Raw genomic sequence first — 52,361 nt, forward strand, 5'->3', positions numbered from 1 at the left:
TGCACACACACCCTCCCACCCCTTGCACTTTGGAAAGTGGAGAGTGGTGCACTCCAGTGGGATAGCGTGGGCTCATCTGCGTGGGTTCAGTTTCCACAGAGAATGTTTGCAGCCACTACCATACCTCTATTGTGTCTCCTTCCTCCATTCCTGCTGCTTTGTAGAGTTTGAGGTTACATTAACAATGTGTTTACCCTTGAGGACTCAGCCGAGTGCTAGTTCATCGTTAGCAGCAAGGCATTCCCTGGGAAATATCCCACCCTCTGACTCCACCACCTCAACCGAGCTTCACAATCATCATTGCTGTGTACAGAATTAAATTATTTGTTTAAAACTTACACAAACACACCACACACACACACACTGTCTTGTGTGGCAAAAAAAATTCCCTGGAACCTCTCCCATTTACATTAATTCTTATGGGGATATTGGATTCACTTATCATTTTGCTTAAAATAGCATTTTTCAGGAACATAACTACAACGTTAAGTGAGGAGTTACGGTACCAAATTCAGAGGGAAAAAGTTTACTAAAATATGAATCTTTATTCAAATAAGGTTATGTTCTTCACTTCCAAAACAGATGGACAACCTTTTCAGTGTTACAGTAATCAATACAAGTCAAAGTCTCTCAAACAGGAAACAGTCAATTTAAATAACAGTGATTTTCCATTTTGCTTAAAGGGCTCAGATGACTAATTACTGTACTCGTCACCAATGTGTTGAGATTCTCTCTCCATTTCCAAATTTAGTTTTATGTGCCATTTATTCTGCTATGCTCAATTTTAAGACTCAGACGAGGCTAATTTGCCCCTCAAACTTAAAATCAGACTCTTTTTTTTCCCATCTCTCTAAGACTCAAATGTTATTTGAAAAAAGCAAGTGTGTTTGTACACAACACTGCAACACTTAGTGGCACTAATGAAACAGTATTTTAGCAAACAAGATAGTCTGATGAAAAAGCCACAATTCAAAGTCATGGTAGGAACGAGAGTAAAGTCAAGTAATTATCAAGATGTTTTATAGTTTCCACCCCTCCAGCAAGTAGCAAGGATAACCCATGAATTATTGTTTCATTGCTAGAATTAGGTACGATCACCTTTTGAAAGTTACACATTTTGGGCCTTCTGTTTCCACAGAAGTCAATGGCAAACTGCTACTGTTTCCCATGGGATCAGGTCCACCCGTGGCATAAATGCATTTTAATTTAACATGATAGTGTAGACATAATTTTAGATAGTGAGCTAATTCAGAAACAAGTTGCCTCCAGTGTTTTCCTCTTCCCAACACAAGATACAATACCACTGGTTGCTTCAACATTTTAATTTTCAAATTGAATGAGTCATAGTTGGAGAGATTCACAAGATGGAGAAACAAGAATGTATTAATTGGAAGATATCTTTAAGAGCTGTACATCATTTTACCAAATTTATTCTGGAAAGTATCTCTCATATGGTCCTACTCTTTCAGCAGAACATACTAACTATTTATCTATCATGAAAGTGAGGTTTTTTTGTTTGACCACGTTCCAGTGCCAGAGGTGAAAGAAATAATACTGTGCATTGTTGGAAAGATAATGAACTACAATACAACAATCTGATAAAACACTGGCATTTTCTTCATTAATTTATTTTAGTCCAAGGCACCTGTAAATACTTACTGGGGTGAGAGAAAAGAGCAAATTAATTACTGCCTTGTGTTACTGTAGGCTATAACATGCGTTCTGCCATTGCCTTGTCTTTATCTATCTAGATCAGTTTGGGGCAGTAGTTTCTCCTATCCATACAGTAAATAAAGCCTCCCCATAATTTAAGTAAATTTATTAAATTATACCATTTATAGTGTATCACATACCTTAGCTATACAAATAGGTGTGGAAAGGATCTAATCACACTTTATTGGTAGAGCACAGACACCCACATTTATAGGATAGTTTAATTTAAGTAACAAAAATATATTGCATAGATTTATTATTTTTCCAAATTCTCAGGCACAATACTAACAAATAGTTTTTCATGACACTGAACTTGACAGCATGTGTTGCCTCCTCCAAAGGAGTCAAAGTTGCATACATTAAGTTCTAGACAATTTCTGCACGTATCGAGTCCAACACATTCTGTAATAAAAAACTGAAGTCGCAACGTCCAGTTTTCATCATGTGCCTTGCAGAAACTTAGAAATACTTTAACTCTGTAGGAGAGCTACTCAAGAACAGATTACTATGGATATGTAAACAAAGTAGAGTGAATCCTTTTCTTATTACTAATTTGAGCATCTGTTCCATTTTGTCCCTGAAGCAAATGTTCACATGATAAACAGTATTAAACAATCTTCAAATCCATCAGACTGAACACTTAGTTAACTTACACAATACTGGTTCAGTAAGAGTTGCTGGACTAACAGCAAAACACATCTGAGGCAACGGCTTGTGAGGAAGTAGGAAATGTGTACGCAAAACTCCTAGCTTTCAACACTTACTATGTAAAATATTAAGCAGTCTCTCCACTGTGATATTTCGATTAGAGTCATGAAACCACTTATAAAAATAAAGGCATTTGTCAATCTAAATATGCCCTTATCTCAACTGGAGTTTAAGAAATATCAGCAATATTATCTCTTTGTCAGAGAGGTTCCATTAATCACTTTATAAAATTACGGTCAGTCATGAAACTACTATAACCCTAACAATCCCCACACAACTGCTTAAAAGGACCTCTACTCTGTTAGAGGGTATTGTTTTCTCCCATTGTCTCCAAAGAGACAAGCCTTTGTTTGCTTGTTCTGCATAGAGAGCCTTTGTTCTACGCTCCAGCAGCTACTAGTCAGACTGTTATTAAAAGCCTTTGTCTTTCAGGGTCCACACATTACCAAGTTATTTCTATAGACTCTTGTGAAATTTAGATCTACAAGCCACTAAATCGTTACCAAACTGAAATCCAAATGAAAAATAAAAGATTTATAACAATGCTTTTCCCCCCAAATTAGAGGAATGCAATTTTTTATTTAAAAGAAATCTCGTATGTCAGGATGCTTAAATATATTTTTCTGCACAAATCATTGGACGTGAAATACTCAGCAATAGCAACTGGACCTCTATATCCCAATTCTCTACCTTGGAAACTTATTGATAAAACAATAGGAGTATCATGGTCAAGTCCAAGTATCTACCAGAAACGTTTAAAAAAAAAAAATAATAATAAAGTAAGGTCCACAGTTTTCCTTTGTACTTTCTCCATTTCTCCAAGGGCTGTTTTTAACCACAGTATTAATGTTTTAAACAAGAACTTATTTCGTTTAACAAAAATTCAATAATTTACAATATTGAAGCATTTTCAACACTAGAATTTCCCTCATTTACAGACTTATGTAATATTCTGTGCATACATACTGCAGGCATATACACACAAAAGGAACAGATCATCAAAAGAACTTTTTGGCTGCTGCTTCTTGCTGACTCCTAAAAAAAAAAAAAGGGCAGAAGATAATGCACGAAGAACTTAGTACGTGAGAAGGCTACTCATTGTTTTTCCAATAAAGCTTCAATTACATTGCAAGCATGGCACGATCAGGGACATCAGATTGGTTAACAGAACATTCAACCCAAAATTTAGGTTTTATAAAAAACAAAAAACCCACCTCCCCCCCCCCCCAAAACATATTTTAGAAAACCAAGCCCAATGCATAAAAAAAGTGTTAGTGTATTTTGAGAAAGTTTAACTGAAATAGTTAAAAAGATTGCTCTGCCATGTTTGAGTTTAACAATGTAGCACTGTGCTAAGGGATACATACAACAAAGAGGAAAGCTGAATATGCTATTTTAATTTGTCAGCCTGGACAAATAGTTTGTGCCAATATATAATAAAAAAATTTAAAAATCTAACTTAATAATACAAGTTTGTTTTGAAAAAAAAAAAGATTAATATGGTCACTTTAACTGTACTTAAAACTATCAATCTTTTAAAGATTAACTTACCTGTACATGATATAACCGATGAACAACACTGTTTGAACTGCTACAAAAATGAAGAAGTGAGTTGTAGATAGGCATGATGGAAACGGTGGTAATTCTGGACACTTTGGTTTCTCATTTGATGGCTAGAAAGCAAAAATTTGTTAAGATAATGCAGAAAGATGCCAACTGAATTTTTAAGACTGCTATTTTAAAAAACAACATTTTCAAAAGAAAGTTGCATGTACAGGTTTATAGAAAGAACAGGGGAAGTGAAGGAGTATGTGGGTAGGAGACTCAAGATGTAACTGTTTTTATTTTTGCGTACAAGAGCTGAACAGATTGAAGTTACTTGGAGGCTGGGAGTATGAGGATACATTTTTAGTTAAGCACCCCAGACATAATAATTTCTTGCAGAACTCATAAGCCATTTGAGCGCAACAGTGGTGAAGGGGCCTTGAATTATCTAATCTGGACACAGAGTAGCAGCCGTGTTAGTCTGTATCCGCAAAAAGAAAAGGAGGACTTGTGGCACCTTAGAGACCATATTTATTTGAGCATATCTGGACTGTAGTTGGGAAGCTCTGAATGCCTGAGCTATATACAAAATACTCTCCATGTTAAAGCACACCAGCACGCTTGGACTTTCCTCGCAGCAATAGGGGCAGCTGCGAAGTCTGCAGATGATGTTATTACTGAAGCACATGCTGAAGCCAGTTACTTATGGTCTTAGAAACTGGTGAAAAGAAAAATAATGTGCCATTGTTAGGGGAACTCATCAGGTTGTGGGACAAAAGGTACCGACCTTTTCTTTCAGTTTTTCGGAAATTCCAAGAGTTTTTGCTTTGTAAATACAGAAGTTAAATATGGCATAGCCAAAAAATATTTGAGATGCATTTACTCAGAATGCATCTCAGGCCTGTTACCAAAGACAGGACCTGTCTATTATGGATGGAGCTCTGCTAAATACATTAGATGGACAAATAGGAAATTATTTGAATCAACGTTCCCAGTTTACAAAGAAAACATTGCATCACTAAAAAAAACCAAACAAAAAAAAAAACCCCCAAAAAACACACACCACCAAGACTGAGTGATTCCAAAGGTTACAAGTTTCAGGCTACTGTATAGGTAAATATTCAAACAGCCATACTAAAGCAACTAATATGCAGTATTTCACAGCAATTCCCACACAGCTTCTTACAGCTGGGTTTTTAAACTATTGCAGCTCTTGCTTTGCGAGTATGATAAAAATAGCGTATGTGCCCCCATGCACTGACAGGTACCTTTATAATAAAAGGGTTTTTCTAATTATTAAGCATTAGCTATAACAATTACTGTAGGTCCTCTTCACGCAATTAGGAAAAAAAAATTAGTGTATTCTGAGGAATTACCTTCTAATTGGTCACAACATTTATTTTTGATCAGATTCTGAACAATGTTTGTATTTGAGTGTGCAATTAGCACAACAGCAGACATTGAGAACTCTGCATGCTCAAATGGGCAGTTGTGCATTTAACTGGCCATTTATATTAATTCAAGAATTGCATACACATTATAAATGCGATTTCAAGTTAAGGCAGTTAAAAATATCATGCCTTTTATGCCTCTTATCAAAACACTGATCATGCAGTTAAGGCAAAACAGTTTCAGCAGAGCAGCTTAATGAAAGATTAATTGTTCAATAAATTACATGCTGGCTTTTCCCAACATTTCAGTAACAGCCATATGCTGAATTTCTGCAGCCAGTACGCAAATTACCATATTTCGCTGTACTAAATGCTCAATGTCCCTCTTTACTATATGAAGATGCTCTTTGATATCATTGAAGTGCTGAGTTGTTTCATAGAGTCCTCCTGCAGAGCCAGGGTGCTGAACTCCGCTGACCAACCTCAGAGTGTCACCCATGGAATTTCTGAAAACAAAAAGACTGGTCTCATTTCCTGAAAAATTCCCTTTTGCATACATGCTATAGTTATAACCTATTAAGATCAGTTTCAATTTAACATCTTATAAACAAAGGTAGGGCACTTTTTTTTTTTTATAGCTTCCATGAATATCTATGAAGAAGCACTTACTTTTTCAAAATACCGATTTTAAAACTTGCATTCAGCAGAAGAATCTCAATTTTGTAGAGTGCAACATGTCCCAAAGCTATAGTAAAAGCAAAATCAGCTCTATGATGAATATTCTTTCGCTAAGCATCTGCTTTGGCTTATTTTTTTTGATGAAGTCTCAAACAAAATGTTCTGAATCTGTGGATCTGACCAAAGCTTTAGGATAAACATGGTATAATGCTATCTTTTAAGGAAACTAAAAGCTGTTCCAAAAAAAATAATGCAGTCATGTAAGAAATAAAGAAGAGGCTTTAGGGATAAGAAAAGATTTAGGGCCATCCATGTTCCGTGATTACCTTTTACATGAGAAACTCATTTCTCCATATACACCGCTGTAATACTTAATAATGTGTTCACATGAACTCATTTTGTTGTTACAACAAATCAAATTAAATCCACAAAAAGTTGAAACTCCATAACTAATATAAACTAATCAATGAAGAAAACATGCATGCTCCTCTATCAATATGTTCATGTAATTTTTGCCTATTGTGATGCTTCTTTTCAGTTGCAAAGAGGATTAAAGTCTACAGCTAAAACATTTACCATGTGAATGTTAATCCCTTCATTATTAACAGAATAATCAAAATTTATATCTTGGATTTAATTTACTTTAAACTTTACATTTTGTTCAGACAAGACAGCTTGACAACTAACTCTTCATCCAATGGTCTGTGACTCAACTTCCAACTAAAAACTCAAGTCATTGGGCTTGGATGTTTACCATTGTTGTACTGCAGTTACCAACGTGTATAATTCCACACACTATAAAGACTTAAACCATTTTTATACATTCTTTAAAATTCAAAATAGAATTACGTTTATTGTAAGAGCTACAGAGGTGAAAGCAAAGATCAAGTTTCGCTGATAGTGTCTGATCATCTATAAACGTAATGGTTAATTTAAGTAATTTTAATTAATAGTTATAATACAAATTAATGAACTTTAAACACCGCCTAACCTTTGCATTAAATTATCAGTCACATTGTTAAACTAAGCATCTGAATTTCAAGATCGGTCTTTTTATTTTTGGAATTCTGTAAGGGGAAAAAAATGTCAAAAGTATAAGTATCCAAAAGGTAACAGGACAATGCACCATACATATCTACAAGCACTACACCACAAATATACTATTTATCACTGCAGATTCTGTGAGTGGCTTTGGTTGTAGTAGTATTTGTATTGTTAAACCACAGCTCCCTAGAGGTTTCTCCCTCCATTGTGATTGCAGTGAAGTGAATTTAGATCATTTGGTGGGGAGGATTCTTAACTTGATCAGTACTGTATATCCTGGGCTAACACTCATCTCAGTTTTACCCCAGACATAACCAGTATTGAGTTAATAAGAAGCACTCAAGTTATTTAATTACTAACCATACTGGTATAGTATTTAGATATGACTAGGCTAAAAATCTATTTGTTTCTTTCAGTTACTAATATAGAAATACTCTTCTTTTCACGAGCAGACAATTAGATTTTCATCTATTTCTTGAATTTGGTTACTATCCCTAGTTTCTTTGAGGCTCAGGGGAAAAAAAAAACAACCCAACAACATGCTAGATTTTTATTCATTATTAGGTACATTTCTCTTAGATACAACTTTTCAAGAATTCTACTTTTCTTCTCCACCAGTCTTCTTAAATGACAAAACCCAGGAATCCCCTTTTCATTTCAGGTTTCTCACAAAAAGACAAGAAAATAATTTAACATAAGAAGTGTCTCTCTCCACAGTACTCTGTTTAAAAGCTATTAAAGAAAAAGTGAGTTTTAAGAACACAGTTACAGTCTGCTCTTCCTGGTTAAATCTCAAATTTAGAATGGGTAATTCCAGATTTACTTCACAATAAGCAAAATACTGTCAGTCATAAGTTACTGCACGACTTTTGGTATTTACCAAAAATAAGTTCCTATTCTGAACACAATTCAAAATGTAACAGGAGAAAGAGGGGTTTACCTTCTGAAGCCATTTTCCTTTTGCCAGCCACTGCTAACAACACTAGTCAAAGTGGCCATACAAACAGCTCTCTGTCTTTCTGTATTTTTCCTCTTCAACAGTCAGAAATACAACTAGGCTTGGCAGAATTCAATTTTTTTTTGTAATAATTTTGAGAGATGATACTGTTTATTTTTAAGCATTTTTATTTTAATCTATTTAAGTTTTCACAGTTGAGGGAAATTATGGTGATCAGGCAAAAGGGGTGACAATTTAATGACAGCAGATATTGAGATTTGAACAGTTAAAGCTTTATAGCTATTAAAACACAAATTGTCATCACCTGTCAAAATATACAAATATGCTTAAATCAAGTTCTCAAGCAGCATTTCTCACTTAGCCTATATGTAAATTTCAATCATCATTGATGGAAATATTTTTTCACCAGTTTGTGTGTATGGTAAATTGTCGTTTAAAGACATTTACCTATAAAAATCTAATCCTTCCAAGACTAAAACTTTGAATGTGACAAATTATACACATGCTAAAAAAGATTAGTGAACTTTTCATCCAATGTTTTTTTCCCCCACAGAGTTTTCTTTTTATCATCACTGTATCTGAAGTCAATTTGTGAAAGCGGGCCTTTGTTTGAATTACTTTTACAACTCTTTTTTTCTGGAACAGATGGCATATATTTGAGAAATAACTGCTTGTAATCTAAGCCATGCAAGCTATACTCAACAGCTATAGTGACCTCCACCTAATAAACACTTGTTATAATGAAATCTGTACCAATACAGTACATTGGTTTTTATAATAATTTCTGTCCATTATATATGGAATGACTTTATGGCAGCAGGTGTTCTAACTCTCTAAATCAACAACTGACTTCTAGCACTAAGAATACAGGATGGGGTAAGATTAAAAAAAGACAAAATTAACTATGATCCATTTTTGTTATTAAAAGAAAATATTAAGTTCTCTAAATAAATGTGGGCCATGTCAGATTTAAATTATGTTGCTCCTACAAAGACAACATGCCGTTTGTTGCTATTGTCTACACTGGCAAGGATTCTTCTGTAATCAGATGATTAAGAAATCTACAAATCTTGACATGAAAATTACTTTGACAATAAGTCCTTTTCCTCCAGGGATGACCAATAAAGCAACAGTGGGCTGTTCATTTTTGTTATTTCCTTATCTATAACATAAGACATTACTTTAATCTAAGCAGAAAATATTAAGATGTTACGCAAATGCATACCTAATAAGTAGTCACTGAAAGGGCAGACTACAATGTTAACAAGAAAATCTAATTTACTTGCTTGGCATAAGGATTGGTCAAGAATATTAAAATAAAAGCTTTCCTCGAAGAACAAGAGTGAAAATGGAAGTACTCTAATCTTCGTTCTACAAAAAAACCTGACCTACTTAGATGAATTACAAGATGTTTCTCTTGAACTATTAATACTAACAAAATACAATTGTTTATAATTATAGCATAAAATTGCCTGCAAAAATTTTACAAAAGATCATTTAACTTTTGTGAATACAAAGTTAAAGGAATTAAATTATACAATTGTGAAACATTTTGAATACAATGTATAAACATGCCTTTCAGAAAATTCCCAATATTAAAATCCATTAGTTTTATTAATACTTAAGCTACAAGTCACTACCAAAGAACAAAGTGATAATTTAGGTTTACAAAAGGTTCAAATAAGAGTAGATGTGTGCCAATATACAACTGGGAGCAGAGATTTTTAAACATGCATTATTTGGGTCCCTCTCAATCTCGCCTGGTGAAGTGTTCCACTCTTTATAAATAGTCATTGGAGTAGGGATTTGAACCTGGGTCCCTCACATCCTAGGTAAGTGCCCTAACAGGCTATAGAGTAATTCTTACTCTCTTTTCCTGGCCAAGAGACAACTGTAATTCACAGTGGAAATTCACCATCATTCATGACATTAAACAGTCACTGGACCAGAGAAAGACAGAATGACTATAGCGCAGGAGTTAGGGCACTGACCTAGGATGTGGGAGACTTAAGTTTAAGTCCCTACCCCAATGAGCTTTTTTTATAAAAAGTAGATCATCTTCAACAGAACAGACTGAGAAAGATCCATATCAGAATATCCCATAGCCCAATGGCTGGGACAACACCCCCACCCCTAGTGTGGGAGACCCAGTTTTAAATCCCTTCTCCACATCAGGCAGAGGTGGAGAAATAGAACCTCGGCCTCCCAAATCCCAGGGGAGTACCTTACCCACTGGGATTAAGGTTATAAAGAAGGCAGCTGTCCTCCTCTGCCATTTTCTGACATTTAGTTTTGAAATTTTTATGGTTTTTTTGGTTCAGTCGAAACTATTAGTCAAACTCAACACAAATAGTTTTGAGTCTACCAAAACTGTATTTTTCAGCAAATAAACTATTTGCCGAAATATTTTTGCTCTGCTCTACCTCTAATGTCATTAATTGTGCTACACAAAAGACACTTTGGGGTATTAATTGATAAATCCATTCTTTTCAATGACTTGCCACATTCATTTCTAAAATGATAAATATCTGAACAGGTTAAATGAATACAAACACATATACATGCTGAAATGCACAATGCATCTATTTTGAAGTGCAGTTACTGAAAGGCAAATGTTTTTCTGACTGCGAGATTGTTAAATGTTTCTCCCGCCAAAATCCAGGAGATTGTAAGAAACACGTTAATACAATGACATAACACATGAAGAACTCAGGAAATCTGAAGTTACAGTTAACATTTCTGTATTTAATGTGCAGCTTGGCATCAGATATTGTATGAGAGAGCACTATGATTAGAGATAATTACCGTTGATATTTTCCTAACTTTTTGCATTATAAACACAGTACAAGGTTTATTTTTCTTGTACAGGATTTCTTTGCTATTTAGGCCAGAATTTTCAGAAGGGCCCAGTGCATAGAACTGGAGCCAGGTTTTCAAGAGTTAAGATACATTTTTCCCAGCTCAACACCCAGAAGCTCTGACTCACAAGAGGTTCTGGACTATTTTGAAAATCCAGCCCCCACTGAGAGCGCTCAGTCTGTGTTCCCTCTAACGTGCACGCCTGCGCGGCTGCACAGGAGCCTGTCGACTGCACATCTGATGAGCAGAGCCATGCAGCCACAGGGGCCTGGAGAGGAGAGAGGGGTGGGGGGAGAAGAGGGGGAGTTTGGGGTGCCTCTCCCGTGGCCCCAGAGCTGCTGCAGCGGGGAGAGGCACCTCTCCCACGGCCCTGGTCCAGGGACTGCTGCAGCAGGGAGAGGCCCTGCCACACATCACCTCCTTTTGGTGCACATAAAATCCATTCCGCACATGGATGGAGAAAATCAGAGGGAACGTTGCGCTCAGTACTTGAACAAGTCTGGTCCTTGAATTCTCATTCCAGTGAAGTCAATCGGAAACTGACTTATGCAGGAGCAGGACTGGGCCCGGGCCCTCACTGGGATACTAAATATTTGTTTTTAAATATAGAGGTTTGGGGAGCGTCCAAACACAAAGGACAATGATACAAGACTTACAGAGATTTGAGTAGTCTGTGAGACTAATAATGCAAACAACTAAAAAAATTCTGTGGGATGCAAACGCAAAGACAGACTACAGATCAAGGTGGAGCCGTTTAGATATCATAGCGACCAGGAAAGGGATCATCTCAACTACTCATTGTGGTAAGGAGTTACGCTTCTTCACTTCATCTAAAAACGTGTTTTTTTTCTTCTCTCTCAACACACACACACACCCTGAAGTGATTCAAGCAGAGCTGGTTCACTCAAAACAAGCAATCAAATGAAGTTATATGGCAAAAAAGAGCATGAAGTTAGAATCATAGAATATCGGGGTTGGAAGGTACCTCAGGAGGTCATCTAGTCCGACCCCCTGCTCAAAGCAGGACCAATCCCCAACTAATAAAGTTAGTAGGTATAACATACAGCTAGATATCTTTAAGCAAGAGGAATGGTAAAGCGGAGCAATAAAGGTTAGATACACTTAGAGGGAGAGGTCCAACTGATCTAATCATAATAATTTTTGATGTACATACTGAAGAAAAATACACTTTTAACTGAATGGTAACTTCTGAACTTTTACATATAAATATTAAAATTTATGAACTTTTGAACAGTGCTAGTCGATGTCCCTGGAAAGCTAACTTCCTTAACATAACTTGTTTGACACCAACACATATACTGGAAATATTTAATTTCATGTGTTTGTTCCTGGCATGAAAAACACCAATGCCTGGCAGAAAATGCTTTTTTAGAAGCCAGAATTCACTAATGCAGTGGTTTTCAACCTTTTTTCAATTTGTGGTCCCCTAACAAATTTTAAATACAGGTGTGGACCCCTTTGAAAATCTTAAACAGTCTGCATACCCCTAGGAGTCCGCGGACCACAGGTTGAAAGTCACTGCACTAACGTTAGTCTTTTGAGATAGTTACATTGCTTACAATATCTTCTCATGATGAGGTACAAACCTGAGTTCAAAAAAGGATTAGATAAACGCAGGAGGGATAAGTCCATCAATGGTGATTAGCCATGATAGTCGGGGACACACATGCTCCGTTTGTCCCTTAAGATCTGGTCTACACGATACACCTCTACGCTGCTCGTGAAAAATCCAGACCCATGTAGTTATGCCAACCTAACCTCCCACATAGACAGCGTTATTTCATGGGGAAAGCAGCAATCTGAAGTGATACAATATTACTAGTGTGAACAAAAAACTTCTATTTTTACAATGTCCAGAGCCAAATTCAAGAGGCTACAAGATTGGAGAAACATCAGCCAAATAAAAAGTTGCCTACTTTTCAATAAACTATTAATATAGAACCATCAACTAAACAAAGTTAGTCTGGGTTTTAAGCTACTATGATACAAACAGTAATTTTAGGTGGTGACAGGAAGATTAGAGAAAAGAATGTCTTTCAGCTTGTTTACTGTGTGCATTTTATATGCAGGGAAGAAGAGCTTTGTATAATCAAGGAAAGGAGATGATTCCCTAAGTCCACAAAGGATCTTGCTGTGGCCAAGATAATTTGCCTGGGAAGCACAAATGCTACTAAAATATTTTCTATAGCACTCCTCAAAAGTCACTTTCACTGTTTCCCCTTCACAGTCAGTTTCCCGGTTTGCGTAGCTCCTTTTCCACAATGAAACAAGGAAGAAGCTTACTCTTTTAAGAACAAAAAAAACACAGGAAAATTAGATTGTAAAAACAGAAAAATTGACACAGGGACTCAGAGGCAAGCGCAGTAACCTGAAACCTTTTTAAAAAATTGACTAGACTGCCAGCTGTGTCATCCCTTTAACCTCGTATTGTCAGAGTAACACCTGAAATCTTAATCCTTCATTTACGTATGTATGTAAGAGACATATGAAGAGGCTCACTTAACTACTGTCTGTACACGAAGGTCCCTCTAGACTCATGTACGAATTTTTCAGATTTGAGTTTGACCGGACCTACATTGGTTTAAATCAGAAAGAATTAAAATGAAGTAAAAAATGGAGTTAGACCTTTGTAAAACCAGTGTAAGAGATCTGAATCAGGTCTTCAACAAGGACACACGCTTACCTCATTTCATTCACTTGTCTGAGGACCTCCTCTTGAGTTTTCACAATAGTGTCAAGCTCTTGTTGGGAGACCTGAAAAAACAAACCACAAAAATGGTCAATGCCAGAGTACAGTGCTATGCATGTAGAAAAAAGTAAACTGATTACATGATTGAATTCATGTCAACATATTAATGACACGAATTTTGAGTTCACCTGTCCTTGTTGGCCTGGAATACCAGCTCCTCTTTTGGCAATCTCTTCTGTTACTGCAGAGACATATCTCCTCTGCTCATCGAGAATCATGTCCAACTGCCTATTAAGCTGCTTGATTTCAAGATGAATTCGATTCTGCCCTTCAAAGATTTGTCTCAATTCACGATCACTTACAGTTTCATAGAAATCATCCGCTAACAAAACAAAAATAAGTAGATTATAGTTCCCCATTTTCAGATAGTCAAATATGTGCATGCATATTCATATGCCATAGACTGTCATTTCACCTCAGCCCCTAAAAACACCCAGGGATTATGAGTACACTCATTTTTGCATTTATATTAATACCTGCAGCACCTCAAGACCCCAGCCTAGGAATAGAGCCCCTTTTTATTAGCAGGGTGGATAAAAAAAAAAAAAAAATCAATGATTTTTTTTTATTTAAATCAGATTTTTTTGATAAGTTTTTTCCTCAAAAAGTGTTTTATCTAAAGATAGTTTTAATTAAGTTACATTATAGCTCAAAGATATCTCATCATGGAATAGGGATTATAAATTCTAATTCTATAGTATGAGACAATATAGTCACGTAATGTTTAAGAAAAGTTTTGTAAATGAGTTCCAATAGTTCATGGATTAGGGACCCAATCTTTTGAGGTTCCAGGGGCTTCTATATAGATTTAGGTTAATCTTTCTATCTACCCAATGGGACTCAGTGCTCAGTCTAGAGGATACCATCAGAGATGCTTAGTTTTGCAGTTCTCAAACTGTGGATTTGTGTCTCCAGAGGTAACATTCTTGTTAACAGCAAAAATGTTGTTAAATAAAAATAAATATATAGAGGTGAGAAACAACAGACCTCAAGCCTATTGTCCCTCGGCAAATTTGTGTACACAGAGTCAAACCCTTACCTCTCTCTAAAAGTGCAAAGTTTCAGAAAGTTCAGTGAATAGAAGATTGTTGGGGGTGGAATAGATCTGGACAAGGAGAAGAAGTCTGGAGATAAATGTGAGAAGCGAGGGACATATGCTTGTTTTGTTAAAATACTGTACGTTTGCTGTTGAGGAAAAAAAATCCAGAATACTTAACGTTGTTGTTTTAGTTAAATAAAACAATTTAAATGACTGTCTGGTTATGTTCTCCTCCTAATACAGCATGGCAAGAAAATGCACCAAATATTAATGATTAACCTGTTGAATTGGAGATAGTTCACCTCCCAATGACTTCATAATGTGCTTCAATTACCTTTGGTAAATGAAATAACAATCATTCATTTTCTGATATAGCTGTAAAACTAATCTGAAAAGCTTTCAAAATAAATCACTGTTTAAAAATGTATAGTGTGTACCTTCTAAAAATAAAATCTACATCTATCTCTGAGTTGTGAAGAATATGTATTAAGGTTATAACAACCAACAAGGATGCACTTTTATGTAGGAAACCATGATTAAATCACGTCTTCCTGACTAGTGATTTAAATCATGATTTAATTCCATTTGATTTAAATCAAATCCACCCTGTGTATTAGTCACAGTAAAAAAACAAAACCCCAACCAAAGACAGTCCCTGCTTCAGAAAGCTCAAGCTGCGATTCTGACAATGAGCAAGAAGGACAAGGTAATAATATGGACAGCCAAGTTCACGTAAACTAGTAGTCATAGTGGCCTCAGTAGTCACCAGCCTAACCACTGTCCATCAGGAGAGATTTGAAGGAATAATCGTAGAAGTACACATTTTAAAGGAGAAATTTGAGATAAAGAGGACTCTTTCCAAATTTTGACAGGAGTTCTTCTCAAGCAATGTGGGAATGGGAGAAAAGCAGTCAATCAAAACCAGCATTCAGTAGCAAAGCAAAAGCTGAAGTCAACTGTGAATCTGATTTGAAAGGCAAGTTGAGGCTAAAATGGTAGATGGTCATAAAGTGAAGACAAGAAGCTTGAATTTGATACAGTGGGAAAGCAGGTGTCAGTGGAGGAATGCAAACTGGGGGGCAGAGTGGTCATATGACTGGACAGAACAGATGATCCTAGCAGCAGACCTGGTATAGCTAAAATTTTCTAAACTGGGTACCTAAATCCATATTTAGGCATCTAAATATAAATGACCTGAATTTAAGACCAGCTCACTCACAAATCTCATTTAAGTCCCTGGGAGCTACATGTGAAGGATCCTAAATATGGGTTTAGGAGCCTACTGTTAGGTACTTATATTTTAAATACCATGACAATAATAATTTGGTAATCCTATTTATTAGAGGTATGGTATACAATATACTTAGGCCATACCTCAGGGTTAGGATTTGAAAGTTAACATGAGTTACTGGTATTTTTAAATATTTCAGTGCTAGTTATTTCTGCAGAGTTGAAGTTAAAGGGACTCAAATATCTGCTTGAAGTTAAACATATGCTCAAAGGCTTTACTGAATTGGGATGGACTGTTGAATTAGGGCCTTAACCACCAACACATCACAGATAGAAAGCGGATCCACAGAAAACATTTGCCTGGCTCCTTACTTTCAGATCAGCAGAAGAGGTTAGTTTTCTCAATGCATGTTCAAGAAACTGTCAAACTTTTTTCCGAGCCCTTTAAAAAGCCACTTGTCCACCCAACACTCCACAGACTTCTATTTGCTCCCTCAGTTACAAAGGAACATCATACATGTCTGTTAATATTTCAGCAATCCCTTGGCATAGAGAAGTCCAAAGATCTTCTGGATATAGTAATTGACATAAAGGGAGTTGGGGGATCTCAGAATTTATGGGACTTGGCCCCAGTTCTAAATACACTGGCACAGCTAAGGTAATTGTGAACATGCATATGATCATCTTACAAGTTTAATAATGTGTTTTCCCTGACAATTAATAATTTGTTAGTTTAACTTGCCTGGTTGCCCTTGCATGTCAGGATGATCCTTCTGAAATTCTTCCTTCTTTTTATCTAGTTCTTGTTGAAAATGCTCAAACTCCTCTTGATATTTCTCCTTATCCTGTTCAGGAATTTCTGCATCTGGGATAGGCTTTAAAACAATTTTTAAAAGCAAGATATTACTAGAAATCCTCAAAATTTTCAGTCTTCTTTCCAACAAATCTCATCTCCCAGGGGCTCTCTTGTCAAGATTTATTCACATTCCGAGGCAAAACAAACATGCTTCAACGCTCATACTACTTGCTAGAAGATCTAAAACTTATGGAAACACATACTTCAGAGTGTAAAGTTGATATTATAAGAGACTACGATCCCTAATGTGATTCCTACCACTTTTAATTTTTCCAACTGTGTTTGTGGGAATTTTTTTTTTTCCAGTTAGAAACATCAGAACTTTCAACTGAGAGAGACAGACAGACATTGTGAACAAATACTACAGTACAAAACAAGAGCCATGCGAAGTAGAAAGTGAAACTGGTGAAGCATTTTCCAGAAAAGAGAAATAGTGAAAAATACAATTTTAAAATTTTCACTATTAATATAAATATGACAAAATGGGTATATTTTGTTTTTAAAGCTATGCAATTTAATTCAGTGCCCTTTCAAAGTGTCTAGTCTAAGATTTTTTCCCCATTTTACTATTCAGATGTTATACTGTATTCGTCTCATTTTCCCAAGATAGTAGACTGTATACCCACATCAACATTTTGAAACAGAAAAGAAAAACATGAAATAAGGTGCTTCAATGCTGACATTTTAATGGACTCCCAGCCACATGCTGAACATATGCACATCTGTAAAATTAATATATTCTAGTGCATAAAGATGCTTACTGCTTCTTTCCCAGGCTCAGTCAACTGGAAAGTTAGGAAAGACAGTACATCGTGGTCATCTGGATAAAAAGTAAATACAACAAATTAGTCTGAATAAACTAGTATTTAAATTACCACTACTAGTTATGAAATATTTTTTCTAACACATTATAATTTATTATGGAAGTTTCTGATTTACTACAATACAAGTCTAGCCTTCTTTTGATGGTTTGGATTTTGTGGTACGCTATCTCATTTCTCATTAGTTGGTCACTTGAATTTGTATGAATGATGAATGGCATACCAAAGACTGAAGAAGTGAGAAAAGTCTTGTATTTGTAACTTTTTAAAGTACTGTATAGAAGTTAAAGTTTACTTTAAAAAGTTACACTAACTAATATATTAGATAATTTCCCTTCCACACGTCCCCTGCCTACCCACCCCATACATATATGCGCACACACACACACATATACACACAGAAGTTGGGAAGTACAGTCTGTCTGGCAGCTTTAAAATGTTCTAATACTCCTTTGTTTAATTTGGGATGGAACTGCCAAGTTGCAAATCTCAAACCTAAACAAATAGATGGTGTTTGTTTTTAAAAAGTTTATTTTTTCAACAATTCCTTTGATATATACCCTCAAGATTTTTTTTTTTCCCTGTGAGCTTAGTACTCATGAATGGTGTTCAGTTAATACTGTTGGAGACTGAAGTCCTCTAAAATTCACCGAGATGCAGAGCGTGGGCAGTGGGACTGCACAGGGAGCAAGGAGTGGAGGTGGCACAGGCAGGTGTCCTTCTCCATACAGTTAAAGGAGTCTCTGCTCTAGCCACAAATAGGCCAAAGCATAAAAGGTGGTTTGGGGGGAGGTCATGACCACTGCATCTATATTATGTGGCCAGAAACCACAGTAAAGGAAGACTGCAATAGTAACTGTGCCGTCCACTGGTTGACAACATTCATTCCATTACTCACACAAACCCAGAATTGATCCTTACACAAGGACCAATTACTCAGGCATTGCGCAGTGCTGGCTTCTTGATTTCACATCCATAAAACAGGTGCAGCACAGACAGCAGTCGCGCAAGCTTTTTCAGACTATCCTGCTAATATGCAGTCCTTATCTGTAGGGACAGTGGGTCACCAACAAGGGCTCCAAGTAGTGCTAATTAGGGTGACAGCTTTGCAGCTGGGCTAGTTGTTTAATAGACACTAGAGCATGATCAGCAATTCATTTCACACAGGCCAAATAGTTATCTTGGCCAGCACAGCCTAGACTCTTACTTTCAGCTCGCCACCATCATTCCATACCAACCGCTTCAACATCCCGTCATTTACAACTAGCCTCATTCTATCTTAAAATGTCAGTTGCCAAGTAATGATTTACTGAAGCCCTTTACATCACAGCTCATCAACATGGACCTCAAACTTAAATACAGTGAAAAATATTACCTGCAAGCCCCCCTGTTGCTGCAGATATTCCAAAGTACCCTTGCGATGGTAGTATCATATTTTCCACTTTAGCACAAAATTCATAGTCTTCTTTATCCGGAGTAAAGCCATTGTTAATCATTACCTAGAAAGACAGACACCTAGATTACAACTACAAATTTGAATTTGATGCTCAAAACATGCCAGTTTAAATTAGCATAGAACTCGCATAAAGCGAAGTGCGTTAGGTAAGTTAGAAAGAGGCTCTAGAAATAAGTAGTAAAACTCCTCATAATTTTAGCTATTAAAGTTCTAATTATGGAGTATGCAGCAAATGCTTTATTTCTTTATTTTATAAATCTATAAGATTAGACATTAGACATACAGGCTATGAAATACAGATCTTTTATACCAAAGGACACCAACAGTGAAAGAAAGCAGTTAGAACTTAATTTTCCAAAGTGTAGCAGTGGAGAAAAAAAAAAAATTCTGATTCAAAGCTAGCTCCCCAAGTCAGTGATATTCAGAGGTCAGTGGTTCAGGAGCCAAATTAGTGATCAACATTACCCAAAAGAACCACAGTGGGGAGAATTCACGGCTTCATTTATCATAGTACTATATATGCATATTTAAACAGTGTGACAGGGGAAATACTTATATCTCAAATATATATCAAAACACATTTATATTAGGGCTGTCAACTCATCACAGTTAACTCATGAGATTAACACAAAAAAAATTAATCGCAATTAATCGCACTGTTAAACAATAGAATACCAATTAAAATTTACTAAATAGTTTAATAAACAAAAAAGTATTTTTCAATTCACCTCATACAAGTACTGTAGTGCAATCTTTGTCGTGAAGCACAACTTACAAATGTAGGTGTTTTTGGTTACATAACTGCACTCAAAAAACAAAATATAAAACTTCAGAGCTTACAAATCCACTCAGTCCCACTTCTTGTTCAGTAAATCAGTAAGACAAACAAGTTTGTTTACGTTTACAGGAGATATGTTCTCTTCTTGTTTACAATGTCACCAGAAAATGAGAACAGGCATTTGCATGGCACTTTTGTAGCCAGCATTGCAAGGTATTCATGTGTCAGATATGCTAAACATTCGTATGCCCCTTCATGCTTTGGCCACCATTCCAGAGGACATGCTTCCATGCTGATGATGCTCGTTAAAAAATAATGCGTTAATTAAATTTGTGACTGAACTACCTGGGGGAGAACTGTATGTCCCCTGCTCTGTTTTACCCGCATTCTGCCATATATTTCGTGTTATAGCAGTCTCGGATAATGACCCAGCACATGTTATTCATTTTAAGAACACTTTCACTGCAGATCTGACAAAACGCAAAGAAGGTACCAATGGGAGATTGCTAAAGATAGCTACAGCACTTGACCCAAGGTTTAAGAACCTGAAGTGCCTTCCAAAACCTGAGAGGGATGAGGTGTGGAGCTTTCTTTCAGAAATCTTAAAAGAGCAATTCTGATACAGAAACTACAAAACCTGACCCACCAAAAAAGAAAATGAACCTTCTGTTGGTGGCATCTGACTCAGATAATGAAAATGAACATGTGTCGGGCAGCACTGCCTTGGATTGTTATCAACCAGAACCCATCATCCACATGGACATGTCCGCTGGAAGGGACATACGAATCTGTAGCGCACCTAGCATGTAAATATCTTGCAATGCCGGCTACAACAGTGCCATGCAAATGCCTGTTCTCATTTTCTGGTAACATTGTAAACAAGAAGTGGACAGCATTATCTCCTGTAAATGTAAACAAACTTGTTTGTCTTACTGATTGGCTGAACAAGAAGTAGGACTAAGTGGACTTGCACCTCTAAAATTTTACACTATTTTGTTTTTGAATGCAGTTATTTTTTGTACATAATTCTACATCTGTAAGTCCAACTGTCATGATAAAGAGATTGCAGTGAAGTACTTGTATTAGGTGCAAATACTTGTAATCAAAAATATAGAGTGAGGACTGTACACTTTGTATTCTGTGTTCTAATTGAAAACACCACATTTGAAAATGTACAAAACATCCAAAAATATTAAAAAAATAATAGAATACAATTTATTTAAATCACTTAGCCCTAATTTATGTTATTCTCACAGCAAAATGACTGACCAAGTATTATTTTATCAACTACAATTGAGTAATAGCATAGTAAAAGCATCCTGATTAATTAACGTAAGTTATTAACCAAATCACAGTGTTTTAATATCATGCTGCAAAGAGCCATAAGACACATTAAAGAGCCACCTGCAGCTCCCGAGCCTCAGTCTAAGCATCCCTGGAGTAATACAAGTAGAGTCTACAGAATTCAGAAAGTAGTTCTATTATCCAGCATGCAAGAGTATTACACAAGTTCTGACAAATGTAATAATTTCCTATATGCTTTATGATGCCACTCAAAAGCTTGGCTTCAATGTACAACCAAGGCTTAGAGAGGGCCTCCTTCACCACAAAATGCACTGAGTTGCTTGAGCTAACAGCCCTGAGATCTAAAGTATTGGTGAAAGTGTCAGGGCCCACTCAATAAAGGGCTCCAGGAAAGATGCATCTTTTCTGAGGCTTCCTGGTGTTTGCTTTTTGGAGGACATCTTTTACTACTTTTACCCCAAAGCAAAAGAGTTGAACATATTAATTAGCTGGAACTTGGTACTTGGCACATTTTATGGAAGCCCAGAATTAAGGTTAAAAATAGAACGTGTATTTCATAGCTACCTCATCCTAGTGCCATTTCTTAATCCAGAGTGGGTTCATTCCATCACAAACTTAAAACAATTTCTTGGACATTTCCTTACATCATAAAAAACACCAAAACTGGACATACCTGCCAAAAGCAGCCTCGGAATGTAGAAGCAAGAATGTTGCAGGTGCATAGCAGAGTTAAGGAAGCTTGCAGAGTGGCTGTCCACACTATACGTTTCTCTGATTTCTATCAGTCCCTCATCTTCATAAGTTCTACAGTTCACTTGCCTTTTTTTTTTTTTTAAATTAAGTATGAAATTTTCTTGAACTCTTAAAGCTCCAGAAGTTGAATAATGTACTGCGTTATCTCAAGACTACCAAAGTACTTACAGTTAGTGTTTTTTCGTAATATATAATCTTTGCTCTGACAGGATAGGGCTTGTTACGAAAATCTCTCTGACAAGATGCCAATGCTTGTGTGGAACCATCACTACGAAAGAAGAGAATCTGCTTACAGAACTACATCTTTACTATGTACTAGCTAGAAAAAAAGGCATGAAAATTTCATTATTTTAGTGGATTACAAATGTCAAGCAAATCTTTCCAAGAACAAAAGCCCTCTGGATAGTTAAATTAAGTTTTGCATTTCCAAAAGGTTTAGGATTGACAGCACTGGAAGTGAAGTCCTTTAGCACAGGACACAAGCATGGGCAGAGGCAGTACAAGCTTCCCAATGCTACCTTTCCAATGTGCTTCAGTACTGACCCAGAGGGACCACCTCTCTATTCAGATAGCTAACAAGGGTGCCAAATGTGATGTAGACATTCGTCCATCAGGAATAGGAATAAGACCACCAATTCATTTCACAAAGGTGTCACAGTTATAAACTGGAAGCTACTTGTGATCACTGAGAATTTGTGGCATATCTGAATGAGTGATCTACAGGTGAAAGGTTCTGTTCCTCACCTATTTATTTGAGCCACCTTGTCCCAGTACACTCGGTATTATATTACCACAACATTCACTATGCTATTTTTTAAAAAATTTTGGCGCTCCTGTGCAGCTTCTGCTAAATTCACAACAGATAAAATAAAATTCAAAGCTATTAAATTATACTAGTGAACCATCAACACACAAAAAAAGCGTTTTATAGTTCTACTCAAATTCAACCTCTCCATGGAAGAAGAATCTGTTGGAAAAGTGTATGCTTCTAAGTGATTTCAATCAATGCAGTTATATTATAACATACACACACACAGACTGGCATGTGCACCTACATGGACACAACAAAAACTATTTGACATTCTCTTACCAATAATAATTAAGTGTCTTCAACCTTGTTTAAAAAGCCTCTGAACATTTCAGCATTCAGTACTACAGGTCTATCTCATTCAAACAAAATTAACAGACTTACTTCTGATGGTCATAAAGGAGTTTTCCATTGTTGCCTACAACAATTATTGATGGATTGTTTTTCTGAAAGACAAACCATATGAACAAACAGGGTTTTAAAATTTAAAATGAAGTAATTTTACAAATTATAAACAGATTCAATATACAATTTCATTAACAGCCTTCCCAACACCACGGTAGTAGGCTATGGAGACAGCCAAAGTCTTAACTCTGATGCAGCTTTGGTGGGACGGGAGTAGGAAAACTGAACAGTTTGATGAAATGGCACTGTGTCAGTCAACACAAAGAACGGCACCCTGCTTTTGTTCTAGAAAAGATCTGTTAGTGGGAAAAAAAAGTACAGGCGTTCAGTTATGGGCAGGCTATTTTCATATTTACTATTTATTCTTGCAATTTGATAATTTAAAAATAAAAACAGAAGGTATTAGTTGAAAGATGATCAAATCCAATAAAGATACAGCATTTCATTCCTAAACACTATATACTCATGGGAGAAATAAGCACGTCTGCCTTTGGTTACACAACAACAGGAGCAGTGGGTAAAGGACTGACCCTCCATTCCACTAGTATCTTTGGAGGATGTTAAACAAAAGCTGCTAAGTTAGACATTTTAAAATTAGCAGGTTCAGATAACAAGCATCCAAGAGCTTTAAAAGAGCTGGCTGATGAGCTCACTGGACCATTAATGTTGATTTGCAATATGTCTTGGAGCACTGGAGAAATTCCAGAAGACTAGAAGAAAGCTAATGGTCTGCTAATTTTTAAAAAGGTAACAGGATGACCTGAGTAATTATAGGCCTGTCAGCCTGACATCGATCCTGAGCAACATAATGGAGTGGCTGATACAAGTCTTGATTAAACAAGGGTAATGTAATTAATGCCAATAAACATGGGTTTATGGAAAACAGGTCCTGTTAAACTAACTCATCTTTTTCGATGAGAGTATAATTTTGGTTGATGAGGTCATAGCATTGACATAACATACTCAGATTTCTGTAAGGCATTTGACTTGGTACATCATGACATTTTGATTAAAACCTAGAACAATATAAAACAAACATGGTTCACATTAAATGGATTAAAACTGGCTAACTGATCGTTCTCAAAATGTAACTATAAACAGGCGACAGTCATTGAATGGGCCTGTTTCCAGCTCTTGGCCCCATGCTATTTAAAAAATTTTATCAATGACATGGAAGAAAACAAAATCATCACTGATAAAATTTGCAAAGGACACAAAAAATTGGGGGAGTAGTAAATAACGACAAGGAGAGATCACTGATGTAGAGCAATCTGGATCGCTTGGTAAACTGAGCACAAGCAAACAATGTAAATGTATACATCTAGTAACAAAATGCAGGCCCTACTTGAGTGATTGGGAATTGTATCCTGGGAAGCAATAACTGAAAAAGATTTGGGGTGGAAGATAATCTGCTGAACATGAGCTCCCTGTGTGACGTTGTGGCCAAAAGTGCCAATACGATCCTGGGATGCATAAAGTGGGGAATCTCAAGAACGAGTAAAGAGGGTATTTTACCTCTGAATTTGGCACTGGTGTGACCACTGCTGGAATACTGTGTCCAGTTCTGGTGCCCACAATTCAAGAAGGACGTTGATAAATTAGACAGGGTTCAGAGAAGAGCCATGTAAATTATTGAAGGATTAGAAAACGTGCCTTATAGCGATAGACTCCAGGAGCTCAATCTATTTAGTTTAAGGGGTGACTTGATTACAATCCATATATTATCTACATGGAGGACAAATATTTAATAGTGAGCTCTTCAATCTAGCAGAGAAAGGCATAATTCAATCCAATGTCTGGAAGTTGAAGCTAGACAAATTCAGACTGGAAATAAGACAAATTTTTTAACCGTGAGAACAATTAACTATTGGAACAATTTACCAAAGGTAGTGGTGGATTCTCTATCACTGAATTTTTAAATCAAGATGGTATGTTTTTCTAAAAGATGTGCTGTAGAAATTATTTTGGGGAAGTTCTATGGCCCGTGTTATACAAGAGGTTGGACTAGATCATCATAATGGTCCTTTCTGGTCTTGGAATCTATGAATCTAAGTTGACTTCATTACATTCATAAAAAAAACCACTTACAAATAACTTCTAAGAGACTATACATATAACAGACAGACAGAGATATATTTGAAAGTGTTAGTTTAAGTTGTTATAAGCTTGGAAGAAACTAAAAAGATATAAGATTTACAACACCATACTAACTGAAAGCCTCCAAGGGTTGAAAAGATGAATTAGTTATGCAGAAAACATGGAGTTTGGGAGACCCCTAAAAGGTGAAAAAAATTCCTTCCCTCCCCTCAAAGTACATATTATTCCACTAGAATTCTATATAATTCTTTCAGAGTAACACCGTGTTAGTCTGTATTCGCAAAAAGAAAAAGGAGTACTTGTGGCACCTTAGAGACTAACCAATTTATTTGAGCATGAGCTTTCGTGAGCTACAGCTCACTTCATCGGATGCATACTGTGGAAACTGCAGAAGACATTATATACACAGAGACCATGAAACAATACCTCCTCCCACCCCACTCTCCTGCTGGTAATAGCTTATCTAAAGTGATCATCAAGTTGGGCCATTTCCAGCACAAATCCAGGTTCTCACCCTCCACCCCCCGCCCCGCCCCACCCCAAACTCACAAACCACACAGTGTCACTTTGGATGGGCTATTACCAGCAGGAGAGTGAGTTTGGGGGGGTGGGGGGGTGGAGGGTGAGAAAACCTGGATTTGTGCTGGAAATGGCCCAACTTGATGATCACTTTAGATAAGCTATTACCAGCAGGAGAGTGGGGTGGGAGGAGGTATTGTTTCATGGTCTCTGTGTATATAATGTCTTCTGCAGTTTCCACAGTATGCATCCGATGAAGTGAACTGTAGCTCACGAAAGCTCATGCTCAAATAAATTGGTTAGTCTCTAAGGTGCCACAAGTACTCCTTTTCTTTTTATATAATTCTTTGCATTCTCTACAACATACTCCTTTGAGAAAGAGTAAGGAAATGCCCTTAGAAAGAAGGAAAGAAATCTAAAATAGAAATATAAATTTGGAGTTCACTTTTTCCCCCCCATTGTTCTTGAATTGTATTTGGGAATTCCTCCATGTTAAAGTCTCCAGCAGTTTTGTTTTTTAAGCAAATCTTTTAAAATAAGTTCTGACTATAGACCAGAGGTGGACAAACTACTTCCTGCGGGCCACATCTGACCTGTGGGCCCGTCCTGCCCGGCCCTTGAGTTCCCAGCCGGGGAGGCTAGCCCCCAGCCCCTCCCCGTGTCCTCCTTCCCCCACAGTGACACTGCCATGCAGGCAGCGCTTTGGCCCGCCGCTCCTGCTGGCAGCGCAGCGGACTCTGGCTGGGCTGCAAGCTCCTCCCGCTCTGAGCAGCATTGTAGGGGTCCTGGGGGGTTGGATAAGAGGCAGGGGGTCCCTGGGGGCAGTCAGGGGATGGGGAACAGGTGAGTTGGATAGCGCGTGAGGTCCCGAGGGGCCTGTTAGGGGGCGGGGGTGTGGACAGGGGTCAGGGCAGTCAGGGAGCGGGGGGCTGGATACAGGATGGGTCCCAGGGGCGCAGTTAGGGGCGGGGGGTCCTGGGAGAGGGCAGCCAGGGGACAAGGAGCAGCGGGGCGTTGGATGGGTCGGGGGTTCTGAGGGGGGCAGTCAGGGGGTGGGAAGTGGGAGGGGGCAGATGGGGGCGGGGGCCAGGCTGTTTGGGGAGGCACAGTCTTCCCTATCTAGCCCTCCATACAATTTTGTAACCCCGATGTGGCCCTCGGGCCAAAAAGTTTGCCCACCCCACTACAGACCGTAACCTATTTGACTGTGTCCCTGCAGCATGACAAAATACAAAAAAGTTCCTAGTGTGTGAGGACTATAGGGAATTATACTTAACAAAAACAAAAAAACAAAACAATTATTTCTGCTTTTCTATGGCTACATTTAATCTTGTAGGTTAATTATACAACCACATTCAATTAGGTCAGTGTTTATCCTGGAGTTAGGCCATGTCTACACTTACACTTTCGTCATTAAAACTTTTGTCGCTCAGGGATGTGAAAAGACATTCCTTGATAAAACTATTTTTTTTGCACCCCTGAGCAAAAAAAGAGGAAAAGCACAGCAACGAACAGCGCTTCACTATCGTAAGCCACTCTCCTGTCGACGAAGCTACTGCCCCTCATTCGGGGTGGTTTTATTTTGTAACTGTGAGAGCTCTCTCCCGGCGACAAAGAGTGGCTACAGTGCGCACCTTAAAATGGCATGGCTGCAGCGGCACAGCTGGGCTGTTTTAAGGTGTGCAGTGTAGACGTGGCCTAAGTGTTTTAGTGAAATTAAAATACTTTATTAGTACCATTTAATTGTTCATTTAAGTTTAAAAGTGTCAATATTCAACTGGGACTAGTGAGTTTTTAAAATATTTGCACATAGTTCAGACTAAGTTTACAAATTATTCACATTTCAAAGGCTAATGAACAGTAATTAAGATTTTAAGTATTTTAGAAGAGATTACATGAGCTGCTAACTTGAAGCATTCTGCATTAATTGTTAACCAGCAAGCTGATTTCTGTAAAAGGTCATGTCTGGAAATAGGAGATATAATGCCTTGAAAAGAGCCAAAGAAATCAAAATCAAAGAGAATAAAAAGACAATTTTTGCTCCTTAAAGAGATCTTAACATCAGATGATGGGATTGCAATATTATCCCGCAATATTATCCCACAATATTATCACAAGTCTTGTGATATTTGGTGTTTTTTCTAAAGCTCCAGCTCCTGAAATAATGAGAATCTGAGTTGTCATTTAAAAAAAGACACACAAAAAAAATTCTTGCCACCATGGTTGCAGAGAAAATATGGAAAAAAGAGACACAAGTGAAACTTAAGGCTCAAAAAGCAGAAGGCAGAGAGAGAGAATTTTAAAAAACCTTGTGATTTTTAAATCAATTTCATGATTTTGAGGGCATGATTCATGAGACTTTGGGGTGGCTCGATTCTTACCTCCGCTCCCCTCCCCATATGCAGCGTTAAGGGGCCAAAGCTATGTAAAGACAATCAAATAGATTTGGATCCAGCCAGAGAGAGGACTCCTCTGGCACAGGAACTGAGGAAGACAGCCACAGGTTGTCTTCTGTGGACCCGCTCAAAAATCTCAGTGTAGAATACATTCCGAGACATAATGCTATGGCAATTCTGAGCAGCACTGACAGGATGCCACAACTCAGTCCTCCAGGGCTATCAAATTAGATGCCAGGGTCCACTCTGGTTCCTAGACCTTCCCAAAACTGGGGGAACATAATGGTGACTTAAAGGCACCCTTACCCCTTGTCCCCAGGCTGTGAGTTCTGTGCTATACCCTTTAGAGGTACTACATAAAATCTCACCTGTGGTCTTTAAACTTCTGTGCTGTGTATTAATAGGTGTGGTTAACATATGTACAGATAGTTCTGACAGTATTTCAAAATTGAAGAATTTATTCTAGTCTGTCTACTGTGTACAGTCTGACTATCAGAATCCATAAGACTCACCTGCTTATTAGAATTACCAAAAAAAAAAAGAAAAAGTTCACATAGTTGGACATTATTACAAAACATCTTCAACAAATGACACAAAAGTTTGGATCCCTAAAGCAACTTGATCACACTGCAAATTCTGTATATTTTAGGATGTCAAAAATGCCTTAATATTTAGATAAGAAAAAACACAGGGATATACATGCAAAGTTAACATCACTGTAGGAACATTAACAACTGTATTACATTACTCATTTTAACTATTCAACCTTAATGATGCCCTTGCCCTAACAGAATTTTTATATACATTTAGTTCCCTACTGTTACTTTTTTTTTTAAAACCAGAAAATACCAGGGGCACAGGTATACTTCTTGGTAGTACCATAACAGTGCCTATAAAAGTAGTAAGCACTTAGGAGTTAAGAAACCACTTTCCAGATAGTGGAAAGGTACCGAGGAGTAGACAGGGACAAGGAATCTAGAAAACACCTCACTACCCATTCCTCCAGCTAGGGAGGACAGAACTAAAACTGCCTGAGGAGCAAGGGAGTATTCTGGCCAGTTATTTTTAAAACTTCCTGTGATGTAGAAAGTCTGCATCATTCTGGGACAAAAAAAATCCAAGCAAATAGGAAATTTGGACTGAGAGAGATTGAAATGTCTCAGATTAGGAAAAAAAACCGCCATGCTGTATTATTTAGGTAGAGTACAGAGCAGTTGGATGCAGAAGAATCTAAAATAAAGAAGCAGTGGTCACGCAAAGCTTCAAAAACATGCACTTCCTGATCTGCATACATATGCCAGTATCCCTCTCCTAACGCATAAACATTTAGACCTAATAAAATACAAGGGGTTTCAAAATGTTTAACTATCAAAACCATTTTTCCTTCAAATCTATCAAAGGAACTGATCCTCAATTACAGCAAGGTTCATCTTTCAAGCTTCAGCATTTAAAAAAAAAAAAAAAAAACCCATAGCCTGGTCAAAAAGGAGTCTTTTCGGAAACTGCATAACAGAAAAGTTGTAAAGCTTCATTTTCTCTTTTTTTTTTAAACCTGCATCTAACTGAAAACCAAAAAAACCCAATATAAAACAGCAAATTTTTCACAAAAAGTATAACCATGCGTGAACACAAAATGGTAAAAGTGAAACCATTCTGGAACCTTTATTACAAGAGTTTGCTTCCAACTAACCTTTCCATCATTGTCAAAAGAGTCAAAGAAAATGCCAACACCATTCCAAGTATCAGCTGCCCCAAAAACTGGACCTTCTAATCCTTGACCTTCAGTAAACCAGATTGCCTGTGCACAGAAATTAAATAAAGTAATAAATTAAGATTCAAATTTATCAAACAAATTTGTTTTCAAAATTAAATCAAGTTTATTTACTAGTCCATCAGCTCCAATCCGGCCTCTCCCTGTCACTCGAAATGTCACCTCAACCTCCCAGTATTCAAATATGGACTTGGTTTTTGTCCACACTGATCCTCTCTGGCTTTTTAAAGATGGAGTTATTCGAATCTGATCTGCACTAGGTATGGCATCTGAAAAAGAAAAAGAGAAAAAAAGAAAAAAACAGTGAACATATGAGAGAACATGAAGAGCACATCCTGCAATTATAAGGCAAATACTGGATTTGCTAAGCACACTTTACCTTATAATTTTGCAGATAGATGGTCCCTCTAACTGAAGAGCCAACTGTTTTCGGATTGTAGTTTTAAGAACCTAACATTTGAACAGTTAAGGGGCAATTAAAGTAGCAACATGTTTAAATTTAACATTTCATTGTCAAAATTTTACAGCTAAGGCACCTAGAGGTTAAGTGACTTGTTCAAAATCCATACAAGAGGCCAAAAACAATCTGAAACTCCTAATCCTGCTCTGCAGCCAAAGAGCTAACATAACAAACATTTGCTGTAGAAGATAAACAGCAAATGGGAGAGTTATCAAGTGGTTATTTACACATGGCTTTATTATCAAGCTTGCTACTGACTGCCTGCATGATCTTGAGCAAGTCACTTCAAAATAATTGGCTGAGGAACCTGAACTGGTAGCTTCATTTTCAGCACACCTTTTAAGAGTCAAACCACTTATTTAGGTGTCTAATTATAGATGGTAGATTTTGCCTTTACCTCTCTTATACCACAATTGTGATGCACGATTCTACTTGCCTGTCTAAAAGGTGCATTGTGAGGCTTAATTCTTTAACAATAATACAGTGCTTGGAGATCATGGAAAGATAATCCATCAGCACCAAGTTTCTTTTATGCAATAAATGTGAGGAAAGCATATGCCAAGGACACGACCAAAGTCGCCAGGTACCCTCTTGAAATTGTGTATGGACACCCTAATTTGTTTATAGCCGTACAGACCAGATGTCATATTGTCACTGGACTAATTCCAAAGATTTAACTACATGTGCATCAGTCTTTCTCCCACAAAATTGTTCTAAAGTGACTTGACATTCCACCCTGCCACAAATGACACCATATTTACCAGAGCAACAAGGTGGGTGAGGTAATATCTTTTATTGGCCCAACTTCTGCTGGTGCGAGAAACAAGCTTCTGAGTCACCAGAGCTCTTCTTCAGATTGGGGAAATATATTCCAAGCATCATAGTACAGTTATGAATTTAAGCTTCCTCAAAATGTGTGTTAATTACACATGCTACACAATCTGTTCCACCTTGCATTTGGCTGTGATGCTCGGAGTACCTTTCAAAGATCTGAAGAAAACCTATGTGTGGCTTGAAAGCTTGTCTCGTTCACCAACAGAAGTTGGGCCAATAAAAGATATTACCTCACGCACCTTGTCTCACTAATATCCTGGGACCAACAGGGTTGCAATTACACTACATACCTGGTTGTCATGACATAGAGCTGCATCCACAGTACAGTGATGAGAAACTTTTTTTTAAAAAAATAGTCACCCTGAATTCTTCACCTACTTTTATTGTGATCCCCAAAGCCAGTTGTGCTACCAGACACAGCACAGGGCACAAGGAGATGATTTCAGGGGGTTTATGATTATAGACACCCCCCACCACGCTTTGCTCCAGGGTCTCCGTGGGTGGGAGGGAGGAGCTTAGGTACTGTGGATAACTATGACTACAGAGCCTCAAGCTCCACGTACGCTTGTGTGCGGTGTCCCCACGCTCATATGGGGGCCAGTAGTCCGGGAATCATGCCCATAGAGCCAGGCGCCCCCCGGGGACGCGCCAACGGAGCCGGGCGTCTCCCAGGGCCATAGGGGACCAGCACTAGCGAGGGAATGCCCAGGGGGCCAGGCGCCCCCCGGGGCCGGAGGGGGCCGTAAGTGGGGGGGTGAGGTAGCCCAGGTCTCCCCTCAGCCGGAGGGGGTCAGTACTGCGGGGGGCGGGGCCAACGAAGCAGGCGCCCTCCCCCCCCCAACTGGCGCTACCGGGGGTTGCGAGGGCACAGGTCACTCCTCGCCCCAGCGCGGGCCGCGGATACTTACTGCCCGTGTGGACCCAGAACGGCACCGACCCGTCCGCCTGCACCAGGTGCGGCCCCTTGAAGCTGTACTTGTACTCGAAGCGGCGGTGCGGCTGGGCAGCGACCCCTCCCGCTGCCCCCAGGCTGCTGGCCCCGGCGGGGAGGAGCAGGCGGCAGCCCAGGCAAAGCAACGCGGCCCAAAGCACGTTCCCCCCAGCCTGGCAGCGCCGCTGCATGGAGACCGCCATCTTGGACTCTGCCACGGGGAGCCCGGCACGGCCAACAGGGCGCTGCCTGATTGGCTGCGGAGTCTGCTGGCCAAAGGGCAAAGTTGAGCGCGGGGCTACATGTCAGCGCCGCTCGCGGGGGCGGGGACAGGGAAGGAGAGGCCCCGCCCCCAGGACGCCCCGCTCCCTCTTCTCTTCCTCTGCCTCGTCAGTGCGTCACTCCGTCGCCCGCACTGCTCTCAGTCGCCTCCTTTCCCCCGCCCCCCGCCTCCCCCAGGCCAGGAGTGGGCGGCAGAGCGGAGGGGCGCCACAAAGGGAGGGAAACGGCTCCTCTGGAGGGGGCGGAGTCGGAGGGGAGGTGGCATCCATGGAGAGGCGGGCCTGTTCTGTTAGTTTAGATGGCATATATGGGCTGAACAGCCTCAAACAGTATTCAAGCAGGTGCGGGGGTTTGCCGGCTCAGGTCCATGGCAAACACCCTCTGAAAAATCCTTCCAACTTGTCCTTAAAGATACAGAAAAGAAGGAAAAACAGTGGAAGGCTTCGAAGGGCATTAGACGAGGCTTTAATTTTAACACTATCCCTTGTACCCTTTCTCTTTGGCTGTAAAGGGTCTTTAGAAGGAACCTCCGGGCCTGCCCTCCACCCATTTGGCAGTCTTTTAGGTGGTATTAAAGATGGTAATAACTGTCCTTTTTGGGGAAAAGTTAGTTGAGATGGGCAGCTGCTCTTGTTAAAGGGAACCTAAAAGCCATAACAAGACAAACACAAAGGAAGGGAGAAAGAAAAGAACAGCAAAGATTAAAAATGCAGCTTCCATCTGTGGTGTTGACTCTCACTTGTAACCTCACTGCTGAACAAACACAGGAACAGCACGCAGTCTTATCAGGCACTCCTAGACCTGGCAAACTCGTACCAGCTGCCAGCTGTTTAGGGAATTTATTTTAGACACCTCTTTTGGGTCACAGTCTTACAGCAGTGTTGCAAAATAGACAGTCTTGGCTGGCAAAGCCACACTCTTATTAGACAGAAGGAAAAAGGAGAGAGAGAAAGAAAAAGTAAGGTAGAGAAATAAAAGGACATATGGGGGTAGGGGAAGAGATAAAGTCTCACATCTCAGATGGTGTTCAGAAGTCAACTGCAATGGATGGAGGTGGTGATGTCATCTGGCTCCCTCTCTCTATCCTGGTCTGCTCAGGACATCTGTCAGAATTAGGATGAAGAAGGTCCAAGGTCCTAGGAAATGATGGGGTAACAATCATGATGATGAAACTCGTGCCAGTAGTGAATTTTCCCCCAAAAGTCTCTTTCTTTAAGGACCCACCAAAAAGAGTGCTGGTTAGAATAGCCCTCTCATTATTTTGTCCACCAGTTAAGCCTAGTTTCTGACACGCCAGTTTTAGTTCACTGATTTCTGGTTTACAAAGTATGATCTTAACAGTCCTTGAGTTATGTCAGGAGGTGTCAAGGTTCCTTCCCCACTCTGAACTCTAGGGTACAATGTGGGGACTTGCACGAAAGACCCCCTAAGCTTATTCTTACCAGCTTAGGTTAAAAACTTCCCCAAGGTACAAACTTTGCCTTGTCCTTGACAGCATGCTGCCACCACTAAGCATTTTAAACAAAGAACAGGGAAAGAGACCACTTGGAGACGTCTTCCCCCAAAATATCCCCCCAAGCCCTACACCCCCTTTCCTGGGGAAGGCTTGATAAAAATCCTTACCAATTTGCATAGGTGAACACAGACCCAAACCCTTGGATCTTAAGAACAATGAAAAAGCAATCAGCAATCTGAAAAGAGAATTTTAATTAAAGAAAAGTAAAAGAATCACCTCTGTAAAATCAGGATTGTAAATACCTTACAGGGTAATCAGATTCAAAACATAGAGAATCCCTCTAGGCAAAACCTTAAGTTACAAAAAGACACAAAAACAGGAATATACATTCCCGCCAGCACAGCTTATTTTACCAGCCATTAAACAAAAGAAGACCTAACACATTTTCTAGCTAGATTACTTACTAACTTAACAGGAGTTGGAAGGCTTGCATTTCTGATCTGTTCCCGGCAAAAGTATCACACAGACAGACAGAACCCTTTGTTCCCCCGTCTCCAGATTTGAAAGTATCTTGTCCCCTCATTGGTCATTTTGGGTCAGGTGTCAGCTAGGTTATCTTAGCTTCTCAACCCTTTACAGGTGAAAGGGTTTTGCCTCTGGCCAGTAGGGATTTTATAGCACTGTATACAGAAAGGTGGTTACCCTTCCCTTTATATTTATGAGAGGAGGTCTTTTGGTTTGGACTAATTCAGGCTTTCTGACTCCATTTTGTACCTTTTCCCATCAACATTTGTTATTATATGTTATTGTGACCTTTTATATACTTTCACTCACTTTTTACATTTGAGCTCACAATTAGGGGAAATTTGTAGGCCCAGTTATCACAACAGTCAGAGAGGAGACAGAAGGGAACGTCATATATAGGTGGGGTGGAGAAGGTCCATAGGGAGGGGAAAGAGCTTCCTATGGATGTCTTGGGGAGGAGGGGAGTCCCCCATGGGGAGAAGGAAGGGACAGCAGATTGCAGTCAGTGTCACTCCCTCCCCTCTGTCTAAATGCACAAGGGTGCATTGTGCTGCAAACTGCCGTGCCCCCACAGTACAGATGGACCCTCCTGCTGGAAGCACCCCTTAGCTTTAATGTAGAAAGGCATCTCACAGGGACGCCAGGGCCTATAGCATGCACTGTTCCATTTTGAAATGATGGGCAACATTTCTACCTAGCTGGAAGAGGAATAGCCCTGTTTTCAGAAAGTGTCTTTCTTGATGTTAGCTTTCAACTAACTAACTTTTCAATTGTTGGTTGGTTATTATGCGGGGAGGGAGAGCAGCAAATTGAGATTAGAGCAGGGGTCCTACCCAAACTTTGCCCAATTGAGGGTTCTGTATTAGCACAGTGCCAGGAGACTATATCTGATTTGCATGAAATAAAGCAAACTATGCTCTCCTCCACCAGCCACTCCAATTAGGATAATATATTACCTGCTAAGATCTTTCCTTTCACAACGTGGTACAAAAGCTTACATAACCCCCATTCCCTTAACTCTGCTCTGGTAGTACCACCTTGAGAACAATGAGAAATTCTGAGACAACCCTGTGCATCCACTATGCAGGATTATTTATATTATTAATAAGGTATTAGAGTGTGTGATGTTACACCCCATATTCTTCATAGGAATATGGTTATGATATAATTATGGCATAACTAAGATATACTTTATGCAAGATGGTTAATGTAATTTATAATTGGAAAGATTATGATTTACTGAATGTGATTATCCAATTTGAATGCATGTATCATTTCTGTATCTGGAGTTAGGAATATTGACTATGTAACAATTACAATTATGTGTGTACTTGAGAAAACGCCCACCAGACAGTAAGCAATCAGCCGGAATGAGCCATTTAAGAAGGACAATAGAACTTGGAAGATACTAATCTCTCACCTTCCTGAGGAGTTTCCTGGGATGATACATTGACACTACAAAGTCAGGTGATCATGTCACCTGATGCAAAATACCACCTTGGACATTGCTGGTACTTTTCCTCTGTAGGGGGATGGGAATCAAACAAAGGTTTCCTGCCTTAGGTGGATCCTTTTTAAGGCTAGGGAGGGGGTTGGTCTTGACTCTCCTCCATTGCCTACCCAAGAAGAAAGACTGCTGAAAGTACCTGAGGGGAAAGGCAGGTGTGAGTCCAGACTGAGACAGGGGTCCAGCCTGTAAGAAAAGATAACTGGAACTCTAATCTACAGAAACTCTGCATCCTGCCTAATTCAACATCTAGGGTGAGAAATTACTTTTTGTGACCTGTTTCTTTGGTGAATCAAGCTTAGTTTGCATATTTTGTTTTATTTTCTTAGTAATCTGCTTTGTTCTGTTTGCTATCCCTTATAACCACTTAAAATCTGTGTTGTAGTTAATAAACTTATTTCCTGTTTATAAAATAACCCAGTTTGTGCAATCCATATCTAGGCGGGCAAGAAGCTGTGCATATTTGTCTTCACATTGAGGGAGAGGGTGGAATAAGTGATTCCTATGTATCCATTACTTATCTCACTGACTAGCTGTGAAGTTAATTTATTTGCAAAGTATGTTGAGATCCTAGGATGAAAAATACTATAGACGTGCAAAGCATTATTGTACAAAGTAAAGTTATTCTTGTACTATGGGACAAGGACATGGCAAAAGGAGGGAACAATGCATTTGTTTAAAATTCAATTAGTGTAGCATTTTGGGGAGCATAGGTGAGGTGAGCAAATTCTTGATTGTACCTTATTCAAAATACAAAATTCAAGTGTTTGGGGGTATTTGGGATTTGTTTTCAAATTGACCCTCAGAATTCCAATGTCAATTTAAAAAAGAAGCAAAGGCAACATGTTCCAGAACTATCCACTAATTCTTGGTGCTCCAGTTTTTGTGGTCCCAAAATAGGTCTCCCTGGGGTCTGACTTTCAGAGATGCTGAGGACCTTCAGCTTGAAGTTGCTACAACTTGGGAGCCCAGCAGTTTGAATTTTTGTTAACGACCATAAAATTCTCTTTCTCCTCTCCCCTATACAAAGGAACAGAGAGAGAGAAGACCCATTATTCCTGTTGGTACCTCTACATGCTTCCATTAGAAGAGGAGATGAAGATCCTTGACTGACCCAGGGAAAATTTCACCCAGGGAAAATTAATGACATAGCCACCCCAATCCACCAAGTCAAGATTCTCCCTCCATTACAACTGATGTCTCCGAGGGAGACCTTCTGAGGTGGCAGTCTGATTTTCCCCCATCTTCTGAATTGAGAGGGACTGGCAAAGAGTTCCACCGGCGCTCAAACAAAGGGAGACTTTTCTGAGAGCAAAAGGCCCTCCCATGCTTCACCTGCCAGCAGCCTTTGAGCAAGGCTTGAATAAGGGTGACCTCTGAGCTGGAACGGGACTTGAGCCTCAAGGGTTTTTTTCCCCAGCCCCATAACACTTAAAGAGACAGTGTGGCTGTATCAGGAGGTTCGTTTCCTTGTTCCTGCTTCAACTAAATGTGGTGTAAAATCATAGAAATATGGGGCTGGAAGGAACCTTGACAGGTCATCATGTCCAGCCCCCTGCACTGAGTCAGGATCAAGCAAACCTAGACCATCTCTGACAGGTGTTTGTCCAACCTCTTCTTAAAACTTCTAATGATGAGGATTCTACAATCTCCCTTGGAGACCTACTCCAGAGCTTAACTACTCCTTGACCTGTGAAGGCAGCAAGTTTTCTCCCTGAAACACCAAATATAGGCGAGGGGACAGCCTGCTACCCCTTTAGAAAAAGGGGAGAGGGTAGGCTGCTGGGTTGTAAGAGAAGGAAGATCAGGGCCTAATGTAAGAGGTGGAGGAACAAGAGGCAGGATTTGAGCAATTTCACTCCCTCGCCCTGAAGTCTCTCCACCCCACAAGGATCTCTAACTCCTTATTGGGCTAAAGGAAGGGGTTGAAATTCACTCCATCTGTTTCTAAAAAGTGATGCAAACTCTTGTGAGACCCAGAATTTGTGAATTCTGTGAAGAGGCTTGAAAAGACATAAATTCCAGGTAGTTCACCTATTTCTAGAAATAAGAGAGTACTTTAACCCTTCCAAATGTGATAAAAGGTATAAAATGTATAAAGTATTCTGAGAGACTGTGTGTTTTTCTAGGTGGTTTTCAAGAACCCAGTTGTCATCCGGAGATTTTACTATGGCCATTAAGCAGCTACCCCATTAACTATCATGCACAAGGATTTTTTTAAAAAACTAATTTTAAAAATGGGAATTCACACCTTTAAGACCCCACCTTCCAAACATAGAAAAATACTGGAAGCTGTCACAGTAAGGAGATTCTCTATTTAAAACTAAGCTCATTGTTAGGAATGTTTGCCATTTCCCAGTCAGTCACGAGCTGCTTTTTGAATTTTTCAAAGACATGCACAAGTTTGAAAAAATGCCTTCTCTCTGCCAAAAATTAGTCCATCCTGAAATGAAGACAACCACCCATCCAATCCCCAATTATGCAAATTAGCACCAAGAAACGGAAACATTCCTTGAAGCTGTTATGCATAAGTGAGCATCTTAATTGTAGTACATAATAATGTTGCTCATTTGTAAGAACTCTTTCACTTTGTCCAGATAATTAAATTTGTTTCCAAATATATTAAAGGGGAAGAGAACAGAATGGCTGAAGGTAGGGGCTGCAGAACTGGTTCATTAGTCTGCATCCAGCTGGGGTCAGTAGGGACTGACAGTTGTTGCCATCCAAGAAAACAGCTGTCTTTATCAGTTCAGTTTCTGGAGAATAGATATGCACTCAGAAAACACCATTATATGTTCCGGATGTCTCAGCAGAGCGGCCAAGGTCCAAATAAACATAAATACTCACATAGCCTCTTACCTATTGGAGCTGAGGTTCATTGGAGGGGTGGTGTGGTACAAGCTTGTATAACCCCATCAATTGCAGGGACCTAATTATTGCAGAGTCAACTGACCGACAGAAGGCCAAATTTCTTCTGACAGTGTGCTCAGAAAGAATTAATTAATAAATTAAATAAAGGATTATCAATATTCCTTGCAAAAATATTCATATAAACAATCTTCAAAGTCCTTATGTTAGTGCTAAAAAGAATGTCATACAATACATAGTTATAATTAGAACTAATCAAAAATTCCATTGAAACAACTTTTTGGACAGAAAATGACTTTTAAAAAAAATTCTCAGGAAACTTTTGTTTCATTTAAAAAAATGTTGTTTATTTTTAATATAAAACTATTTTTCCCCAGAGTTTTCGGTGAAAAATGTTATTTTCTCACCTCCTCTAGATAACCATACATTATAAAACCATGGCACAACTGAACCAGAGTACTTTCACACACAGTTGTTTTCACTGTGCTCTAGCTGACATGATGGCGATGAGAATGTTCCTAGTAATGTGGACCTGAAGATGTGCTTCTGTGGTGGCCACCATTTGGATCATACACTGAATACTGAACCATAGGCTGCTACTTCATGAAGATTCCCTAGCTGAGGCACTAAGAGACTCATGTCCTCTGTGGATCAGACACAGGGAGGAACCTGCAATACCCACTGACCAGTGGGTTACACTTCTTCGGCTAATTATCTATATACTCACCATGGTATATGAGTGTCTTATTTAAATCCAGGTGAGCAATCCACAAATTCACCTGAGTTTTCTTGCTCTCTTATCAGGAACAAGTCAGATTTTTAGTAAATTCTCTCTATTTTTATTCTTCTCTCCCTCATTCTGACAGCACCACTACTGACTGGTTGTAGAAATTTATTCTCAATTAATTTGCTCTGAAAAGGTGGGGTTTGAACACTGGCTCGTAGTTGGACGGGTTGGTGGCATTGGGTTTTGATTTCTTGAATCCCAGCCATATAGTTGTGGAGTTCTTTCTATGGAATTGTTGACAACTTATTATTATTATTTGCATTACGGTAGTGCCTAGTATTCTCAGTCATGGACCAGGACTCCATTATGCTAGGTGCTGTACAAACAGAAAAAAGAGAGAGGCCTTGCCCCTAAGAGCGTACAATCTTGTCTATATTAGTAGAGGGTCTCAGTGTTCACTGTCCTTCAGGATCCAGGAGGGGCCTTGGCAAGAATCTTAGGTGGTGGCTCAAACACCCTTTAGCACATCCAGCATTTTCTGTTGTGTGAAAAGGCCAAAGCCTGTAATGAAGTTTGGGTTGCTATCCGATCTGGGATTCCACACAGATCATTTTGGGAAGGTTGATCATTTTTCACAGCAGTCTGTGCTGACTCTTGAAGCCGACTGGCCATCCAGACTAGTTTTGCCACCTAAGACTTTCCAGGAGTTATGGCTGATGAGAAGAAGGGTCTAACCTCCATTTCCATGGTCTTGGTGAAGGTCTGAAGGAATTTCTTAGCCCATAGTCTGTGTGTCAAGAAGTATTTTTTTGCTCACAGTGTTAGAGTCAACTACCTTTGTGTTCCCTCTGCCACAAATTGTCAGAGAACCCTAAAGTATTTTGTGGGTGTTGTTGTCTGGGAAGGGTGATTTAGATGCTAACATGTTGATTGCAATGAATAGTATGCGATTGTAACATTTTTCTGGGTATGTAGCAATTTTCCTAAGGAAATTCTGGGAACTTTCTGGATCCAGAGGTTTTCTGGGGTGGACAGCTGTGATGTAGCCTTCTGTTGCAATAGTGTCTTGTTATGCCTTCTTATCAGGTAGACCTGTGATGTCAGCAAGGAGAATGTGGTGGTCCATGCACGATAGGATATGCTTCATGTGTTATCTACATCCACATACAGACAGAAGATGAGGTCTAGTGAATGGCACACTGTGTGGATAGAGCCTGTGGCTGCCTAAGAGAACCCCATGGTTGTTAATCGAGACATGAGGGCTCTGACCAGAGCATTGGAGCAATGCCAACATGGGTGCAGAAGTCTCCCAAAACAATGAGTGTAGCGGTGTCTATCATCATCTCTGTTAGCTCTGCTGGGAAGCCTGAACATTTTGGAAACCTATAGACTAAAAGATGCTAAATGTTGGTTTTGTTTTTGGCATTCAGACTTTGACTGTTGGCTAGAGTAGGCTGATCACTTAAAAATCAGGGTAGTCCTGACAGAACCTTTTCTGCCTTTGATGTAACCTTCAACAAATGTCAGCTTTGCCTCTGGCCTTCTCCATTGCTCTGATATAGTGATGTATGGAGTAGCCTCAGGGGATGACGTAGGCCAGAACTGTACCTCTGTTGTTGTTGAATGAGATCTCAGTGATGCAGCTCAGAGGTTTTCTTGAAGTTTCTTAGCAAGCCCCAGGAATTTGACTAGGTTGCAACGAAAAACTGCAGGTGCTTTGGGATCCTAGGTGGTGCACTAGAGGCACTAGTACATGGTGATGCCTGCCATAACATAATATTTACAAGTGGTGCTTAGTCTATTCATACTCTTCCAAGTTCAAGCAAATGTTCAGTCTTGGGGAGACATGCTGTATTGTTAGTTTTTGTTATGCAAAGTTCTGTGTAGAAACAGTGGTCCTCAGGGCGGAAACTGAGCAATCAGATGGTGAGTATAGTCTCTGGCTGGAGTAAATTCTTAAAGCAGAGTTGCTCATTGGGAACTGGACACTGGTGTTGGTCTGAGTTTTCTGAAAGAAGAGATGGTGTTGTATGCAGTTTGACCACCTCTGTTCCAGGATTAATGTATATGTGTAAATACAAGAATTTACAGAATAGACCCAGACTCCACCTATGTTCTTGATTTCAACTCCACTGGGAAGCAGACCTGCAAACACCTGGACATCTGCTATCACTCGTAAGAGGACTGAAGTTGGTGTCCCAATGGGACACGTGTTAGAAGGCGGAGCGACAATTAGACAGTTCATTACAATGAGCTAGATCATCTCTGTTTAATCTGATCTAATCTAGTCTATCTAGAAGTATTCAAATAGTTTTTAATGGCCATAGATGGTATACCCCGGAGATCTACATGAGCAAGGAATATAAACTGCCACCTGCCTGGCACTATTCTGCAGCCGCAGACCCAAGTAGAGCCCTTTGAGGAATCCACACCTGGGGAGAGGGTGGGAACATAAAATGATTTATTTCTGGGAACATTGTGTTGTTCATATTCAAGATAGTAGAGAAGAAAAGGGGTAATAAATAGAACTCCAACTGGAAATATACTTAAAAGTGAAATGACTGAAGAAAAAAAAAGGCACGAGAGGAAAAAAGATATGAGTAACTTAAATGGTGAACATCAGTTGTGAGTACTCAGTAATGATCCCTAGCCCATTTAGGCTCATATATGTCCCTCTATCCCCCATCTGTATAATCACGGAGAACCTCACAACCATTAGTGCATTTATTTTGGGGTATGTCTACACAAATAATGAGTTTGTGGCCTAGCCTGCTGCACACTAAAATTTGTCCATGTGGACCCTGCTGCCGCACACTAAAATTTCCCAAGTGCTCTTTCATGTACCCCACTTTGAAACAGGAATAGATTAAAGCACAATAGCGAACTTTTAGTGCGTGGCAGCAGGGTCCATGTGGAAACGTAGTGCACAGTAGGCTAATGTGAAGTAGATTTACACCCCAGCTTGCTGTGAATTATGTGTTTGGGTAAACAAACCCTTTGCAACTACTCCCTGAGATAAGAAAGCAGTATCACCCCATTTTGCACATAGAGAGCTGAGGCAAAGAGATTAAGTGATTTGCCCAGGTCACCCAGGCAGTCTGTGGTAGAACTAAGTCTGTGGTGAGACCTAAGCCAGGGCGTTATCCACGAGGCTATTGTTTCTCCCTGTTGCTATCCTGGGTCTAGCACAGGTTCCCTGACTGGTACGTACAGCGATTTATTTATTTTTTCATGAGAACCATGTAATCCAACCCATGCCCCCTTGACTCTCCTCCTAGGTAATCTATAGCACAGTTTGATAACACAGGTCTCATACAAACAAAAAGCCCTATCCACATCAGTGAAATAAACCATGCTAGAACGCCGTACTAACAAGCATGCTTAGACACACACAACTGTAACTAAGATGCTTCTGAATCATAAATGAACTGAGCTTTTCTTATTAATCTTATTTAGCATATGGGCATAGGTGCTGGAACTAGGGATGCTGGGGGTGCTGCCATGAAGTGGTTTCAAGCATATACAGGGGTTACAGTTTGGTTCAATGGCTCTTAGCACCCCCACTATACAAATCGTTCCAGAACCTCTGCATATGAGTGGAAGGAAGGTGTTTGTCAAATTTTCAGAAGTCCTAAGCAATGCCCTCCCACAACCCACTCCATGCCCCAATAGGTGATGTCCAGCAATAAATTAATGTTAGGATTTTTGCCCTATAGGTGTGGTCCAAGAGGATCTCAAAATCCACAAAAATTTTTGACAGGAAAAGAACATTTCACAACTTTTCTTAATTTCCAGGCAGTGGTCCTTGCTGGTCCTACTCAGTTGCTCTTTCTAGCCTACAAATCCATAAATGAAGTATATTACTTAATTTCAATTACAATGTTAATTATAGAAGACAAATGGATACTGGATCTCACACCGTAATTAATCTACCCGATATTTACTTAGTAAATTGCTCAGACCAGATTAAGCTGTAGCTAGGGAAGCAGGACAAGGAAAGTGAGTGACAGAAGCATTATCATGGCACACTGCCTCCCATTGGGAGAGTTCTTCTTTCTTCTGAAAGAGACGCCTTCAGGGATCATGTAATTTGAATTCCCTGTGAATTTAGTGTCATCTTAGCTTGACCAGCTCTGGAAGAACATATTAACCTCCTCTTGTGATTTTCAAAAAACCATTCTAATTTAGCAAGTAATTAAGGGTCACATGTAGGATAAAGAGCTAGATAATCTTGGATTACGCACAGGAAGCTTTGTTTCCAAGGCAACCCCAGTGGAGGGGGTGTTAATGCCGAGGTCAGTCAGTTAATGAACTGGGAATGGTTACTGGCTGCAAAACAGGCTAGGGCCAGGGAAATGGAAATAACAATTATATTACCATTTAATGATTCAGTAATAGAAAACAAATGCTTACAAAGCTGGTTAACACAGAAAATATTGGAGACAAAGGTTGCAGTCAGTGGGAATGTTCTGCTGGGTAAGGTCAAGTGAAATCGAAAACAGTGACGCTTGACAAGCCTCATATTTCTGAGCTCAAATCACTTCAGTTGTCATTCATGGATTTCATTGCAGTCTCAGTACGAACCTGTCAGTGTTTGCGTAAACTGACGTTGTTTTCGTTGGCACTAAATGCTGGACATTCATTTCTTCCTAAGGTTAGTCCTGACAGAGGTTACTACCTGTGGGACTTGATTGGAGCGATATCAGCTGGATGGATTTAAGACACTGGGAGCAGGACACACAGCTTCTATGTATTAAGGAGGTAGCATTGTCCGACAGAGTTCTAGGCCTCCATGACTAATCTTACAAAAAAATCTCATGAGGCAAGAATAGAATTAAACATTATGGACAAGGTTGATGTGCAGAATAACCTTTACCATGTGCTTCTTGAGCTTAACTAAAATTGAATCAATACATTAAAACAATTATAACTTTTTAAAAAATGGAATCTAATGCAGGAGAGACTACTCATAAGAGATTGTAATTTGAATTATATTACCAGGTGGATACTTATGACCATTCTAAATGCTTGCTACCAATCCAATTATTCTTTTATAATCGGGCTGCCTCGGTGAACAGAAGACTATGTTCACATGGTTCAGTGGGAACATCTTCACAGAATCCCATATTCCTGCTTCTATTTAATCCCTTTCATACCTACCTCTCTCACAAGGTGGACAGATCCACATCAAGAGCCAAATTCAGTGCTAACAAATAGAGGTGTGACTTCCAGTGACTTAGATAGAAGTCAAGTCTGCTTATTCTAGGGGCTGGATATAACCCTGAGATGTCAATGAGCTCTTGCATTTTGCAGAGCTGATGGTAAGCATTCCTTCATGATTCAATGTTTGGGGCCAACTTGTTAAAATCTGGCCACAAAATCCTGTGTTTTCATGCACAAACCGGCTAGCAGCACAGAGGAAACATTGTATGCAGTGTTATTGTAGCCATGTTGGTCCCAGGATGTTAGAGGCGCAAGGTGAGTGAGGTAATATCTTTTATTGGACCAACTTCTGTTGGTGAGGGAGACCAGCTTTCAAGAGGAAATATTGTTTATTAATTTGTGTTGAGTTTTTCAGACTTAGTGGGCGCTTGTTGTTCCACCATGGAATTGCCTCTGCAGATCCCTGCTTATGAAGTCATGTGCCATGCCTCACGGGTACCTCCGAATGTTCCAAGCATGCCTGTAATGCCCTATGTGCGAAGGGTAACCTTCAACATTGTACGTTACATGTAAATAGGCCACTGGGACATGGCGCATTCCTGGCTCGCATACCAATCACACATCATCCTGATTCTAATTATATAGACACTATCAGATAAAATCTCACCCCCAAAATGTAGATTTTGCGAAAACAAGTTTTTATAAAACCTCGTTGCAATGAACTGTGGCCACACAGACACACACCAGTGATAAGCACTGATCAAAAGCAGGCCCTTCAGCACTAAGACCCTGATTCAGCAAAGCACTTAAGCACATATTTAAGTTTACATCCATCCATGTTCAGCAAAGCACTTAAGCACACGTTTGACTTCAATGGGACTTGAAGCCTATACTCAAAGTAAGCACCTACTTATTTGTACTGATGAATAGAGATGGCCTTTGCTGTTTCGGTGCCCCAAAGCTTAGGCATCTCTAGAAAGCTGCTGAAGCAAAACTACTTTACCTTTACGTCACTGATACTCAGACCTCAGTGTTCAGGAGCCACACTGGTGATCAACATTACACAAAAGAGTCACAGTAGTGTGAATTCATTGTTTCATTTACCATATATCTCTCGCTATATATATATCTATAAATGAAACAATTAATTCACTGATTTTATACTTTATATTTTCTCACAGCAAAATGACTGACCAAGTAATATCATATGATCAACTACAGTTGGCTAATAACATAGTAAAAGCATCCTGACTGGCTAATAATTAAATCACACTGTGTTTTAATACCATGTGCTGCAAAGAGCTGCAGGAGACACATTAAAGCTCAGGCTTCAGAGTAGCAGCCGTGTTAGCCTGTATCCACAAAAAGAACAGGAGGACTTGTGGCACCTTAGAGACTAACAAATTTATTAGAGCATAAGCTTTGGGCTGTAGCCTACGAAAGCTTATGCTCTAATAAATTTGTTCGTCTCTAAGGTGCCACAAGTCCTCCTGTTCTTATTAAAGCTCATGAGCCTCAGTTGGAGTATCACTGCTTAAAATAGTACACTGTTGCAGTGGGGGTGCTGAGAGCCATTGCACCAACGTGTAAACCCTGTATATGATGGAAATCACTTCAAGCTGCAGGGTGCGGCAGTGGAAAAGTTTTCTGTTAAAAAATGCAGTTTTGTCTGAGCCAAAATGTTTTGTGAGGATGTTTCAATTTAGACTAAACTTTCAATGGGAAAATGTTCATTTTGACTTTCTTGTTCCATTTTGCTAATGTCAATATGTTTCACTTCAACATTATCATTTAAATTCATTTTGTTTGGACATATATTATCTCCATAACTAATTTTAATACTATATTATATTTAATCTTTTAATAATATATTGTAACACTGTAAAAACCGTAAAACTGTAAACAAAACTGACATTATTGAAACAAAACACATTTATCCTTATTAAAATGAAACATTTTAACATTATTGAAATGAAAAATTTCAGTGGCTCCAAACTGAATTTTTTCAGAATTTTTGTTGCACAGGAAATTTCAGCTTTTTGTTCTGATTCAGAACCACCATTTTTCCAGAATTGCCTGCAGAACAGAAATTCTGGTTTGTGATTAGCTCTAGTTTCCATGAAATATTTTTTGAATTCCGATGGAGCAGGCTTTTTAAAAAGTAAATAAATAGCCACCTGTAGTGTTTGTAATTCAAGCATTGTAGCATTGTGTTAGTGCATGTGAATCTTAACATTAAACTAACTAAACAAAATGAAAGTGACAATCTATTTTCATTGCCCAAACTGATACAAAAATCAAAAAATAAACAAAGAGCATCCATTATAAAAAGTAAATTTCATTATTAAAATTCTTCCAGACTTATTAATCTAAAGCAGTATTAGTACCAATAGGAAGGAAAATTGTGATTTTTAAAAATATATGATTTTTAACCAAACATTACTATTCTCATTGTTCTCAATAAACATTCAGAAATATTGTTTCTTTCTTACCATTGTTTTCATTTGCAGTCTAATAGCAAAATTGGAAGACACATTCTGTTTTTCTCTGTACTAATCCTGTTCTCTTGCTGAGATAAACAATTTGCTCTTTCAGTTTATCCATTTGCAAATGAGATTATTGTCTCATAAATCAGCACAATAGTAATTTTATAAATTATGCAACATGAAGAGTATGAATGATCTATTAGGTTTTTAATGTTTTCTTAACTCATCTGTATCACAAGTTCTCTCCTGTGATCTGTTGAGAGGAAAAACTCTGCAGGTGTTTTTCACCTTTTTTTAAAATAAATTCCCAACTATTTGCAATATTCAAATGAAATCAGTGTCTTAGAATGTGTTTTTAACAGTTGTTAAACTAGGAAACATTTAACTTAAAGTTTAGGCCAAATTGTTTGAAAATGTGCACGGATTAGGGGTGTCTCCTATAGGGAAACTGATTTTTGGACGCCATCTGACTCCACAATGGTTCCTACATGCAGCCCCCGAACATGTGCATAGTTTTGCAGCTTCTAGTATATCTGCATTCCTTTTGGGGGACTATGGCATACTGAGGCAGACCCAGTTACTTGGTACACATACTGCACTGTATAAGTAAATATACTCCCCCCCCCCCCCAGTGTATATACTTTAATATATAAAAAGGAGAGAATGTGCGAAAAAACAAAAGTGCAGCTGGAAATATGTGCCACTCTGTGTCTGTAAGATAGTCTTCATTTAGTTTTATTCTTCACATTTCACAATGAACAGGATAAAAATGTCACTGTAAGTAAATAATTTAGCCTTATGCTTAAGTAGATTTCACAATAAGCTACCAGATGTACAAGAGGTTACAAGCAACTGGTCAGTTCAGAAGTTCCCCAATGCTGCACAGATTTAGAGGCAAGGAGAAATCTTAACTCTAGGCATTCTGATTGCAAAAGGATCAAAAGTACATTTAAAAGACATAAGTGAATCAATACAGAAGCTTGGAAAACCAGGAGTCATCGTACAATGGATTCAAGTAGCTCATCAAAATTGGACTAATGCCAAGTTTCTCAAAATAATGCATCCTGGTTCCCATAGTACAGTGAAATTATTTTGTTGTCAAAAAATGGTGCTGTGTCACATCCGTTCAGTGTGAATGGTTTGGGTTGAGTATTAGTCCTCCACAGACATCCACTAAGCAAATCTAGACATTGTGCCAAATTGTTTTGAGGTTCTGTAAGACGAATTTATCTAGAGGTTGAACAAATATAATCAAACTGTTGACTGCTTAATTGTTCGACTCCAGGCTGCAAAGTAATTAATCACTAGGTTTATTTGTCTATTTATACAATTTCAAAACCCCAATACAGCCTGAACAGCTAATGGAGGCATTTAAACTGTTGTGATTCCTGGCAAGTCTTAATTCAATATTTGATTTGGGAGGTGTATCCGCCAAAATTTTCCAAGAACAACAACTTAACAATGGGATTAATCAGAGTACTTCAAGTATCAAGCAGTGGCAAACCAGCAAACATCATTATGGACATGCTTTGTAGCTCTCATACAAATACTGTACAGTCAGTAATATTCAGTAAACAAACACTTGACTTCCCAATTGACTTCAGTCTTTTTCTTCTCAACATTCTCTTTAAGGAAACTCTGCCAATGCCTGAGGTTTCCATAGAAAAGGAAGCAAAAGCCCTTCACTGTGCAGAAGTCTTTATGGAGAGGAAGATAAACTTATGTGATTTCCTTTTTTTACACTCCTTCCTAAAACAGCTGGCCACAGTTAACAAACCAGCCTGACTGTGAAATGAAGGCAAGATGTAGCCTTTTCAGCTATCAGTGCAGGAGTGATATAATACCTAATTTTGGTGGGGAACACAACATACTAATTATTACTCACAAAGCAGGGACAAAGTCATAGAGATTGCCTAGCCATTAATAATTATTATTTAGAAAGCACACCAGAACATTTATATTTTTCCTAAAATAATAGGTCAACAAATCTAGTCATTTTGTTCAACATCTAAAATACTCTTTTTAAAAAATGTGAGCAGAGCAGACACTGCATCATATTGGGACCTGTAGGTCACAGTGATACTCACCATCAATTACATTTCCTTGTTTCTCTCTCTCCTTTTTTCTTTTTTGGCTGATTATAATATATTTATATCTGAGGGACTGCTATTTTGTAAGAGATCTCACTATCTTTTGCAGCTTTGGACAACCATGTTCAGGTCGAATTTTATTAAAATGAACAACTGACTTGTTCATGTTTACTTCAAGCAGGGATGAGCTGAACAGATTTGAAAACATCTGAAATCCTTTGAACGTTAGAGGTTGGAGAGTTTAGACTCGTTTAAAGTAAATGACCTGGAAGTGAACCATGAAAAACATGGAAGCATCCTAGGCTTTGAACTTTGACTTCTAGAATGCACCCATGAGAAGCATGAGTTACTCCCTTGGAGGAACTCATGTGATCCACTCCCTCACTTGAACCACCAGATTTTCTTCTCTCTTGTTGCTACAATTTCTTTCCTTTTCAGTTACCAAGGATTCCTTCTCATTCTCAGTTGCCAGACCTTTACCCTGATCTACCCAACACCTTGCTTTCTCCCTTCCTTGCCTCCCACAGCTGCTACACCTTTTTTGTCTTGCTTGCAAACCCTCCCTACCCACCCCACCCCACATCCATCAATCCATCCATCCATCCCAACCTCTCTTTCACTTTCTTTCCATTCTCTCAGTGACATTCATTTTCTTCCTTTTGCCAGGTCCTGTCTCAGTTGCCACACACTCTCTTTCAGATGCCTTATCTCTTCTGTGGTACAGCACAACTGCCAGCATCATAACACTGGATAAGGAAGGAGCAGTGCAGAAATCCATAGTGCAGATTTCCTGTGATTCACTGTAGGAGCTCCCCTCTCTAATGGGATCTGCTATGTGGGATCAGGCCATTAGTCTGTATTGTCCCAGGAAATGGCCAGTGACTAATGGTCAGAGGAAGATGCAAATACTAATGATGCAATGCTGCTGCTTTCCAATGGTGTTGACCATACACAAATAATTGCTTTGAACAACACAGTGATCTTCTTCAACATGGATTGTGATTAACGTGAACCTGGAAGTACTAATTAATGAAACCAGGAACTAAAAGTACCAAAACAATAAGAAATCCTTCTACTCTGGGGAAAGATGGAGATACATAATAGCACTACATACTAGGCTTTCAGGATATTTCTCAAGCCCTCATATATAATTCCTCCAAAATCCCAGGGCTCTGGGCCATAGGTGTGGCAGCCACAGGCATTGTAACCATCAAGGTGACACTGAATAGACTACAGGAGGAATAGGGAAAGGGGCCATGTCCAGTCAGGCTGCAAAGAACACAAGAGAACCCCCTTTGGCTGCCAGCAGGAATTTGACCCCTCCACTCCTTGGCTCTATCTCGCTGCTGGTGAATGTCACTGAATCTGCACTCTCCACCTCCTGCTGCAGTGGCTTCTCTTCTGCCAAACTGAGAATGGCCTGCTGGGGACTTCCTAGCTAAGAAGGAGGTGGGGAGAATGAACAAATGGGTCTGTGAGAGAAAGAGGGAGTGAGAGCGAGGATGCAAGAGGAGGATACTCTGGGTGAGGAGAGACAGAATGGTCAAGCAAAGGTGAGGAAGGAGAAGCAAAGAAAATGGAGTAGAATGTAACAGCAGAATCTTGCCAGTGAGTTCATAGAACCCCAAGGTGTGTATTGTATTTTACTGCATGTTCCAAAACATCAAACCACACAGAACGCTAAGCTAAACCCACTTCCCCTGACAGGACACGTGAAGGAAGTTGTCCTCTCAGCACTGAACTGATATTAACAACTAATCCAAAGCTTGATCCAATAAGCATAACTGGGTGGAAACTGGGGAACAATAGCGAATGCACATAAGGAAATAGGTACCAATTAGGATCCTGGGAAGAGAAACAAGGAGGAAATGTCCATTGGGGCCCAGATTCTGCTCCCAGTAAATCCAGTCACCCCCCTGATTTACATCGGTGTAAATTAGACTGGAAACCCGGATGCCAGAGTCCAGGAAGGAAACGTGTAGGAGCGAGAGGGAGAGAAGAAAAGGCTTTAAACTGAACATGTGTAAATGAATTGCTATTTTAAGTTGTTTTCTTTTAAAAAAAAGCTTCTCCAGTGCTTGTATGTATGGTCTTATCTGTGTCTGCAGTAATCCTAACGTCAGCTGGGAACACAGAATTCGCTAGCTGGGAGGAGAGAAGGCTGTATTTCCTGACACGTCAGAGACATGATGAGACACTCTCTTCAGGCAGAGCAGCTGCTGCCTTTTAGTCCCTTTGCCCAAAATACCTGCTCTTCTGGTCTCCCATGCCAGAGGGTGACCTGAGGTTGTGGCTTCCTCCAAAACCTAGAGGATTAAAGAGAAAGCAAATGGGGAGATTGTGTCCCAGGCCACTTTAGGGGGTTACATTAGTCTTGTTCCTATCTCAGCAAATATTTCACCTTGGGTGTATTCTGTTGTGTGGATGGGCCAAACCCTGGAAGCCCTTGGCCAGGCTGTGCACTGGGGAGTTCTGGGATGCACATAGGAGGGAAGGAATCCTGCCTCCAAAGCTACTGAGAAACAGCAGCAGAGCTACAAAAAGGCTCTTGATGCAATGTCAGGATTGCAATAGATTGCCACTGTGGTCCACAGCCAGGAGATGAAAAAGCTGATATATTGCCTAGTTATGGAGCTGCCAGCCCAGCTCACTCCCCTCACCACAGCTTGCTCTTAGCCCACCACCAACCCACCCTGCAGGCAGGGGCAGAGGGAGACTCTGCAGGACAGAGGTCTGCATGGGTCCCAAATCCTGCCCTCCCCTTGCCACTGCAGAACTGGGGCAGTTATGTTGGGCTGGGCCCTTTATGGCTACAGAAAAGGCTGCAGAATTGGTCCCTGTATTGTTTGTAGGACAGTAAAACATGAAGGAGTAACATAGGATGACGGTTGTCTCATTGGGGTTCTTACAGAAGGGATGGCCTAGTGCAGTGCTGCTCAAAGTGGTGGTCCGCAGACCAGTGCTGGTCCGCAAGCCATCAGCTGCTGGTCTGCGCACACATTGGAAAAAAAAATTGCCGGTCCCCACATCAGATAGCTTGAGAAGCACTGGCCTAGTGGTTAGCATGCTAGCCTGGGACTTAAGCGACCCATGTTCAATTTTCTGCTTCATCAGACTCTCCACTGTAACACT

General features: G+C 39.3%; 1 protein-coding gene across 1 annotated transcript; it reads right to left on the minus strand.

Annotated features, from left to right (window-relative positions):
• Positions 1 to 525: 525 nt before the first annotated feature.
• Positions 526 to 32,588, minus strand: LMAN1 (lectin, mannose binding 1). The gene is made up of 13 exons (XM_007069425.4): positions 32,103 to 32,588; positions 30,015 to 30,169; positions 29,820 to 29,927; positions 23,097 to 23,158; positions 22,073 to 22,172; positions 18,988 to 19,111; positions 17,553 to 17,611; positions 16,678 to 16,810; positions 13,795 to 13,988; positions 13,601 to 13,671; positions 5,710 to 5,863; positions 3,973 to 4,094; positions 526 to 3,456 (listed from the first exon to the last, which is right to left on the minus strand). Exons 1-13 carry the CDS (start codon positions 32,326 to 32,328, stop codon positions 3,420 to 3,422), a joined length of 1,545 nt encoding a protein of 514 aa, XP_007069487.2. The 5' UTR covers positions 32,329 to 32,588; the 3' UTR covers positions 526 to 3,419.
• Positions 32,589 to 52,361: the final 19,773 nt, after the last annotated feature.

This window comes from Chelonia mydas, chromosome 5, assembly GCF_015237465.2.
Source record: "Chelonia mydas isolate rCheMyd1 chromosome 5, rCheMyd1.pri.v2, whole genome shotgun sequence".
NCBI classification, from domain to species: Eukaryota; Metazoa; Chordata; order Testudines; family Cheloniidae; genus Chelonia; species Chelonia mydas.

Excerpts from the sequence above, each read along its gene's own strand:
- LMAN1 (XM_007069425.4), bottom strand. The coding sequence starts at position 32,328 with ATGGCGGTCTCCATGCAGCGGCGCTGCCAGGCTGGGGGGAACGTGCTT. Across the intron at positions 23,159-29,819 it reads CTTTTGACAATGATGGAAAG|AAAAACAATCCATCAATAAT; the intron begins GTTAGTTGGAAG and ends TTTGTCTTTCAG. Across the intron at positions 13,989-16,677 it reads TGACATGCAAGGGCAACCAG|CGGATGATTTCTATGAAACT; the intron begins GCAAGTTAAACT and ends TTGTTTTGTTAG.